The sequence below is a fragment of the Ammodytes marinus genome (genome assembly GCF_949987685.1).
Source record: "Ammodytes marinus genome assembly, chromosome: 20".
Classification (NCBI taxonomy): Eukaryota; Metazoa; Chordata; class Actinopteri; order Uranoscopiformes; family Ammodytidae; genus Ammodytes; species Ammodytes marinus.
In genome coordinates this window covers 20304381-20365328 of record NC_137224.1, presented here as the reverse complement: position 1 = coordinate 20365328, position 60948 = coordinate 20304381, and the positions used below count along the sequence as shown (strand labels likewise).

At 42.1% G+C, this 60948-nt stretch overlaps 2 protein-coding genes across 2 annotated transcripts; both read left to right on the top strand.

The window, feature by feature from the left end:
• The first annotated feature begins 11577 nt into the window (after positions 1–11577).
• Positions 11578–31812, top strand: LOC307266692 (heparan sulfate glucosamine 3-O-sulfotransferase 6-like). Its single transcript, XM_080048774.1, has 2 exons — positions 11578–12424; positions 30162–31812. Exons 1-2 carry the CDS (start codon positions 11946–11948, stop codon positions 30778–30780), a joined length of 1098 nt encoding a protein of 365 aa, XP_079904900.1. The 5' UTR covers positions 11578–11945; the 3' UTR covers positions 30781–31812.
• Positions 31813–54700: 22888 nt separating this feature from the next.
• meiob (meiosis specific with OB-fold) lies at positions 54701–59908 on the top strand (the record flags this gene model as incomplete). Its single annotated transcript, XM_080048998.1, has 13 exons — positions 54701–54757; positions 54980–55037; positions 55532–55663; positions 56079–56151; positions 56308–56503; positions 57706–57806; positions 58051–58103; positions 58297–58392; positions 58596–58688; positions 58915–59059; positions 59181–59367; positions 59621–59707; positions 59795–59908. 13 exons carry the CDS (start codon positions 54701–54703, stop codon positions 59906–59908), a joined length of 1392 nt encoding a protein of 463 aa, XP_079905124.1.
• Positions 59909–60948: the final 1040 nt, after the last annotated feature.

Sequence of the window (60948 nt, the reverse complement as noted above, 5' to 3'; positions counted from 1 at the left end):
GCCTCCAGATCAGATAAGAAGATTGTTTAAAATTGTCCCATCAGTCACTGCTTGCCCTGGGGCCAAAAAAACAGGTGGATGACATCATGGTTATTAGGGCACATTAGAGCTGCCGGCCGTGCCAAAACACACACAGACACAGACAATGTTTTTTTTTTTTTTTTTTTTTTTATGGGACAGTGAAGCACTGCCTGTCTAGATCTAGATAAAGATTTAGATTTAACCATTAAACATTCAGATGGAATGCCTTTACTCATAGCTGCTACACGCCAAAAGATTTAACCACGCCACCATCGGGGCTTCTAAGTGCTATCCTGTCTGACAGGAAGACACAATCTGGCCTTTTGAGAGGGAAGTGTCATTGTGAAATGGCTAACCCTTGTTTATCAATGGCAACTGTCATAGTGCCTTTAAAGGGCTTTCATATGCTGTGGGATAATATACCACAAATAGGTTGTCATTTACATTTTTGGTAAATTTTGTCCCTTGACCTGACTCCTACATTTCCCAGAATTCCCCAGAAATAAAGCCTCCAATATTGCGCAAGGTTATTATTTTTTGCATAATTGCTGTTGGCAGCAAACTAGTTTAAAAAAAGATAAATATTGGGGTGTGTCTGTGGTGAACACTTAGGCTGTGAAGCTGCATGGCTTGAAGGGTTATTCCACTGATTCAGTATTCCTAATTCATTAAATTGGAGAAATTAAAAATGCATTGTGCCAAATTGGACCCCAAAATGAAAAGTGATGAAAGATGCAGACCATACAATCTGTTTTCTCAACAGCCATAAGCTGCACACGTGACAGAAAATAAAGTTCTGTGATTGGTTGTTTCTTTGTCTTCAAAGTGTGTTCACAAACTTGTACTTTCGACCTAAAAAGATCCAATGCATTTTTCAATATTTTTAACTGATGATTTAACCGGGAGACTTTCATGTCGTTCCCAGCCATAGAAGAGCTCCAACTTTGAAATATAAAATTATCTATGTATGGGCAAAACAAATATCTCTTCTAGCAAACCCTGGATCCTCTGTTTTCCCTTAGTGTTGTTATAAACATCCATGTCCTCTTTACTCCTCACCTGAAAGTTTTTTACCCAGGCTTTCTGTTAGACATTTAGACCCTCAAGATAAATCACAGATACCCCTGATGACATCACTAGGGTTCTTTTCACAGAGCTTCCCTAGAGCCACAGATGACACGACAACACGCCAGAGTAATGCTCCAGATGACGAGTTAACTGACCTACAGTGCATGTGTAAAATCATTGGAGATGTGTGTGAAATTTAACATTGAATTGGACACCTACACTGTTGATGTTACTGACAATTTACATATCACGGTTACTTAAATATAAAGTGAAAAAAATAAACATGGCTTTAACCACAGGCAGTTAACCGATCCATTAGTAGGACAAGAGTCACTCAGAATCTGGTCTAAATGATGACACAAATCTCCACCATCCATCTCGGTGTCCTGACATGTGTTTTGCCTGTAGAAGACTGCAGTTCTCAGCTCACCAGACCCACTGTGTGTCCCCAATGACAGAGGCATCTCTTCAGGTCCCTGCAGACTCCCACATGTATCCCCATACATCATACTCTGAGATCGACAGCATTGAACTGCTGCTCAATAAGTCACTGGACAGGCGGAAAGGACAGCAACGTATCAACACCTCTCTACTCCAGATGGGATTTCAGTAAGAATGCAACAAGGGACCTATTGCCTTTTCTTCCTAGATATCTTACAATGGCTCAGTGTGAGTCTATAATGTGAATATGTTATATGTTATGTGCCTGTACAAAGTTACAGTTGCTCAAAAGCGAAGCCACCACACTATTTACTAATAACTGATGGTAATGTTCTGTTGAATATGGCTGGACTAAAACATTGATAACATTTTGTTCAAATCCTTTATTTTATGTCTTTATTAGATTCAAAAGTAGACGAAAAATGAGAGAGTGGGAGATGTGGAGTGACGTATAGCAGACATGGACTGGGGGTGTTGGCGGTTTGTGGTTAACCCCTTGGCCGCTAGGGTCAAATGTCATTTTCTGATGCTTTAAGTCCCCAAAAATGTAGCTCTATTTATCTCTATTGTATTTGGGTTGAAGTATAAATCTCAGAGGCTACTCAAATCTGGTCAAATAACACCAAATCTGTATACTTCACAGTACAAAACCTACACTTTCATACTACTTGAGGGTAAAGTGAGTGGGGATAAAAATGTGTCTTTGTAATTTGGGCGAACTGACCCTTTTACAAGACACCAAATAAGAAACAGGAAGAGCAGCCATGGGCAAAATCTAAAGTTTACACAAAGCGCTTCGTCCAGCACATCCAGGTGTAACGCTACATCTAGTACCCCATCACCAGCATCTGACTGGCCTTCTGCTGAGCCACATGTCAGCGTCACCATGGAGGCCTCCTGACTACAACACTGACTGTTTGTAAACAAGGTCTCCCAGCGTATGTTATGTTATCTTCAGTCCAGCAGAGAAGATAACCAGCAAACAAGTTAACAGCCACTGGCTTCAAAGCCGCCGAAAGCGACGCACGCTCCAAAACTATTTAATCAGTGAGCTTTTCTTTTGGCCTCTGCTGCTCCTTCAGACCTGGAACTCTGATAAATACGCTCTGAAAGCAGACGTTATGTGTGTGATTTTTGTTTGTGTGTGTGTGTGTGTGTGTGTGTGTGTGCGTGTGCGTGTGCGTGTGCGTGTGCGTGTGTGTGTGTGTGTGTGTGTGTGTGTGTGTGTGTGTGTGTGTGTGTGTGTGTGTGTGTGTGTGTGTGTGTTGGTTGTAGTGGTTAAAGGGGTCATGTTTGTTTGGGCTCTCTTCATGTCTCTCTCAGTGGTTCAGTGATCAGGCTCATGGAGGGATAATTCTGCGGCGAGACTATTGATGATCTTACTTGTTTTCTCTAAGCTTTTTTTTCTCCCCGTGGCCCCCGCAGCTCCACGGTCCATTGCATTTTTTTCTGCAGCTTAAATAGTCAAATAATTGAATTGAAGATTGTGAGGCATGTTGATGAAGTCATAACTCTTAAAAGTGTCTCCTGTTTTTTCCTAGCAAAAGGCATCCGCACATATACCATGTCACAAGCCGATGCTGGCATTAGTCATTTTTATTTCGTCCTTGGGTTTCGGCAAGTACCAGTGTGTGTGTGTGTGTGTGTGTGTGTGTGTGTGTGTGTGTGTGTGTGTCTCTCTCTCTCTATATTTACAGCCTACGGACAAGCTTCTGATATATCGTCCCTGCTCTGTGGAATTTCATACCAAGAGAAGAAGAAGAAGAAGGGACCGGAATGATTATAGGCCATGTCTTTGTTGCATGAATGACATCACGGCTGCAGATCATGGAATCATATATATATATGTTTTTTTTTTTGGAAATCCTACTGTGCACGGCGCAGTAAATGGCGCGGTAGCTGTGGCGTGCACAGTCCAGGAATCTTGGCTTAAAGTGTAGCATGGAGTTGGGATGAAGAGGGAAAAAATGGAAGGTCTAAGCCTAGGAGGAGATGCCTGAAATGCAACCGCGGATCAGCCCAGGGAACACACACACACACACACATACACGCACATTGCGCTCATATAAGCAGAGTGGTTGCCGTGCGGCTCTAATCAGCACATTTGTTTTTACAGGGTGGTCTTATTACCTGTGGTTACACCTGTCAGATAACGTTATCAAAGGGGCCGTTTGCTTACTGCTGTGAAGTTGGGCGCAGGTGTGCAGATAAACATGCAGTCATTAACAGGGACTGACCTCATGTGCTCATTTCTTGGCTTGTTTATTGACCTCGACCAGTTCTTATCCGACCTCACAGCAAAAAACGTCAACACTTCATCAAATATATTTTACTAGATTCTTTTGCCGAGAGTTGGATGAGAAGACTGACACGAAGCACTGGTGGAAACTATAGTGCAGAATAACTTTTAAACTTACAAATTAAATGTCATATCCTGTTTGTTTAAACTGAACTAAAACCACATTTTTTAAAAGGAGAATTTGTGGTGCTATGGAAGGCTTTTTCATCAAAGAGCCAGGCCAGCTGTTTCTTGTAATAAAACTATATAAGAATATTTCGCAAAAATGTGAAGACTTAGAGAGTGAGGAATAGAGTTTATACAATGTGAACCTCCTTTGTATCAAATGGATAAAGACTTTGCGACTCCCAATTTGGTCATAGTAGTTTAGCTTGTTTTCGCGAAGGGACTTAGCTTTTTATGTAGGTAGAAAATTAAAGGTGCTACGTGGAACTTTAAATATATCTGAAACAGTAAAATTTTTCCCCTAAATTATATGTATCAGCAAACGCGACCATCAGCGCAAAGAATGCTATTTTTTAAATAGTTTTTCTCAATGCATTTGTCATGGGAACGCTCACCCATCTGGCGTGGTATAAACACTATTACCTATCTTGTCCAAAGGGAGTGCAAGAATTAACACAAACTATAAGATTAAAAAAAAACGTTGGGTTTCCCTTGTTCCTGTAAGGAGCACAATATTGAAAGTCTTTGATAATTCAACTTATGTAACAAACACTTTCTTTATGTTGCACATAAAATACCAGACAAGCTCTTTTCTCGCTCATCTGACTGAATGTAACATTTTGTTCCAGCCACTTTCTTCTCTCCATCCTGCTGCAACAGACGGTTGAGATGTCAGGAGATACGCTGATTTCCCCCTGCGTTGTTTTGTCTGGATAGCAGCGCTGCATGAAACACCTGAAGCCTTATCTCCTCCTGCATTGTTACATGCACGAGAACGGGCCGAGAGAAAAAAGCTCCAAGCATGTGATTGGCAGCGTGCTGTCCACAGACCATTATGGATCCCCCCCTCCCCCCCCCCGATCCTTTCATACAGGGAGAGTACACTCAAACTGACTGAAAGAACCCAAATATTTATCTTATGCAAAAGCACAATGTTTACACCGAGCAGGAACCATCTGAAGTGCATTTGTTCCACTTCCCTTTTTCTCCCAACCAAGACGCACAGTTTACATAATAGAAACATCAATTCCCCTTTTTTTTATGTGAGAAGTAATAAACAAGTGCAAAAGGCTGCAAATAGCTCCCTTTGAGCAGAAATAGCAGTTTTATTAGAGACAATGACTGCTGTTTAACCACAGTGACCTGCAGTGAAAGTCGTAATACGATAAGACAGTATAGGGCATCAGGTAGGGTGTCGTGGAAGCTCTCACTCTCACCTTTACTCTTTGTAATGACTCAGTCTTTCAACAGGTAAACACTTTTTTTTTATTATCACCTTAGCATTTCCCTGTGCCCCACAATGAGGCCTGGATCCTGTGCGGGCATGCCTGCCACTTTAACGTGCCTCCTTTGCTCCTCAATTGAAAACATTTTTCGAGCAGCGAGCTAGTAGGCCACACCCGTGCGATAATGTACAGTGCTGTCGTTGCCCTATACTTACCCAGCTCGCCGCAGAGCTCTGCCCTGCAGTTATGGCCCTGCCGCTGGCTTTGACACAACACGCAGACTGGCAGCGCACAGATGCTGGGGACGGTACGAACTTCTCCCATTGGTTGGTGCCTGGGCTTTGTTTGTGTGTGAAGTTTTTCTAAATGGTAATCTGCACAGGGGGGTTGTTTTCTTCGTGACATATTTGGTCCGGAGTACAAATTCCAGCAGTGCTCTCTGTGCTGAATGAGAACAGCTGTCAATCAGAGAGCCTGTCCAGTTGCTAAACACAATGTTCCCCTGGATGGTGTGTTTCTAGAGATAGAGCTGTGTCCAGTCTGCAGCAGAATGCATTGTATCAGGAGAGCTGGATACAACCAGCGTTGTTGTCTTATTGTCAGAATGGTCAAACACGCAGCTGCAAGAAAAAATATCCATGCGGTCCTGAAAGCATTTCCTCCATGGACCCAATTACATAAGAACACTTGACAGTAAACAAGGTCAATTCATTCGTTTTATTTTCATCCGTAGCATGGTTTTCTGGATGGCAATGTCTGTCTAATGGTCAATGTGTCACTAAGTCATACTGACAGTGATTAACCCCTCAGCATGAAAATAATTGCCTCATACCTTTGAGAATCAAGTGCCATCAGAGGGTACAGTAGTCTGGTTAATGACCAAATACTCAGATGTAGGCTACTTTGTTTTTTGCGCTGAGATGGTATGGCATTATACCTGGTAAATATCAGTGTGCAAACACATGTCATTGTCGCCAAAGCCTCTGTTTAGCATTTGGCTCAAAGCACCACCATGCCTGCAGTAAGTGCAACCTCACAGAGCCACTAGCATGACCACAGACCATAATTACAAGCGTACCAGGGAGGGGGGGGGGGGGGGGATCTCTCACGTCAGTCAGTCAGCTAGTCATAAGTCTGAGCCAGAGATATCAGGAATTTCCGACAGTTTATCTCCTGTCTGGTTAAAAAGAAAAAAAAAATATATACTATATATATAAAACAATCTTCAATAAACCAATGGTGAAATGGTTACACAATAAAATCCAATATTAAACTTAGCAAATTAAAAAAGGGCTTCACACTCGATCTGGTTTGCTTTTTTTGACAACGTAACTATAAACATGGATCTATTATAGCCTCAATTTCCATGTGCTTGGTGACACCACAAGACTAGCAAATGCCAAATCACATGTCAGGATTCCTGTTCTTTCCATTTTACCAACATGGCCTTCAATGAGTTTGTTCTCATTCTTCACTCATTAGTTTTGGGAACGTCAGCTAACATTAGTTGGCCGCAGCTACCAGCAAAACAACTTAAACGTAACAAAGGACACAAAGCTAATGTAGCAAGGCCAAGCTACTATAGCCATTCAACAATAGGTGGAGAACTCGTATATTTTAGCCAAGTTCCTTTTCCTCTTGTCTAACCTCGGATTGTGTGTCGCTGCTGTCATGTGAAATGCCACAGTAACTCATCCTTTAATCCGCGCTGGCCTTTAATAATGACGGTAAAGTCCGGGGTAATGTGTGTGTGTGTGTGTGTGTGTGTGTGTGTGTGTGTGTGTGTGTGTGTGTGTGTGTGTGTGTGTGTGTGTGTGTGTGTGTGACACATTCCATGCAGGTGAGTTAACAAGCCATTTGAAGAGCAGCCCTTCAGTAGCCCAGTCTCATGCATTGTATCCTCAGTGATCCAGCACAATGCTGGGACATGGATCTGCTTTGTGTGCTCTCCGGTGGGACAGTGACATGCTACTACGCCCTTCAGGACAACCTGAGAAGTCTGCTGCATTCTCTTTGACCTGGAAGCTTTTGGGGATTAGCTATTGGGAGGAACACAAGGACAGAAAAGCCCTTTAAAAAGACACACACAAAAGGCAGAAAGCAGGTGGAAATACTGGCCGTGGTTCTTTAAAATGCCATCTTTCTCTTATATTTCTTTATCGTTTTTCTCAATGCATTTGTCCGGATACACTCACCGTGGTAAAAAAAAAAAACACTGCCGCTTTTGTCGAAAGGGGTTGCAAGAATTGACACTAACTGAAAGTTCCTCGGTTCCCCTTTAAAGAGAGACTGTAACTTAGAGAAAACGAAAGACATTGTCTTATGAAACATTAAGTTGAATTTGAAATAAGTAAATCTCACCCATTGTTCAATTCAACACACTCCTAGGTTTTGTTGCTGCAGCCTTGTGCTACTTGCATAGTCATTCATTATGTATCTCACCAGGACATCACTTAGTCTTTGGGATCCTTACATGCCTACACATATCAACACCATTCAATCAGAACCAATGCATCTACAATAAATGAATAACAAAATAACAGAGGGAGTAGGTTAAAATCTGTATTCAAATTATTTTGATATTTATTTTGACTGCCTATCATCTCACAGTCAATTTGGTTGTTTTTCCCCCCTGAAACGTATGATGGTTGAGATCATTTTCTTGTTACAGGTACAGTAGGTTACCATTGTGTTTTAAAGTAATCACCTGAGCCTGCTGTCCCAGTTTGCAAACTGATCATGTAGTGTCCTCCTGTCCCCCCCCCCCCCCCCTCCCCCCCCTGGCATTTGGACTGTACGGGGCCTACTGAGTTCAAACTCACAAGTATAAGTGAGTGAGTGTGAACTTGGACGTAGCCTACATTATAGGCCTCCTGTTCTTCAACGCAGTCGCTGCTGCAGGATGTGACAAAGGGACTTTAGAGGGAATTACAGAGCAGAACAGTGACTGCTGAGCTTTGTACAGCTGTCTGCCTTCCCACAGCCTTCACGCCTTAACACAGGAGACCAGGAATTCAACACCAAGGATTATCACTCACAGACACAGGTGTGTGTGTGTGTTTGTGTGTGTGTGTGTGTGTGTGTGTGTGCGCGCGTGTGTGTAGGTGTGTGTGTGTGTGTGTGTGTGTATGTGTGTGTGGGAATGCCTCAGTCCAGGTGTTCTCTTGTAACTGAGCAAAGTTCCCATACAGTGGACTGTCTTTTTTTTTTTTTTTTTTTAACCTTTATTTATGCAGGTAAATCCCATTGAACAGATCTCAAGGGAGACCTGTTCCCATTTACACGTTACCATTCACACACACATTCATACACTGAGAGCAGGCTAACAATCGACATTCACACGAAACAAGGTGGGTGAAGTGTCTTGCCCAAGGACACTATAACCATGACACAGGAGGCAGGGCGGGGATCAAACCGACAACCATTCGATCATTGGCCGATCCGGTTGTAGATTTCCATACTTTACTTCTTTTGTAGCCTGTTCCATAAAGAGAATCTAAAATTATTATCTAAAGTGCTCCAAGAAAAATATATTGAAATTTTAGCCTCTTTGGTGTAAAAATGCCTCAAAATAAATAATAATTTAACCCTTAAAGTAAAGAGCACACAGCTCTGCATGACAAACTCTCTACCAAACAAAGCACGGCCCCGTTATTGATCACTTTGACTACAGAGTGGCACGTCTCCGAGTGTTTCTCAACACCATGCAGCCGATCAATACTGAGGAGTGCTTGGAGAGTACAGCAGGGTAAATGATGCCTGCTCTGTTTAGAGACTTGGCTAAATTGACATGCTGCCAGGTAGGAAGAGGGCCCGGGTCGATTGATATTGTCGTCCCCTTCAGATTTATCATCCATATGGATGTGCTGCCATGTTGCATCCCCAATTATATTCCAACGGGTAAGCTGAAGGTGCCAATACGTTGTGATTTATTTACTGTATATATTGATATGTTAGAAAACTGTGTTGGAAAAATGGGTTCAGCATCCATCCAGAGGCAACCATTTCAGAACAGGGTTAAAGGAATAGTTTTTTTTTTTTTTTTTTTTAGCTTTTTGCCTCGCTCTCCGGCTCAAGAAAAGGCGTCTGAAACGGTTCCTGTAACTGTGAGTGCATTTTTTCAATTTAGAAATGGTCAAAGGTCTCTCATCCAGGTTAGCTTAGCTCAAACACTGGTAGTCAAGGGGAGCAGGTCAAAAGATGGAAAGAACTTTACAACATCACTAAAGGTTCATGTGTTCTTTTTGGGTCTTGTTTATTTATCACGTTGTGTTGCATTGAAATATTTTTTACATGTTATGACATTTTAGAACCAAATACATACATGATGTTTGTGTGTGTGTGTCTGTGTGCATGTGTGTGTGTGTGTGTGTGTGTGTGTGTGCGTGTGTGTGTGTGTGTGTGTGTGTGTGTGTGTGTGTGTGTGTGTGCGTGTGTGTGTGTGTGCGTGTGTGTGTGTGTGTGTGTGTGTCGCCTGTGATGGATCTCTCTCCCTGCGTGATTATTCATCACCGGTTGTCAAACGGAGAGCATAAGCTCTGATTAGATGTTCTGGGGCGACTGATATGAACACTGACTGGTTGTGTTTTTCTTTTCCTGCAAAATATGAAAATACACCACAGGAAGAAGAATCATGAAAATTCACATCAGATTACTGGATCGGTATTTCATTGTCCTGTTTCACCCTCGATGCTTATATGCAGGTAAGTAGCTATTTGCTTTATTATGATTATTATGTTTACAGCCAAAGTTCAATCTACAATGCATGCCATTCAGAAAGATAACATCACATTAAATCATAAACTAATTTGTGGTTGAGAAAAACCCACAGAACTATATTTCATACTCCTTATGTTTACATGGATACTTTATATGGCACAAGACAACATTGAAACAGTGGTGGTGGCATACAACATGGCATCTAGTATACTGGGGACTTTGAAGGGGAGTATTAGGTTTGGGATACAGTATGTATTCAATGTTTAACTTTGAGTAGAGTCAGTTGTACATGGGCCTCTCTGTTCTTATCTGTCCTTACCAGTGACAGTTCACTGTGCTCTCTAATCCAGTTAAGTGGACTTGCGTGTGTGTGTGTGTGTGTGTGTGTGTGTGTGTGTGTGTGTGTGTGTGTGTGTGTGTGTGTGTGTGTGTGTGTGTGTGTGTGTGTGTGTGTGTGTGTGTGTGTGTGTGTGTGTGTGTGTGTGTGTGTGTGTGTGTTCACCAGACTGTGACGGTGACAATGACAGTGCCGGCTGGTAGTAAGAAAGAAAAATGGTAGAACAAGCAAATATTCTGCCCAAAAATACTGAATGCAATAAAAAAAATGAAAATCCTGTAAAAAATGAGGGAAGAAACAGCTGCCAACACTGCTAGGATCATCAGAGAGCACCTCCAGAATCAAACAGGGAATGGGTTTATAGGTTTATCAAGTGATCTGGACATATTATCTGTCTGTGTCAGTGCTGAATATAACATGTGTCTTACAGTAAGGCGTTCATGGTAAGAACCAGTAAAGAATCCTCTCAGGGGACATCGAATATTTTTTTCCAGAAACCTTTATATCAGCAAATGCCTCATAATGACAGACACATTTATTAAATTAATCTTCTTATGAACTCAATGACTTATAGAAAAAATACAAAAAAAAAGCTTCAGCATTTAGTTATATGGTCTCAAATGTGCGCAAACACACACACACATACACACACACACACACACACACACACACACACACACACACACACACACACACACACACACACACCACACTCGGGATGGAATTGGAGAAAGCGGATGCCACCTGTCTGCCCCTTGTTGGGCAGGAGTGTAAAGGTTAAATGTGTGAGACATAGCGTGGCTCCATTGGGGTGTGTGGTCAGAAGGTTCCAGCAGACAGCAGGTGGCCACGACCAGCCCCATCCACACAGCCAACAACCTGGGGCTCAGAGCAGCGAGGCTCCACTAAAGCGCTTCGGAGTGGACCAGGTGATTTAAAGCAGGGAAATGAGAGGGAAATTGCATACTCAGTCAAAAACTAATATCACCTCTTCATTATGTAATAAAATAAAATAAAATCCCCTTTCTCTTCCAACGCACAATACAAGACAATTAAACTAACGACCATATTTCTCTATGATTGCTTTATAAATAAGGTGACTTGAGCGCTTGGGAGGCTCTCCCTGTCTGTCAGCTGCAGTGCGCCTGGTGAATAATGTCTTCGCTGTTATTTTAGTGTCGCTCAGTCGGGTTGAGGATGGAAGGGGGCGTGCGTCTGATAAACAGGGCGTGGATTTGGCAGTCACACGGCGAAATGGGTGTCGAGAGGGTTTCCTATAGAGACGCTGCCAAGGAGCAACGGGAGCGCACCAGAAGGCACGGAGCCCCTGTCGGACATACACACACCCACGGCCGCCTCTCAGCTGAGTCTCGCTTAGACTTTGCTCGAGTTATTGAAAACTCTACAAGGTGTCTTTAATACTTTGACGAGCTGACAGGTCCCGAAAGAGGCGTAAGAGGCGCGCAATATAGCTGTGGAACATGTGGAGCGTTTTGACGCGCGCGGGGCAAGTTTTACGCCACTTGCTGCTGCTGTGGCACGAGCGAGGTGTTTTTTCCCCCAAAGCGTTCTCAGTTTGAGTCACTTTATTAAAAAAAAGTCAGTAGTATGAGGTCCCTTTACAGGGCATGTTTCCTGCGTTGTGTCCGCATGCTCAGGATTGCGACTCATGGGATGTAGTAAATGGAGAGCTGCGCTCAACTTTGGACACCTGAAGGTGCAGTCCAAGCTGTCCGTCTTCTTTACCATGATCATTCTCTTCACTTACCTCTTCTACTGCCTCAACGGATACTGTGACTCCTTGCCCAGGCCTGTATTTGACCAGAGAAGTCATTTCCCAAACAGAATAGTTTTAAACGATGGACACGAAGCGTCCCCGCAGCAGCTCGGAGCGCACAACGCGTCTCAGGTCTCGTTTGTCCGCGAGCAGCTGTCGGACTTGTCGAACAGCGACGCAACATCCAACAATATCTCTATAGCCAATAACTTCGGCAGCAAGAAGTTTCCCCAGGCCATCATCATAGGGGTGAAGAAAGGCGGCACGCGGGCTCTGCTGGAGTTCCTGCGCATCCATCCGGACGTGAGAGCCGTCGGATCAGAGCCGCACTTCTTCGACCGCTTCTACGACAAGGGACTGGACTGGTACAGGTATGCGGATTTATATTTGTTTTAATTGACACTAATTGATAAAACATTAACTTAAATGTTTCTCCGCTGTCCCTAAACCTGGAACAAGTCCGGAACAGTAGCCTAATGAACCGTAAGGGTCAAAGTTCAGAGGCAGAAGCCACGGACGCCTGGTCACAAGTTGTTATTGTCATTCAACCAGAATACAATGTCCGCAAATTAAGTTCAAGTTATAGCTCACGACTTTCTTTTTATCCCTTAGGATCTGTTTAGACACGTTCCCGGGTGTGTATTAATGCTGGCTCTTTGAAAGCTACAAATAAACAAAGAGGCACTGATTTAAGAGGAATTCATTTATAGGCTATATGAAATCATATTATTACTGCGTTAAGCTATATAGCCTATTCATTGTATTATGTCAAGTCAGGACTGGCAGGGAAAGAAGACCACAAGTGCGCTGAAAAGTCCCCTGTTCTTTAGATTGTTGGTACACAAAATGTATTTAATGGATCTGGTCTGACATGTATCATGGAGGGGAGGAGGTCTGAATGCCCAGAAATGAAATTTGAAAAACTTAGATGATTTAATTTTATTCTGCTTTAAATGTCAAACCAAAAAAGTGTGTTAAATTGAATGAAACCATTATGATTTCAAACTAAGAGCTGGGCTGTTTAAACAAAAAAATCCTATTGCCATGTGTATCAGGGACATCTTTTCTCCTTTCTTGTTGTCCTTAATGTTGAAGCACAATGGGTGAAACACGTGTGTGGGATGAAGTGCTCAATTTGCCAAATGTACACAACACCTTATTGTCGTATTTTTCCAAGTTCCCTTTTTACAGTAGATAAAGAAACATTAGTGACTGAGCGTGATGCAATGAATTCTGAGGGCCAATTCAAACCCACTGCACTTATTAGTCCACATGAAGTCTTGTACAGTATATGCTTTCTGCACGGGGCCCAGCCATCGTCTCACTCTCCCTCTCCTCGGCTGTCTTCATTAACGTCTCTCAGCACCAATAAGATTCTCTGGTGATAGCCTGCGAAGCTTTGGCAGCGTATTCAGTCCCCTGCCAATAAATTCCTGTTTATTGAGCTGACACGCTGCTTCCCTAAGTGTCCACTGTTGGTCCCCTGAGGGGCTCACGCTATATACCAGCCTGATCAGAGAGGGGCTGGGGAGGGGGTGGGGGGAGAGGGTGGATTCCAGTGGTTGTAGATGGTGGTAGTGTGCATGACCCCTCGGTCAGGTGGTCGTGCGTTTGCTTGAGGATCAACTGAAATGGGCTTGGAAAGATATTTGATAAGCAATATTTCTTTAGCTGCAGACGAGCCTTTCGTTTTTTAATATTTCCACTGAAACAAAGAGGGATTGATTTCCAGGGTCGCAAAGACACATTTTAAGTCAGTTTCTGTGTTTGCATTTAGAATGAAAGGGGTGAAAACATTGTTTGTTTTTTCAAGTTAAGGTTAAAGGTGCACTATGTTACTTTGTCCGAGCAAGTGAACATTTTCTAAGGCATATTTTCATAACTGAATTATGAAACATTTCCGCATGGGGAAATGTGATCCCTGGAACACGGTTTGAAGTTAGAAAGCTTCCTGAAAAATGACTGTTTCACTGTTGTTGTTTACAGGCCCACATTTTTGTTTAAAAACATATTCTAGTTTTATGTTTGGTCCCAGCTGCCTCAAAATAATATTTTATTTTATTTATGATGATAGAATTATTCCTCATTAGGAATGCAATGCAGAGTAAATTTAAAAAACTGAAAACTCTGCATATTTAAACAAATCCCCCTTACCTTGAAACTACGTAGTGCACCTTTAACTTCTTTGTCAAAGCGTTTTTTAAGCTTCATGTTATGGGTGGACACGACTGCACAGAGATGAGAGGGAGAGAGACAGAGGGAATCCATTACAGAAGAGGAATGAGAAAAAGAAAGACGTGGCCAGAGTAAATGAGGCTTTGATTAAGAGACGAGTATACTGGGGAGAGGAGAAGGCTTGGTGGGAGAGGAAGAGAGAGAGACAGAGAGACAGAGAGAGAGAGAGAGAGAGAGAGACAGAGAGAGAGAGAAACGAAGAAGGGGGGATAATCAATACAGCCCATTAATGATGGTTCTCTGTGAGGCTCAGGTTGGAACAGCACTAAGTGACAGCACAGATCAAAGTGGGTGTGTGACTGTGTGTGTGTGTGTGTGTGTGTGTGTGTGTGTGTGTGTGTGTGCGTGTGTGTGTGTGTGTGTGTGTGTGTGTGTGCGTGTGTGTGTGTGCACGAGTGTTGCTTTGCTTTCTTTTTGACTTAGTGTGTCTTTCAGGAGGAGAACGAGACTGGGGTTTTCCAACACACTTCTTCTCATGTGCGTTTGCATGAAGATAAAGTGGGAATTGCCAGAAATAGTTTTAACATAGACACGTGTAATTTTTTTCTGCAGGTAATCGTAAAAGTTTTCAATCGGTTTTTCACAGATCTGAAAAGACAAAAATTGCAGGATCAACTTGAAACAAACCTAAAATTGCAGCTCTCACCGACTGTACGTACACACTCCATATACGTAACGTCTTCCCACTGCGTTAATGATAGGGGGATAGGGCTGCAACTATCAATTATTTTTTACCTCACAATTATTCATTCATCCGCTGATTACTCTCCCGATGAATGGTTACGTCTATAAAAAAAATGAAAACTGGGGGAAAATTCCCGGAATTCATGGTGACGTCTTTTTTTTTTTAATTCCTTGCTTTATCCGAAACCATCGGTCCATTACCCAGAGATCTTTGCTGTCACGCCAAGACAAAGAGAAGCAGCGAACCTTTACGGTAAATGTTTGTGCGATATCAACATTTCATTTGCAATGTGAAGCAAACAGTTGCCTATCGAATGCTACTTTTCTTTTCATCCCCAACCATGCAAAATTTGTCTTACTTTTTTCTCTCTTTTTCAAAGTTTTAAATTCTATCCTGATTGTCCTTTATGCACAGGGATCTTGAATTGTTTCCACATGAACAAAGCACAACTGATACTAGCAAAGGTTAAAGGTGGCCTTTTACACATCCCATTTCTACTGCCGTTTGTTTTGGGTACAACTGACCTATACCCTGTTCTCTCCTAACACAGACGTGACGTGCTCACCCCTGTTGTTTCTCTTGCTCTCCTCCTCTCTTTTGAAGGGATAATCAAACGTGTGTGCTTTCTACTGCGTCCTCATCCGCCGACAGCTCGTGTCAACACTGTGTGAATTGGAACCCGTGTAATGACAGGTCAGGCATTAACACAGGCAGCTCAGGGACCATGTGGAGAGTGGCTGAGAGAGGGATTAGGCCCCCTAGTTACACTTAAACAAGGCCTTATGAAGCATTAGTCAACACTACTCCCACACAGTCAAACCTCCCCCCCCCCACCCCAACATGGAAGCCACATCTCCATTGAGCGCGTTCAGTGTTCCTACTACACCAAGCTTATTGTACCCAGGGGCTGTGTAGTTCACCGATCTTACAGACAAGCAAAAACAGTTTCTGGGACTTTTTCTTATTTTTTTATGTGAGACAGATGTAAATGTTCCAAAGCCTCGTATACGCGGATACGTAACCCTCTATAGTCCAGTGATTCCCAACCAGAACTATGAGAACCCCAAGGGCGTACTTTCACAGTTGCCAGGGCGTTCCAGGAAAATATTGTGGAAACAGAAAAGAAAAGAGACAGAATTCAAGGACTTTATTATGAAAATCTCATCTCGCGATTATGTTAGCTGAAAAATATATTGTGATATTCCAAATAATCAGAAAAATATTCTTAAAATTCCAAGTTGCACTGCCACAAAGACAACGGGCGAAATACATCACATCTTTAAAAGTGACGCTTTTGGCTTTTGTTTTGCTTTGTGAGCCTACAAACAGGCATCAATCCATACATTACTGCCTCAGTGAATTGCTTGTCAATGCTTGTCGCGATTGAGACGGGGCGGCGATAACGTCTTGCAGCGCTTGAAAGAAAATTAAAATGGCGGTCACACAGTTTTAATACGGTCTAGTTGGTCATGGTATTCCCGCCCCAAGCCCCTGACGTAAGCTCTTCTTGGTTCTAGACCAGCAAAGAGTTTGTGCCTTTCCCCCCCTGGATGAGTCACAATGCAAAAAACTGGTTTACATCGGGCAACAGCTCGTGGGAAAGGGGTATGATTAAAAGAAAAAGATTTGCGAACCACTAATCTAGTCTCTCACACCTCACACACTTTTTCACATATCCATACTTTTTCTTTTCACTACACTACATACTAAAGTACAGAAGAGTATAAGGGTCACGGAAAGGAGTAAAAAAAAATTAGATGAGGATTTTTTTTCAAAAACTGCAAAATGCAAGAGTTAGTGGGCCATCTAGGTATTTTTGGCATACCGCAATTGACATGCATTGTATTGGGACATCCTAAATCTTTTTTCTGGCATACTAAATAGTAAGTATGGGTATTGGGACGCAGGGAGGGTTCTGACAATATTAACGATGTATTGTAATAATGAAGTCTAGTATTGACTGGCTGGGCATCGACCTGACCCCATGTTTAGTTCAGTTATTTAAAAAAAATCTGCCTTCCCTTCCTTCTGTCTTCCTATTTTCCTTTCCTTATTTCCTTCCTTCCCCTTCTTCCTATTCCATGCTCCCAGAACTCACATGTAGTTATAAAAATATTATTATTCAACTAGTGTAATTACATGTTAAGGACCCAGTGATTCACATATATCAGTTTGCAACAGAGCCCTTGTATGTGAGGCCAACAAAATCATCTGAAACTGGGCTGGAAAGTATCACTTAAACATTTATTCTCTGACAGGGCTCTTCATTTCAAAGTGCTGCCTGTGTCTTTGAGCTGCGCGGAGAGAGCCTTGGCCTCTTGTCTCCAGCTGGTAACCAAGTAAAACACATGGACATCCTTAAAGGAAGCATTTGGCAAATTGTCGTTGAAAAAAATGCTTACATGTGGAAAAGCCTTGGCTTTGCCATCTACTGGAAACCATTCTGTGGTTTGGTGGTGGGAGAATGAGGATTTAGACAGCCATGGTGTGCGAGCGAGTGAGCGTGATCGTGTGTATGGATGTGTGTGTGTGTCTGATGTATGTGTGTGTACGTGTGTGTGTGTGTGTGCGTGCGTGCGTGCAAGCGTGTGTGTGTGTGTGTGTGTAGTGCGTGCGTGTGTGTGAGTGTGTGCATGCGTGCGTGCGTGCAAGCGTGCATGTGTATATGTGTGTGTGTGTGTGGGATTCATTCACACTCAGCGTCCAGCTCTACCTGAAGTCCATCCTCTCCCCCACCCGGTCCTTGTAATTTCTCTCCACCTTTTCTTGACACCATAAACATCCAGCAGATATAAATGTCATTTGTAGATATCGATCACCTAGAATAGGTTCTCTCTATTGATCTCTCTCTCTCTCTCTCTCTCTCTCTCTCTGCCTCTCTCTCTCTCTCTCTGTCTCTCTCTCTCTCCCTCTCTCTGCCTTTATCGCGCTGTTGCAGCAGAAATGAATTAACGTCTGAATATTCAATCTTGTGGACAAGGAGCTGTTACTCCCTTCCAAGCGTTGACATTTACGCCCCACAGTCTGAGTGTTGCTGGGGTGGATTTATGGGCTGGTCCAGGTGCTATGTAAAGCCAATGTACTGGTGTTTCTTTCCTTATCGACTCATTTTTTTCCTTTTTCCTCTCTCAGGCCCTGTCCACATGTACAAGGATATATATTTTAATATCTATAAAAATATCCCTGTAAACATGACAGTGTTTTAGAATATCTCTCCATACACACGATAAGGCAGAAAATAACATTGAAAAAAAAACGCTGTCTTAATCATGCCAGGACAGTAGGTGGCGATATGTGTGGCGACATGTGTCACTTTAACACCGTTTCCCTGTTGTCCCCATTAATACAGAAATGCAGAGTTTTCCAAAATATCCACTTTGCCATTATATTCCAAAAGGCTTTCGGTTTTAGTGACCTTTGGCATGTAGATAAAAAGGCCAAACTGCGTGTAAAAAGCTACAGTTACACCAAATACCTGTGTACGTGTGGACATGGCTTCAGAGTCAGAGTGCAAGTTGTGTAATTCAACAGAGTGCTGGATGCACTTACCTTAGACTGGAATGTCCAGCTTTTATTTCCTGTTATTAGACTATCATACCAATCACAGGGGAATCTCCTCTCGGATTCCATTCACATTTCTTGGGAGCTGTGTGTTGCATAAATTGTGCATAGGATTTTTTTTTTCTTTTTTTTTTTGAGGTTTCAAGTGAAGAATTTTGAATATATAAGAACTGTATAGATCTCTGTGGAAGAAAGAGGGGCTTTGTGCAGAGGGCAGGGTTCAGTGCTTTGCGAGTATTTTTTTTTTGGAATGCATCAGTGTGTAGGAAGGAAGAAGTGGGTTAACATCCATGAACATGAGCAACACAATCCGCCCCACGTCTTGTCAGAGCTGATAAACGTAACCGCGGCATAACACGTGCTGCTGTTTAACATGTAAAGGGGATTGTTGTCAGAATGAATACAATGTGCAAATCAGGCTAGAAGAACAGTCGGGATATAATCAAACATGACTTGATGAATTGGTGCGGTACAAGGTATGGATTTCTACTCCGTGAAAGAAAAAAAAGGTCTGATCCAACCATCCAACTCAAGCCATCAATACAGTATGCTGACAGCTTATCATTGGACGACCTTTTTCATCCCCCCCCTCCCCCCCAGCCAGCAATGTCGCGTTATCCAATCAGAGGTAATGGAATCAGATGACACCAGTCTCTTCATAGCTGTGACAGTATGACTGTGTGTGAATGAATAGAACCTGGATCCCTTGTAAAGTTGAACAGTTTAATACGTTGCTGAAGACTTACTTTTGTTGCATTGGCCTTGAACACAAGTTGAGACTTTGACACTCCTAATTTTTTTTCATGTACCTTATACTGTATGTTATCTTGTACAGCACTTTGGTCAACTGATTTTTGTTTCAAAGGTTTTTTTATTAAATCACAGAGTGTTAAACAGCTGCAATACAGTGGATTATTCATTTTTTCCCATTTTTTTCCCTCCCGAACATATCCCACCCATATCCCACCCAATCACAAACATTCCTGCATTAAGAAATCAACACACAAAGCAATACACAAAACAATACACAACGTCAAAAAAAAAAAAAAAAAACAAACACACATAACAAGAAACAAAAACAAACAACCAATATGAAAAAAAATTATTTTACTGATATGAAAAAAAGACTGATTTTTAAATGTGCTACAGAAATAATTTTGACTTTGACTTTGACTGGTTCCTTTTTTATTTTTTACAATTTAATTTCAAAATCTGCTTTCCCCTTGTTAAGAGACGGACAGAGCTCAGGATGTAGTTCTCCTCTCTACAGTCATTCGCTCCCTCTAAAACCTCTTCTTTTCGTCCGCTTTTTCCACTTCCAGTCATTGGCTTTTTGGTTTTAGATTAGCGTGCCACGGTGAATGAATGAAAAACGGAAAAAGAGCACAGCGTACTGTCTTACTCATACAAGAGACAGGGGAAGAGAAAATACAGGAAGATTCACCTCACGACAGTTGGCAGTCATCAGACGGGTAGTTGTACCAATAATAATAATATTGTTTTATGCTTTTTATTTCAAAAATGACATGTCCAATGGGTAGTAGAAATAGTATGAAACATTTAATAACAACTCTGATGTCTCATCTCTACAGTACAATATATTGAAGATGATCACTTTAAACACTGGCATCTGAATCACCTTTTTTACAGTGTGCTGCCTTCAGGCTCTGTTTACTCCCTGATGTTTTACACTGAAAAAAAATCGGTTCAGAATCCAGAATGAACTCCCTCACTGGTATATGGTCAGGAAAAGAGATGAATGTAGAAGTAGCTGCATTTATGCATATTTTACTGCTCTTTGGTTTTGATGGGCCAAACAGACACTCACACACGCACACACCCAGTTAACCATCACAGGTATGTCTGGAGAGGCAGGTAATTATTGACCGTGTGTGAGTGTGTGTGTCTGTGTCTGTGTCTGTGTACGTGAGGCCGTGGACCTGTCACTCGTGTCTGTCTCTCTGTTTAATGTCTGACTGCCTCGGTGGGTAGGTTGGCTGTGTGTGTGTGTGTGTGTGTGTGTGTGTGTGTGTGTGTGTGTGTGTGTGTGTGTGTGTGTGTGTGTGTGCGCGCGCGTGCGTGTGTGCATGCATGTGGGTGGGGGTCGTGAGAACCTGCATCCACACCGATACTCCCACCGCCAAACACACCTTTCTTTGTGTGCTTATAAAAGCTTGGACGGACTTAAGACTTAATTGTGGTTGATGTGTGTGCCGGGTTTGGAGAGGAAATGAGATTAATTAAGCCTGAAACTCCTGGCTCTGGGAGCAATAGGGCTCAATCTGAGGGACAAGCACAGCATCAAGCCATAATAACGCTGGTTGATGGGCAGAACCCTGGATGCCAGCACTCACTTCCATCCAAACTCCGCTGCGTCCTGTTTGTTTGATGTATACACTCAAACATATAGCCAAGGCCCTGCCTGCGTCCACCCTGATGAGCCTGATGGCACTAATAGGCAGACCGCGGACCCTGACAGACTGTTTCCAGTTGTAAAGAGCCGTGCCTCTGCCAGCAGTGATTTCCGTTATTCGGGCGTTAAAAAGACGCTGCTAACAATGAGCTGAGAAACCACAAAGGAGTGGCAGGCTGAAAGTGCTCCAAGGTGGGGTTTTTCTTTCTCTTTTTGGGGATGGGACGGTATATTGAGTTCTCCCATTGGTCGGGATCCTGGGGAGTTGCCAGCCAGACGAGCAAAAGTCCACATTGAGTCGATTACAGTGTTTTCTGAGTGTGCGTGCGTGTGTGTACATGTGTATGTACTCATTTAGAAAAGCTGTTTAATTGGTGGAAGGCTGCTTGTTTTCTCTGTTGCCTGTGCAGGAGAGGAGGGTGAACATTAAAGCCTGTGCATGTTTAATCTTTAACTGGACTGACTGAACTGGAGGACACACTTCAAAATCAGGGCAGTTCCTCCAAATACGAATCTTTTTCTACAACACCTTTCCTCATTCGATATAAGGCCACATTTGCAATGTTTTTTTATTCATAATTCATCATATGCATCTCAATGTAATTATTAATATATAGATAATAGAAATATCATAGCTGATTACTTAATGCTTTTAAAAAACATGTTAATATAAATATGTGCTCTAGGGCTGCAGCTGAATATTGTCAGTTTATTACAAGTTCCCAGAACCCAGGTTTTAATGTTAAAAAATTTTGAAGGATTGAAAAATATATTCACATTTGAGAAACTGGAACTAATTGTGTCCTCTTTGCTACAGTAAAATAGCTAACAGATAGTGGAAATCAAAATAAGTTCCCAATCAATTTACTGTCAATCAAATAATCGAGGACATTTTTAACTAAACCACATACATGCCTAGCTCATCACGTCGTCTCACCACCAGCCCAATTATGTAACTGTGGCGAGGAAACAGTGACATCACAAAGGGCGGGATCTAACCCATCTGTTTGTCTGTGCGTGTGTGTGTGTGTGTGTGTGTGTGTGTGTGTGTGTGTGTGTGTGTGTGTGTGTGTGTGTGTGTGTGTGTGTGTGTGTGTGTGTGTGTGTCAGTGTGTGTGTGTGTGTGTGTGTGTGTGTGTGTGTGTGTCTGTCTGTCTGTCTGTCTGTCTGTCTGTCTGTCTGTCTGTCCCTCCCTCCATCCTGTTGGGATGAAGGCAGGGGCGTGGCCCCAGAGGCCCCCGGCAGCGCGCTGATAAAACCACACAAGTTGACCGCTGTGGGCCCGGCAGGAACACAACTGCAGATTTTCCCATTTGATAAGTCAAGAGGGGTGGGAGCAATCAGAGGCAACATGTACACACACACACACACACACACACACACACACACACACACACACACACAAACACACACACACTTGCTTAATGAAAATAGTTCATATGGACAAGTACTGTGCCCACCGACACACTTTGCCTTATGGAAATGGCAGCGCTCTGTCATTACAGGTTGTTACACTATCAGATAAGATATAATCACTACAGCCCTTCTTCCTGTTCCTTCTCTTTCTCTTCCTTTTCCTTCCTGTGCTCTTTCTTAAATATAAAGTCTTTTAAGCGAGTTTTCACTCTTTAAATTCTTACTCCGACATTCACTCACTCAGCGTGTCCAGTCCGTCACGTCTTCCTTCTTGCTTTTTTCCCTCACTGTAGTCTGTAGTTTTTATTCATGGATTTTTTAGTTTCATATTTTATATTCCTTTTTTTCTATTTTACTTTAAAAAATAACTCATAGAACATTGTCATTTTTACAGTCATTTGTATAAATTACAAAAACAACATATATAACGTGTCACTTTTGGACAGAGCAGCTGGCCACCGTTTCCTGTCTTAATGCTAAGCCAAGCTATTGGCCGCTGGCTCTTGCTTTATAGCTATGGGACACAAGAGTGATATGAATGTATCCTTCAAAATGTCAAACTCTTCCTTTACAACAATGATGGAGATAATTCAAACTGATGCTAATTGTTCAAACGTTGCAAAATGACTTGCTTTGCCCGAAGTTCACACATTCGCACACACACACACATCCACACACAAAGCACACACACATACTGTAGATCTCCCTCTGTCATTACAGCACTGCCCCGGTTTCTCAGAGGAAACTCTGACTGACTGACTGACTGACTGACTGACCACCCCTGGTTCGCTCACGGCTCCAAGGCCCTGTGATGTCTCCATTAACTCTTATTTTTCCCCTCAGCTAGACACATTCTTCAGGTCTTTTCCTACCGACCTACCCCAGTGATGCAAACCTCCTCTGTAAGAAATACTGCTCACCGCCCGGGTGCGTCAGCCAGACGGAGGGTGTAATAGTCCGCCACACACACACACACACACACACACACACACACACACACACACACACACACACACACCACACGCTGAAGTGTGAGATAGAGTAACGTGAGAGGGGAGCCATGTGGGTTTATGTCATAGAGATATTGTGTAAGGGGCCTGAGGGATAATATCCTATGCAGCGGAGAACAGTGTATACCTGCAGGGCTCGATAAACATTGTTTCCTTAAAAATAAAAAAAAAGCAATGGAAGGCTCTTATTAACAACAGACTGGAATATATTTTCCTGCCTTTCATCCCCACCATAAACAAGGAGTAATAAATCAGTTTCTATGTGGTATTTAAAAGCTCTTCATTTAATTTTGTGAACATTACAGAAACCCTGCAGAAGTCGACTCTTTTATCATTCCCAAGAAAAAAACTCAAAGCATAAATCAAGTCCATCCGAATGCTTTGCTTTACGGGAAAAAGCCTGTATTAAGACACAGAAACAATCTCTGCACTATGAAACACATGTAGTTACTTATTATTAATTACGTTGGGCTTAAAAATCCTCTGTTGGCAACCTGAAATTTGAAAAATTGCTTTAGATATGACAAATGGCTAAATATTGGCCAGAAACATTGTCCAACTAAACTGTAATGTAATGGACTGACTCTAACGGACACAAACACAAGTACTACTTTACCTCCCCTTTTATTGAGTTGCTTACAGGTCCCCGCTGACTTCTAATCAGCCCTACAGAAGCTCCTCGGCCCTGTATTTGCTGTCAGTATAATGACAAAGCTCTCCCTGCACGCATCAGCTATTTACACATCTTTAAAAGGCACACACATGGCTGGGACTGTATCTGTCTTCATACAGTATGTCCCTATGTAGTGGTGGAGGCTGTCCATGTGTTTTACAATTCCTTCAGACATTTCAAATGTACTTAGAACAGCCTCTGTTCCAGGGACGCAGTTGAGGCTTTGAAGTTTTTTGAGAGAGATGTGGGGGAAAAGAAAGAAAAAAACAGAGGAGGTGAGGGAAGGAGAAAAGGAGCGATAGAGGAAGGAGCAGAGAGGAGAGGGAGGAGAACATTGCATGTATGAGAGAGAAATCTGCACACGATGACATGTTGCATTACATTACATGATCCCCCATGTGATCCCCGGTGGTCTGGCCCCGTGAATCACAACCATCTGCCTCTGACCTTCAGGGTTTCTCCAGGCTAGAGAGGGGAGGGGAGGGGGGGGGGGGGGGTGTTCTGCTGTGGATTACCAGGGTCCGGGGGTCTGGCCCCAGGCCCAGCAGAGCCAGTATGGATCACAGCTTTCAGAGCTCCCAACCCCGGGAGCACAGGGAAACTTCCTAACCAAGAAACACTTCCCTCATCTCCGCCATACATGCACTTAAACACACACATGCACATACTGAGGACTTCATTGCTCCCAGATGTGGATCCATCCTGTGTGCAAGGCAGCATTTTTTAAGATGGTTAGTGTGTGTGCATGTGTGTGTGTGTGTGTGTGTGTGTGTGTGTGTGCGTGCAAGTGCTTGCGTGCGTGCGTGCGTGTCCGTGTGTGTGTGTGTGTTTGTATGTGTAACGTTAGAAAAAGCAGAAACAGAGAGAGAGAGAGAGAAAGAGAGAGAGAGAGAGAGAGAGAGAGAGAGAGAGAGAGAGAGATGGCTTGTGTACAAACAAAATGAGAATGTCTGGAGTGTGTGTTTCCCACTAGAAAAAAAAACAGTTATAATAGCTACTGTGTTTACAGCACCTGCAGGAGCCCTTTTTACTTTGAACCACTCACACACATTCACATCTCTGAAGCACTTGAGTGGGTGAAACCCTTCAATTGGGGAGGCAATCTGCCGTGCAAAATCACAGAGCAGCAATCGTTGGAGAAACAGTGAAGCAGATAGAAGAATGCTGTAGAAAGATTGAATCTCTAGTTGTTACAGAATGTAGATATAGCAACTAAAAAATGCAGATAGTGCTCTTTGCCTTTGGAGAGAAAGCAAAAGAAGAATTGCAATAGATGTAATTGTAATGTTTTTCTTTCAGGCATGCAGTGTTTTTCTTGTTTTGTAAGTTTATTTAAGAAGTTAAACTATTTTTGATCATTTATATTAAAAGCTCATAGTGATAGTGTCTTGTTTTTGCAGTCCGTCTGTCACTACCATTTGTAGTATAACATTGATATAAGAACTGAATCTAAACTTCATGTGATTTAAAGTAAGCTTAAAGGGGATACTCAGTTTAGGATAATATATTTGAACATTTATCCCCCATAGGTCAAACACTTAATCATACTGTACGTTTCCCAATGCAACTAAATAATACACACAACAACGTATTGCCATCCCCCCCCCCCCCTCAAACGCACACGCACACACTCACACACACACACACAAACACCAATTAATTACGCAATATTTTTTCTGTCAGAAACCTCATCTTGAAGCTGTAGCCGAAATACACCCTGAAGACATTACCAGGTGTTTTTGTTGGTTTTTCAAATATTAGAAATGCTCTTCCAGAGTTGCAAGAAGCTGTGAATTACTGAACTGCCTGTGTAAGATTGATGGAAGGTCACTTTTACCAGATCAAACATTGAGAATTCAATTAGATTTACAGTAGACTCTGAGGCAACGGTTACTTCTTCTGTGAATGAGACAGATTACACCTAGCGGTATAGGCGCAGAAACTAATCATACCGTACTTTTAGCTAAGGCTAGCTTTGGCTCACCGCTGGCTAACTTATAACTTGACATAGCTCTCTCTCTGTGGCAGAGAGTGCATTGAGTGGTCGGTGAGTCCGTTTTACCAAGCCCCGGTTCAGAGTGCGGTCTGGCTCATATTTTACGGCAGCTCCAATTTGTAGTAACTGCAAATTCTGCCTTCCATGGAAATGTTACATTTTTATGGCATAATCATCTTTTTCAAGTAGTAAACAATGTCAAATGATTCTGGTGTTGACTCAATTTGGACCAAATATAGTTAGTTCGTAGAGGGCAGAAACGGAAAATGCTATTCAAGTGATCAGTCTCTACACACATGAATCAACTGATGCTCGTCTTCCACCGGTTGCTTCTGTCATGTGTCCACATGTTCAGGTCATAAACAGGAGCCTATCAATGTGCAGTCCTGGAAAAAACAGGCCCCTAATAAAGCTCAGCCCACCCACACGAGGCAAGCGCTAAAAAGGCAAGCGTGTGAGAGTGTCTGGACACATTTGTGTGCACAGATAAACAACGCACATCTGCGTACCTTCAAAAGCCGACCAGCATTCCTGCTCCAGATGCTAACAGTAAAGGTGTGGGGTTAAAACAAACAAGATCAGGGTCGCTAGGTAACCTCTGCTATCAGATAGAAACGGTAAAGAACAAACGCTGTGTTTTTTCTTTATCTTCATGAGGGAGAAAGAGATTAGACTATCCTGAGCAACTGCTGGCTCCAGGTTAACCAGTGGATTTCAAGCCCTTTTTATGTCACTGCTGGTTTTTCCCCCCCTCCATCCACTCTTACCCTCTCTCTTTTCCTTTACTCTTCTTCTCCGGAGCTCCCTCCACCAGCCTGTGGCCTCCCCCCCCCCTGGGCCTTTCTGTTGTATAGCCAGGCTTCTCCCTTGATTACAGGCTAGTGAACCCGAATGTAAACATGATGTCAATGGATGCCCCACTCAAGCCTGGAGTGGCCTGCCGTGAGCGTCCATTAGACTGATGTAGTGCTATATAGACACACTCGCAAAACACCAAACACACTGGCACCTCGGTTGTTTTTTTGCCTTTCAGGGTTCCATAGCTCGTGTGGGCTTTTGGAAGTCACCGCCCGCAGCCGAAGAAATATAAATACAAAATCACTCCGAAAATCCCACCACATTATATGGTTATCGGGTTTTTTTTCGGTTGCCAGACTCGTGACAACTTTGTTTGATAGGCGAGAAATTGTTCCACAACCTTAAAAAAAAAACGTCAACAGTGAGTTTAAAGTTACATCCCTTAAGAGCTGAGGGGATTATTTCTGTAGCCGCTTGCGAGTCCTACTGGGAGAAATTCATAGTGAAAAAGTCTCCACTGACAGATATATTGTGTGACCCCCCCCCCCAAGTGAATTGCATCCCCCCCGAAAAAATATTTTTTTGATTAAAAAGGATGAGACTCTTCTTCTTCTTCCTCCAATGGAATGACTTAATTGCTTGGGTATGTTCCCTGGGGGGGTGGGGGGGTTGTTTGAGAATCAGACCGTGAAATGTATAGGAAGCGAAGGTAAACAAGGCAGGTTGAGGAGGAAGAAAAAACACAGGAGATGAACCAAAGCGGGCGTGCAATTACCACAAAATAACCTCACAGATTGGCGACATGTGAGAGTAACAGTATCCGCTGGGTGGAATTTCCTCCCTCAGAAACCAGAGTTGTTAAACTCAGGTCCTTGGATCCCAAATGAGAAAATGAATCTCTTTTTTTTCTGATTCATAAAACCTATACAGCCACACGCGTCATGTGGTGACCAGAAATGAGCCCTCAGACCCACAGTCTCCGAAAAACTTTCGGTGTGAAACTGTAGGTCCTATAGCTCGCGCCTTTGATTCCAGGCCCGTGAAGCGCTCCTTGTTTTTCACGTGCTGCCCATGTTGAGGCTATAGCCATAGAAACTGGTGATGTTTTTCTCAACTTTTTCTCCCTTTGGTATTTCATACTTTGAAGGGGTTTCTTTATGAATACCATGGGTTGTCTATTTGGTGTTAGCCACGTAGCTTTTATGCCAGGCGACATGTCGGACTTGGAGCCGACTGTGTGTGTTGGACCAGGGTGAGAGGAACGGGAGTCATCTCCAGTCACCACACACCAAAGCATCGGATCCCCCATAGGACCCTTCACTATACAGACCAACCACGGAGACTCTGACCCAGCCGTCACCACACGCCTGCTGGGGAGAGAGGGCGGGTGGGAGGGGTGTGGGGAGCATGGATATTAGCCCAGAGATCTTTCACAGTTGCAACACTGGCATTCCTCACCGCTTAGATTTCTATAACACAAGCTGAGCCTTAGATTCGTACCTTCCTCGATAAGCTAAATTAAAAAGTCCCTGTATTTTCTCTTTTTTAAGTTTTTTTTTAAAGAGAGGAAAACTGGCAGGATATTTCTATTTCTTTTTCTTCTTCTTTTTTTTTTACAACAGGGCTTAATGGATTCCATTTCAGCGTTACGGTAGCAATTGGATTAAATAAAGGACACCAGACAAATAGCTTTTTCCCTTTTCCTCCCATTTCCTCCCTAATTTTATATACATTCTGCTCTGGCACGTGATGAGGACTCTCAAGTGAAACGCATGCAGGCTTTCGGTCAGGGTTTGTTGAACTTTAAGAGGCACTACTACCGTGTTCTCAGCCTCTCTGAGTCATCTAAGTAGGCTACGGGTAAAAGATCAAGAGGGAGAGGGCAGCCCAGCCGTCTTGAGAGCCAAAATGTGCCTAGAATACCTCAACCACTGATGATAATAACAATCAGAGGGCCAAAGGCAATAACAAGGACTGAATGCAAACACATGGCTACCAGAAGACGACACCCGACTAACCTGTTTCGCTACACAGGATAGAGTTTTTTTTTTGTCGGCATCACTCATAAAACTACTGTGGCCAAAAAAATCAATAAATTAAAGGATAATTCCAGTATATTTACAACCTTGATTTCTATCTGTAATGATAACATTGCACTGGGTTAATCCATCAGATCTAGGAACACGGCAATACTGCGGTAACAAAATCCCGCTGGGCAAGCGACAAGTGGTCTGACAATCAGACAGTTTGTGAATCAGCCAAACGTAATTTACCAAATCGTATAAGCTAGTTTATTCGGAGGTGAAATGTCTTCTTCTTCTTCCGAAGCTTGGCAGATTGTATATTGCTGTAATAGGCCTACATGTTCTAATGATCCTTTAATACTATTAATCTTCCTTTTGGCTTAGGTAACATAACATTAGGCCTACTACTGAATACTGTTTTTCCATCTTTTTGATATGAGCTTTAGTGGAATTCAAGATGAAACAGTGTATTTGTTTTTTAATGTGCAATGGCAAATTTTTAGGAATATTTTAAAAACGGTATCAGAAACCATTCCTGTTACTGTGCATGTATATTTGATATAGAAATGGGCAAAGGTTGCTCATCCAGGTTAGCTTAGCTCAAACACTGGTAGTCAAGGGGAGCAGGTGAAAAGATAAACTCTATAACATGACTAAAAGCTCCTGTGTGCTTGTTGAGACTTGTTTATTTACCACGTTATGTTGCGCTCTATATTTTCACTTTACGTCATTTAAGAATCAAATACATATACTCTAAAGAAACCAGAAAAGGTTGTGACAGTCACGTACATATAGGCCTACCACTGGTATGACAGTAATGTGGCTGTTGTTCCAGTCCTGTGGGACCGTCTCCCAGCTTCCACGACCAAGAACAGACAGAGCGTCCAATCTGTTATGACCATTTTCAGGAGCAGGCAGCGGATGAGAGGAAATGACTTTTCTGAGGTTCATATAGGATTGTGGTTTTTCCTACAGAAGCCTCTCACAGACTCCCTCCCAGCCTGTGCTGACATGATATCACTCCATCACTAGCCAGCAGCTAGTGCCACATGTATCTCCCTCTCATCGAAGACTGAGCCAACTAAGTACAAAGTATAATCAAAAAGCCTTGAAGGCAATTGAGGCATCATCAAAGGAATGTTATGAGAATGATGTGAGAATCAAGGGAATGTATATATTTCCCTGATGATACTGTATATAGATGTTATTTCTGCTATATAAAACATACTGTAGGTTGGCATAAGTTGAATTAATGGTGCGGTCTCTCTCTCTGTCTTTCTTCTTCTACGTCATGCAGGAGCCTGATGCCTCGGACTCTGGAGGGTCAGATCACCATGGAGAAGACCCCCAGCTACTTTGTGACCAGAGAGGCCCCTCGGCGCGTCCTCTCCATGAGCCGCCACACTAAGCTCATCGTGGTGGTGCGTGACCCCGTGACCCGGGCCGTCTCCGACTACACCCAGACTCTGTCCAAATCCCCCGGCCTGCCGTCCTTCCAAAACCTGGCCTTCCGCAACGCCACCACGGGCCTCATCGACACGTCCTGGAGTGCCGTGCGCATCGGCATCTACGCCAAGCACCTGGAGAACTGGCTGCGCTTCTTCCCCCTCTCCAGCCTCCTCTTCGTCAGCGGCGAGCGGCTGGTGACCGACCCGGCCGGAGAGATGGGCCGGGTCCAGGACTTCCTGGGACTCAAACGCGTGGTGACGAACAAGCACTTCTACTTCAACCAGACCAAAGGCTTCCCCTGTCTGAAGAAGCCCGAAGGCAGCAGCAGGCCACGCTGCCTGGGCAAGTCCAAGGGCAGGCCCCATCCCCGCATCCCCGCCGAGGTCCTCATCCGCCTCAGAGACTTCTACAGACCCTTTAATCTCAAGTTTTACCAAATGACCGGCCACGATTTCGGCTGGGACTGAACACAGCTATTCTGTAGCAAAAAAATGCATTTTTCGCTCACTAAACTATACCCAAAACTAGTCAGGGATCCCTTGAGAACATTATGTGTTACCAAAGCTTTTACTTTTGTTCAAAATGTGTCCTTTCTTCATTGCCTAAGTTCTGAAAACTCCTGCCTTCCAACGGATTTACAATAGCCATGCTAACCCAGTTTATCAGAGGTCTAATCAACTGAGCCACTTCCATGCGAGCAATGTTAAACTGAAGCTTGGGAGAAGCGCTGGTGGTGGCTCGTACGGCTGCAGTGTGACGAACGCAAGCCTCATTGAAGCGTCCTGCGTATGTGCTTTGAATTGGAACTTCTAGCACTTGGCAATGAGAGTGCCAGAAGTATGCTAAGCCCTAGTTGCTGTCCAAAACACTTAACAGCACCAACCTCTATATCGAAAATAACCACCAGAAGGACGGCCAACTCTGTAATGAGATGTGCCTAAAGCTAAAACCAAATGGCAAATGAATAACAAGCCTTGACAGCCGGGCAAGGCTACCAAAACCAAATGACATATTTGAGTTCAGAAAGGGACACAGGAGGTCTGGGAGAAAAAAAGAGACAGCGAAGAAAGATACAAAGGGATTTTCAACAGTACAATCAAAGCAAATGCAAATGTGCATTACTAAAGCATTAATAAATCATTCAGAATCACTTCAATCGTATCCATATTGTTCAGTTTCACCTCTGGGCAAATGATCTGGCACATCTATACAGTGTATGCAGTCATAGGAAACTCTTTCTTCTTTGGTTCTTTCAATGCAAGCTGCCAGTATCCAGACACCAGTGCTAAAAGGGTACGCACAATGTTAAACACAGTCCACCATTTGCTGTAAATTCTGCTCTTATTTAAGTTCGACAATACAATGCTTGTATACAATGTTCTTTACAGACAACACCTGCGTGTCTGTGAGTTATTTTCTACTTCCAATTACTCGACACTCACTTCCACCAATGGTACTTTACATGCGACTGTATATTTTCCGAAGTGGCTAATTTATAAGATGACAAACTATTGTTGATATTGTTTTCTCTGTGACTTTTGTATTTGAATTTATTTTCTTTTTTTTTTTTTGCTGGAAATTCTGAGTAAAAACCTTTATTCTAAAACACGTGTTTTGGGTTCTTGTTTGTTTTTTTTTTGCTGCAGTGACCTCGGTTCATCCTCTTTGTCTTCTATTCTAAACAAACAAATATGGCTGCTTCTGCTGCCGGGAATATAAGATACATCTGTTGACCAGATTCGTTCTTGGAAGCAGGACTACCAGACGACAATAGATTAGAAAAGAAAATAGAATGAATCAATGTGTGTGTGACTGTAAGGGGGATGACCTGTAGAAAAAGCTCCCACATTTATTTGCAGTATATGGACTTGTAGTGGACTGATACTTTAGTCTTTAACCTTTTACTTATTTATAAAATCAGTGTTAAACTCACAAATAGCATTTGGCGAAATGGGCTTGATGTTAATAGGAGGAATGGGGGGGGTTCATATGGCTGCAGGCAGGCCATCTAGGCGGGCTAAATTTGAAGTTGACGCAGTGGCTTTTTCTGATGTGTAAGCAATCAATTGAGCTGGGTGATTGGAGACCTTCTGGGGATGGCAATCTTTGACCTCTTGGCTCCCCCTTGACCTGTGAGCCATAAACTGCTGACCGCTACCGCCATGCTGCTTAATGGAGTCGCCCGGCAGGAGCTACGAGCGTGGATGCATTCTCTCACACAAACAGGCACACACACACAAACACACACACGCACACACATACACATACACATACACAAATTAACACACACACACACACACACACACACACACACACACACACAACAACTCCCCCCGATCAATTAATATTGCATTCCCAACCTCTGGGACCTCCACTGAAGATGCTCCGAATCAATAACTGCCTGTTTGGTTTATTGGTGGCGGGGATATGTGCTTAGACCTACCCATGTCCCACTGTCACTTTGATTTAAGCCGGGGGTCGAACACGGGTCGCTATCATACATTTGTAAAATATTATTTAACACCTGATATATCTCACATACATATGCAATCGATGCAGGGCCAAAACACACACACACACACACACACACACACACACACACACACACACACACACACACACACACACAAGGGTGCACACATGTACTGTAGCTGCAACAGGGTATGACTTTTAATCTTTCGGGGGGCTGCAAATTCCACCCCAGTGGTTTCCCGTTCCGTTCGTCTACTCTCTTATTTATGCGGTTATTAAAGTTCATATTGCATTTCATTACAAATACTGATATAAATATATATATATATATATTGATATCAGATCATTATTATTTTTTTCATTATAGGGGGGTGAGCTGTGCCGAGGCCCTGCCATAAAAAGCCCACGACTGCTTTTTCCATTACAATATGGAGACTCTGTAAAACGCTGCCTATACCTTGGTTGCTTTGATCATGCATGTGGCGCAGTTTCCCATTCAGTACAGGACCACTGCTGTGAGGCTGGATTGGAAACACAAGTCCTCACGGCTTGGCAGGGCCCAATGCAGCTAAATCAGACCCACCCAGGCCCGCTCAAATTGGATTCAAGTCTCATGTACTATCCCTCAATAGGTACACCCATGGGAGGAGGCAGTAGGGGAATTCAGGCTTTAGCTGGAATAATAACAATGGCTAGTGTAAATGTTTTTGTGGAAACGTATCACAGTAGGTGAAGTTAATGTTGGATTAGGGAGCATTTTTATACTAATAACAATTGATCAAATAACTGCATGTCAAAGTCAAAGGGGTCATTGTAATAAAAGAAATGACAGAGAATTATCACCCAGCTCTGCGGTTCAGCGCTACGGGGCACTATAGCAACTGTCAGCTCATGGTTTTTGGTTTTCCGTCCCACAACTTTTTTTGTTTTGATTTACTTTGATTTACGGCTCTCACTGTGTTCTGTCTTTTTTCGGCAGGCAGCTGTTTTTTTTTTACCAGAAATTAACTGGGAGAAAAAGCTCTGCTGAACGTTAGCTGATGAACGTATTGCAACATTTAACCGCCAAAAGAGCCAGATATTTCCCAGTTATTTATTTAAGAGGAGATCAAAGAGTGTGCTAAATGGAGAGTCAATAATTGACTGATTACATTTACCAGGTGGCCAGAAACACACACAAAAAAAATGGATGCTGTTTTTTTCTTCTGTATCCTCTGGATGTGTTAATAACCTACTTTTTGCTGAAAGGGTGATAATGTGTTTGTGGTGTGTGTTTAAAGTTTCTTTCCCCTGCCTCAAACTGGCCCAAAAAATTATTAATTGCAGACATCAAAATAACTGAAAACGGGATTAGAAAACCACCATTAACATATCTTCAGGTCAGCTTACTACATTTCCAGAATAGATTTGAGATGACGATCAGTTACCTTAGGTCATTCTTACTTAAACCTGACAGGTGGGTGGTGGTCATTTACCACCCTACTCTCTGGAGCTATTGAATATCTTCAAGTCACACAGGCTCATTCATGGATGGGGAGTGGGCAAAGGGAACCAGCCAGCTATGTCTCCGTCTGCACCAAAGAGCCCTGAGACCTTGAGATAGCAGCAAATCTCCCATTCATCAGCTGTGAGTGAAGTCATTCAGGCCTGGAGGTATTGATATGCAAACAAGATGGTTCAACTGCAGGTCTGTAGAGCAAGGCCTTTATCCAAAGAGCCCTGGCTCCGTTCCTGATACATTTCTCTGACGCTCCACACAATGAGCCGCCTGTCAGGGGTTCCATGTGAGAGTCTGGCTCCACTGAGGGTGTATAGGACCCATGGATTAGAACAGACCTGGATACTGGAATGGATGAGCCAATGACATCCCTTCAGATCTTTACACTCCCAATGAAAGTGACTGGTGATGACCCTTATGGAGGAGGTCAAGTGTCCTCACTCGGGGCAGGAGAGGAATGGCTGCTTCATGACTGCCTGCCAGTCAGTCAGTCAGTCAGTCAGTCAGTCAGTCAGTCAGTCAGTCAGTCAGTCAGTCAGTCAGTCAGTCAGTCAGTCAGTCAGTCAGTCAGTCATTCAGTCAGTCAGTCAGTCAGTCAGTCAGTCAGTCAGTCAGTCAGTCAGTCAGTCAGTCAGTCAGCCTGTTTACTAAGGCATGGAACAGGGGGAAGTATTTGCAAAGCTCACTGCAATTTCCACTCATGCAAATTGATTCTTAGTTCATTCGGTGAGATGTTAAGGTCCAGCCTGCAAAACCAAATGTCTTACCAAATACTTAGTGGGCATGTGTCTTGTAGTTCATGTATGGAACACTGTACCTTTGAGGATCATTTATTATCAATCTGTATATTTTCCAATCCACGAAAGTAGGAGACCCCTATTATCAGATGAACACTTTAGAGACCTTTCCCTTAAATCAATGTTGACTAATCATGGCGTCACATGACCCAAATGGGGGACTAGTACGGGGATCACCAAAGTCATTATATGATACATTGTCTGGGAATCATACTTGTCTGAACCAATTTCATGGCCTTTTAAAATAAATTGAATTAAAGTCCTACTGAATGTCAGACAGGCTCTATGTAAACTATCAAATTGTAATTATAATCATGTTGAAACACTGATGTTAGTGCGCTTGACTGACTGCTTGAAGTTCCATGAAAACTTGCCACTCCGAGAATTTTCCATTTCCAGCTAAAGGACTGAATGCTTTTCAATAGGTTGCCCAAACCCTGTCACAACAACAACAAAGAAGAACAAAAATCAACTGAATAAGCACCAAATTCCCCAGGCATCTTTTTTTCTAGTAACCAGACTGAAAAACAAGCCCGATCTGTTATCCCACTACGGGCAAGCCACTTACAGCCTACTACCACTGTCCACATTCCCTTTTTAAAACAATATCTCCTCTCTCAGCCCTGAAGTGACTTGAACAACTGGTCAGCGGGTCCATGCTCTGTGCCTGTGTGGAGGGTCAGGGGCAGTCCTGTGTCCTGTCCTGCCCCGGAGGTCACAGGTCAAAGTGCATTCCAACCAACGGGGTCACCTGCACAGGGTTATTCTCAGACTGGTGATGAGGGGGAAAGTGATAACGATTTGATGGACTCATTTCATAGGAAATATAGATGTAGATTGGTCGTTATTTGGGGGGGGGGGAGTTCTTCAGGGAGAAGCCATTTACCGTGACATGGTTATGTCCCCAAGCCCTTATGTTAGGTGTCACTGTAGTGTGATTTAAATTAGCTGCAAAATGTGACCTTGTATTCCAATCCCCATTTCTGATATTTAGTATGGCATAAAAAAGATTTAGGATGTCCCATTCTGCTTAAAAATACCTGGATGTCTACTGCATCCGGCAGAGATTTTTAGTGTTGAAATCAGCATGCTATTTGGGCGATTCTGACCCACAATCCAGTGCTCACCGGAATTGACGTCACATCGACGTAGCCTCTGTATGAAAACAAACCGGGGGATGCGACGGATATAAGAGCAAGAAGCAAGATCAACGCGCAATGTTATGATGAAATAAAGAACTAAAAGTATGCCCCAATTGTATGCATGCTTACTAGATTATGTTTATGGTCAGATCTAGTATGTAGAATAGAAAAAGGAAACAGCCTGGGATTTGAAACGCAGCCAATGTCTCAATCGGAAATGCAGAACACTCAATGTAGCCTAACCTGAAGAGCAACTGCCCACAAGAGCCAATTCTTTGTTGGTGGGGTGTTTCTTGGTGGTCATTTGATAGTGGAGTCATCTGTTGCCCTCTGACCTCAGAGTATGGAAGTGTGAGGAAGAGGGAAAGTCTGCTGTCGGCCAGACATACCTGACTCAGATACGTTAACTCTATCACTCAAGAGGATCCTATATTAACATGTGACACATTTTGTATGACACTTTTCAGATTTTAAAGAAAGATTCTGTGCTATTCACTAGCTATCCAGCTTTTTCACTCTATTCTTTGTTGCCAGAAACCAAAGGAAATCTCTCGGGATATACCACCACCGTGCGCATTGAATGTTTTCAGAACTTGCCTTTGCTTAAGGAATTAATTATGATAATCATGACAATCCCGACAATGAACGATGATGATTTAGCAATATTGATTTCTGATCCGTCATGCCAATAAAGCAATTTTAATTTCTCTGGGATGTCAGAACTATGTCACAAGTCGAGGGGCTAACATAGAAATAACAACACAAAAGGTGTATCACTGTTGTAGAAACCGTATACATTTGACCACAAAAGAGGCTTTATAAAACAGAGGATCAGGCGTAGTTCATATTCCATTGAATTATGAAACCATTAGTCACATACAGTTTAGTATTGCCAAGAAGCAGGGATCTAATATCATTTGAGTCTCAACACATTTGTTACTAATTTTTAAAAAATGTGCCGTGTTGTCTATGACCCGACCTCCCTGTAGGGACTTCACCAGACTGAACTACAGTAAAGGGCCAGTTCTGTTAAATCTCACTCGTAGCCTGCTGCTAACAAACTCGCTCAGACCCCGAAAGCGAACTGAAATCAATGCCTAAAAAACATCAAAAAGGTGTCCTTCAAGCTCTCAGTCCAATGCTGTTGACTGTTTATCATAATTGGCCTGAACGGACGCCAAATCATACAGCCATGTGTTTGGTTTAATATGAGGGCCATCTCTTTTTTGCTTTGACGAGCAAGCTTCAAATTAGGAGAAAAACACTTTGGTTGTGGGTTGCCAGTAGAGTAGACTTCCCCCCATAGCAAAGCAGAGAGGATTTTCACCATGAATTTCCTCTCTAATTAGTAGATCAAGGGGAGGACCAAAAGACATGTACCATATACATTAATTACAAATCAACCCGGGAATGCATCCAAGTTCCTGTGTAACATGCTCTTATTTGCTGTTTCTCATTTGCCTCCTGATGACAGCCTGCTTAATGAATGGGCCCTCTCATTGATTCCACCATGTGTTGAGCAGAGCCAGTTTCAATGAGGTTTCGTGTCGTGTCCGTTCCAAGATGTTTTTGGCGGTTCAGTCGTTTTAAACGTCAGGGGGGAAAAGAGAAGCAGACAGAGAAAGTGGAGAGACAGCCAGATGAAAAAGAATGAAAGAAGCAGGATTCAATATGCTCTGTTGATGTTGTATGGGAGAAACAGGTTGTCTTTTATTATTAAAAAAGAAGCCGAGGTAGGTTAAAAAAAAATGGCAGAAAGCACAGCCGACAACTTGCCCTGAGGGAGGGTCATTAACACCTAATGAAGCTGACCCCACAGTGGGTATCTATGGGTGACCTTTGACACTAAAAGTGCATGGCAAACTCTTGAAATAAAAGGCCAATTCTTTCAAGAGGCTATAGATGTCCTTCTGGGGATATGTAGTTATTTTTTTAAAGGACTATGGATATGAGTTCTGAATAATTTATTGATAATTACCTTTGTGATTTTTTTTTTAATAATTGTGTAACAAAAAAAATCTTACTAGCAATTTAATAGTAAAGAAAAAAAATATTGACTAGAACAACCTGACTTTGAGTTTAAATGCAGCATAAAGCTTAAAAAAGACAATTAGTAATCTCTATATGATGTATGTACATGGATCAAAATATTCTACATGTTCAGCTGGACACAGACGGTCCAGAGAGAAAAATGTTAAAGCAAAAATATATAGGAGTATACTGAACCTTGATATAAAAGGTTTTGCTGGATACATAATTAATTGATTTTATTGTCTGGGCTATTTAATCTTTTATTATATTTAACTTAACAGTGAACCTAAGAACCTTGAATGACCCCCACCCCCCTCACCCTGCCTGTTTCTTCTTCCCTTCCCTCAATGTTCATTAGCCTGCTGTGTCCGTGTGTAACTCCATGTGCCTGCAAGCAGCTGTTTCTAAGGTCCTGTGCTCTGCAGCCTGACAATCTCACAGGCTGCTCACTTGGAGTTTACACACCACACATACAACATGAGAGACTTTTACTTTAATCAGTTCACACACTGCAATACGCATTCAATCTGTGATATATCTCTGTTTGTGTGTGTATGCATCCTTGGTGCCAAGTGCATGCTCTCAGTGCAGTTGTTTTTTCAGGACTAAAATTACATTTTTCTTCATTGTATTGTATTATTCTTATTTTCTTTCTTTGCACAGTCATAAGCTATTATAAAATCCTTTACTTTAAGTAGCTACGAGGAACTTTTAGATATTTCTGAAAATGTCAAATGTTTCCTCTGATGATCATACATTACATGTAACAACAAATGAGACCATCAGTGCAAAGAAGGCTATCTTTATACAGTTTTTCTTAATGCCTTTGTCATGGGTATGCTCACAGGAGGAACAACAGGTGACGTGTTTTTTTTTTTTAATTACGATTTTGTCCAAAGGGGGTGCAAGAATGAACAAAAACAGAAAGTTCCTCGGAGCACCTTTAAGTATATTCTATAATATAGGTTGAAGATAAAACAAAATTGAAGTGATTGCATGTGTTAGGCATAGGCAAATATGGACTCTAACACACACACACACACACACACACACACACACACACACACACACACACACACACACACACACACACACACACACACACACACACACACACACACACACATACACAGACCCCTGTTTCGCATCCCCAACCCTTGCTTTCCAAGTAGCTCCTTCCTTCCCTCCCTCCCCCGTGTCCTTTGTTTTCCCCTCTGCTCTAAAAGGTAAATTAGATGCCATTCCACATAACAGATGTCTGGGGACTGGGGTCTCTCTGAAGGTTCTCTTGGGTCAGATGAAGTTTCTTCTGGCTGCCGCTGAGGAGAAGGAGAATGTCTTCAGGGAGCTGATCGTCTTTCAGCAGCTCGGGGGGATGATGATGCACAGAGAAAAACTTTAAATAAAACTCCTCCTCATGTGTGTGTGTGTGTGGGGGAGGGTGGGGGGTTAATATCTTTTTCTCAGGTCTGCTCAACATGCTATTGCTCTTGTTTAATTCTTTTCAGTTAATCAGACAAGTGATCTGGGATCTGTAACTCTTTTGGCATGTTATGAAGCAGTGTGTGATGATGTAAGCCAACATAAAACAAACTATTTGATTTTGGAAATGTATTAAAGATGTTGCTATTACTCTTATTTATTATAGGCTCTGTATGTACTATTGTTTTCATTTTGCTTGCATCTTTGAATGTATTTCTTCACAGGCTATTCTATTGTCCAAATAATTGCTCCTGACAAAGTGCTTTAAAAAAACACTGCTTATAAAAAAAAATGTTCTTACTTGTTACGCCAATCAGTTGTTAAAACAAATTCTCTTTTTTAAACTTTTATCAGCATTTTCAGCTAGTTACCTAATTAGCTACCTCACTTAATATTATAATTACTGTTGTAGCATCAATGTATAACTATTTTAACTGAAGTGTAGCCAGTATGCTACAAAGTTAGTGTTAGCTAGCTACAGGAACGTGGACATTCTTTGATACCATGCTTCCATTTTCTTTGCATTATCTTCATTTTAATGCGCACGTATCTTTTTTTTCAAGACCACAGTTGAAATAAGTATTTAAAACGCCTTTCATATTCATATTAATATGTATTGGTCGAAGTGTGCTGATCCTTACTGCACTCTGTATATCAGTCGCAACTTCTAAGCAAATATTATCTGTTGGAATGAGAAGAGATCATCAAGCTTTATTAACTCCAGTGATTACCAGAGTCCATTGGTTGACTTAGGTCCTCTTCCTGTGTACTGCTGGGAGCCAGGCTACAGTTAATTCCCACTTTGGAGCCAGAGATGGGAACAATATCACATCTCATCCCTCCAGGGCCCTGACAGGGGACCAGATCAACCTCCCCGAGTCTCATTATTTAATATCAGAGCACTTTACTCAGAGGCTGCAAGGGGGTCAGAGATTTATGGTCAGGGTTCAATAAGAAGCATGCACACACACACACACACACACACACACACACACACACACACACACACACACACACACACACACACACACACACACACACACATACACAAACACACATTCTTGTACTTCTATCGTTGTGAGGACACTCATCATTGACATAATGCTTACCCTAACCTTAACTATTAAAACTAATTGCACAACTTACACTAAACTAACCCTAATATTAACCTTTACCTTAAAACATAGTCTTAACCTTTAAAAAGCCCTCTGAAGAAGAAACAAGTTAAGACCAGGCAAAATGTACCCACTGTCCAAAGATGTCTTCACTCCCGATGGTTAAAAGCTAAACTAGTCCTCACAAAGATACCTTTACAAGTACACACACACACACACACACACACACACACACAAACACAAATAGGAAAACATGGACACGCAGAAGTCCATGATTTACAAACACCAGTTTTGCTGTGGAGAGGGTAAAGAGATACAGAGATAGAGAGAAAAAGACATATATATTCAGATAGAGAAAAAGAGGTGATAGAGAAAGCGAGCGATAGCAAAAAGAGGAGACAAGGGCTATTGGACTAGGATGGAAAAAGGGGGGAAGAAGTCCAGTCTCCGGGTCAGGCCTTCAACACCGTGGAGAGAAATGAGACGAGAGGTACCAAGAAAAATACAAAAATGGTTGGCCACACACACACATTTTTCCATCTTGCTTCTCCATCCTTTTCCCTTCATGATAGAAAGCACTAGAGGGCTGAGCTGAGATAAAAGATCACCAGCTATAACTACAAACAGATGCGGTCAGTCACTCACAATTTAAATCATCAATAAAAAGAATATATGATATGAAGGCACTGACAATGAAGCCATTATTACTATTCAACTTTCTCCAAATATCCCATTATTTTCCAGCCATAGTGGCTATACACTGCGTACACTTTGCCATTTCTGTCACTTTGAGGCACTATGGTCAGACATCAGACTGACATCTTTTGGTTTTGAGGGATGAGACGATTTAGAAATTGACAGAGAAAAATGATATACCCTTTACACTGCCATCAATCCCAATGACTTTATAATAACAAGGCTAATATAAGCCCTAATACAGACGCACACGCTCCAAAATGAAGGTACATTTTTCCCCTAAGATATGTTTAAGATCTGGTTTGAGTCCTGTCCAGAGGTAAAGCTTTATTTTATGGAAAAGACACAAAAAAGGTTATAAAAAAATAACAACTTTTATTTGAATTAAAATATGACATCGGCAAGCCACTGTCATTCCTCACTGATATGTTGGGAGGATAATATTTTCTTTTTTCCTCATTCAGTCACTAAGTCCTCAGTTTAGGATGTGACAGACTTATCTGAAATACAGAATTTAATCCAGAAGAGTTTTGGTTTTGGGCGGAGCGTTTAATCCGTCGTAATGTTCAGAGGTTGTTCCAGACATGTGACCGAAAATCAGTCTCTCATTTTTTGCACTCTGTGAACCTTCAAGCGTTTTATATGGGTGTTGGAAAAGTCAGTGTAATATTTGAAACTATATAAAAAAAAAGGGTGCAGTTAGCATGTACAAGTTTTTTTTTTTTTTAGCCACAATGGCGACATGGCTCTAGTAATGGCATCGGTCCTGTGTCGGTCTACCATTTTGGTCCACACATGCTATTATATTTGGAACAGACATTTAATGATTGACCTTATGAAATTCCCATCAACCTCAGATGTAGACTGCGTTAAGTGCAAATTCAAAAATACAAGCATACAACTAAGAGGGTAAACATGGCTCTCATTATATCTGCTAATATGGTGATAGTGAGTATTGTAGCATGGTGATTTTAGTGTTAGCTCAAAGCGCCACTGCTTTAATAATGCGATTCTCCAGCTTTGCCCTGGCATACGGAGGTATTTTCAGACATAGCAACGATCTGCATTGTTATTGTAAATGCCTAAATTTTAAATATAATAATTGCAAGAACGGAATGCCAGCTCCGATACAAAAGCACCACTTTTTAGTATCGGCCTTTAGAAATCCATATAGCTGTCAAAGTCTCTAATCCATACATCCTATGCAGGCCACCATAAGATGTTCCATAAGCCGTCCATCTGTACAGAAGACACTTCACATGGCCGGGGATCAATGTGTAGAGGCTGACACTCACAGCCAGGTAATAGAGCACATCGTAACCAGCACATGGACAGCCGTGTGCAGGCTTGATCAATAGGCAAGCCAAAGGAACCAGGTAATATGATATTGACGGAGCCACAATTACAAGGCTGGTGAGCAGATGTATGTATGTGTGCTGTGTGTGTGTGTGTGTGTGTGTGTGTGTGTGTGTGTGTGTGTGTGTGTGTGTGTGTGTGTGTGTGTGTGTGTGTGTGTGTGTGTGTGTGTGTGTATGTGCGCGCATGGCCTGCTCTCTGCAACCACCCGTGCATGCATGTGTGTCTGAGTTAATATATCCGTTTTACAACGCAAATGTATCTTTGGTTCAACTTGACATAACGCCGTTAGCATCCGTAGCAGCTCTGACGCTCCAGGCTGACACACTGGAGCAGTCACCCACCAGGACTAAAGGAAATCAATTACACACTGATCATGTTGTGTGTGTATCAAGACTGAATTGGCCCTTATCTGTGAAGGAGTCCCCGTTGTATATATTGTATATATATATTGAACAAACAAACAAGCAGGGAACATTCTCAAATTATTTTGAATTCGTTTTTTACGAGAAATGCACCTTTTTTCATATTGAGCTGACAGGACTGAGCCCCCCTTCCAGTGAAAATCCCTCTTGTAGCAATTATTCTTCCGACATACAGGCATGTAACCCCGAGGCCAGAGTGAAATAGCAGAGGTCCAACTCTGGTGGTCCGGTGGTAGAGCGTCAGTGACGGTGAAGAGGAAAACGACTTGTAGGTCAAAATAAATGTCCCAAGCAGCAGAGAGAGAGAGAGAGAGAGAGAGAGAGAGAGAGAGAGAGAGAGAGAGAGAGAGAGAGAGAGTGGGAGAGAGAGAGAGAGAGAGAGAGAGAGAGAGAGAGAGAGAGAGAGAGAGAGAGAGAGAGAGAGAGTGGGAGAGAGCAAACCAGGCGAGCCCCAGTGTCTTTTACTCCAAATATAACAGCCGTTTGTCTTTGTTAGACTCAACAGAACCGATCCATTTAAAAAAAAAGACAGACAGAGACAGTGAGCTAGCATGGAGGTCTGAGACCCCAACACAGTAAGAAGGGGTGAAGTAGACAGTGGGCAAAAAAAAATGACGGATTTTAAAGCTCTAAAATAACCCAGAATTCCACACTGGTCCAAATATAAGTCAGGAAGGATGGAATATAACAAGACAGACTGCGGCGCACTTGTCCTGATGGAGCCATTAGGATTCCCCTGCATTGCTGTAGGTCCCAACTAACCTGTCGTCTCCTGCACTGTGCAGCTGACCCCCATAGCACAGACATGTCACTGCATACAGAGTCCTCTGTTAGGGGGCCAATCAGGTCTGCCCACCCATGAAGCCACCAGCACCCACTTTCACCGCCACTTTCACTTTCGTCTTCATCCTGCTCTGTCCTTTATCTTAATCAAGACCCTGATTGACTTTTCACAGTCGCATTAAATGGGCAAGAGGCAATATGGTGGTAAGATGGCATTGACTTCAAGTTGGTCTGGTGGTGGGGTTGGGGACCCCCATGAGAGGTGAAACAGCTCCCTGAATGTGCCAAGACAACTTGCAAGTAATATAAAACGAATGGTTTTTGCCTAGAACGGTCTACTTGAATGTACAGTAAATGCTTGGATATGACAATGAGTATCGGATATCGCTGTCGAAAGTGCAGTGATTGAGCGGTATTATGTTGAATGTTGCAATATGTCAGTGTTAATAGATGTGTAACAATGATGTCATTATTACTGAGAGTGTTCAAAGTGCCATGAATCTGCTAAATGAAGTAGTGTGTTGAGGAGGGTGAAAGTGTCAAACCCCATTAGAAAACTGCACCAGCAAAGAGACAGAGTGGTTACAGACCCTCAGATTTAATGTTAACGGGATATTATTTGAACTCACAAATAAGTAGTATTTGCAGATGTACTTGTAAACGTTAAGCATTGTCCGCTTGAACATATGAATTATAAAATAACAATGAAATAAATAAGTAATACATGTAGGTATGGGTGTGCGGGCCTCATGTGTGTAAGTGTGCTGCTGGCTACTGCTAATTTAACTCACACTTTTAAGTGTATCTTGGCCTTGACTCGTAAACACCCTAAAGCGGTGGTTTCCATTCTTAAAGCTTGAGTCCCCTTAAAACGAAGCATTATACTCGTTAGGCCTCACCACATGTTTAGGTGTATGTTAAAGGTGCCCTGCGGAGTGTTTTGACATGGGTCCCCGTTTTGTTCAGTATGTATCTCGAGCACATGGGCAGTGTAAGCTAAGAAACAGCGCAACGAGCTAACAAAAGCAAGATAGAAAAAGACTGCTACCAACACAACACGGATATAAACAAAGAATGACTCAAAATGTTTGAAACAATCTTGCCAGGAAATGTTTTGTGAGAGGGAAAATGCACACACCCCTTTGTTAGACATCAAAGGTACACACACATACAATGTAAACATTACTTTTGTTTGAACTACATAACAAAACTCCAGAGGGGAACCTTTAATCGAGTGATTTTCCCTTTTAAAATTGTCACATTCTTATATTTAAAAAGAGCATAAAAAGGTGTAAGTATGCTATTACTTATAATTACAATAGCAGAGATTGTAGACAAGACTGAAAAAATGGTGTGCAGCAGAATGTGTTTTTGATTCCTTCCCATCCTTATCTTGTGGTTGTGACCCCTTGTAACCTCCACATTTGGGGACCTCCTTCTCCAGAATGACTTTGAGAAATTTTACACACAAGCAACAAGTACAGTCCGTCTTTTCACTCTTATTCCAAGTCACTAACTTGAACAGACTCTCGTTCGGCCAAGTTAATGGCTTGGCCCTCCGGTTCTATTCTCCTGTCTCCAGTTTTACATTCCTGCAGCTCTACATCTTCCTCTTCTCAGTGGTTTTCTTCTCTGTTAAATCCCCTAAAGACTCCCTGCGTTCACTCATTTAGCTGAGCAGGACATACTCTCACTTCCATTCGAATCAAGGCTCAGCTTGACATTCCTAGTCAAACTGCTGTTGACGTCCCATTACCCCGGGCAGAGCCTGTCTCTGTGCTTGCCCACATGGCTTACGCTCTCCATATAACTCTCTGTGTGTTCCCCCTGTCTCCACCGCAGCATCATATCCTGAGAGCCTGACTGCTTATTGCTGTGAAGCTTGGCCCTTCCCAGTCACACGCTCTCTCTCTCTCCTCTCTCTCTCTCTCTCTCTCTCTCTCTCTCTCTTTCTCTCTCCCAATCTCTCCCTCTTTCTCTCTGTCATTCCTCCCAGTCTGTGCTGGTCTGGACTGGCTGCTGCCGAGGCCTCGTTAATGCGTTGCAATAGGCGATGGCCCCGGCTGGGATGGGGCCAAAATTCGTTCCATTCCTTTTTATTAAAGCCATAGCAGCACTGTTATTAGTGCTCGGTGAGGAGAGCAGCGTGATGTCTTCCATATGTGACGTTAGTACCATCCCAATGAGAGAGGATGAGACGGAGCCTTTTCCCCTTTAATGGAGGAGTTGGGTTTGAAAAGGCCTTCAAACGAGATGGGGTCTGATGTATCGGTGCAGCACTACATTACGGCCATTTCTGCAGTGATACGTTGGATGTCTTTTTCATATAAATGAATGACGGCTACATTCAAGCCATCGCCAAATGAGTTGACAAAAAAGTTGATTAAGCCTATCAGCTCCACAAAACTCTCTCTGTATTTGGCAGCGTTTACAAACTGACGTACTCAGAATTCCTCATGGAGGCAACACACTCTAGCTGTAATGCATTTCTCCTGCATCTGTCAATTTTGCGTAAAATACTGTGTAATTCCATATTAGAAAATGTCCCACAGAGGTGTAGTGTCTCTCAGATCACTCACACCCACGGAATGTGTTATATACCATCTGGTTCTGGACAAGCTTTTTAACAGGAGCCAATGTTAAGTTAAGCAGCTGCTGGCTGTGTTATCCCAGGCCGGAGAACAATGTCAAATAAAGTCAAATAAAATGTATGTACTGTGTTCTCTCTTTTGACGATTTGGCCCAACTTGTCGGGCTCCGTCCAAAGCTAACATTACAACTTGAGCGGCAGAGAAATCTATTGACTCTCCTACAACATCCTCTGACCTACCGCACACAGCAAAGATACCTTGTCAACGGCCAGAATAGCCTTGAAAAATTCACAATATCAGTGGATGGGATTATGTCTGTTATTCTGCCTATGAAAGCCTCCAGCAAACAGATCATGACCATGATAAGTACAAAGGGGAAAAAACAAATGAAAGAAAAACACGAGAGATAACCACGCAATGAGCAAAAACAATGGATATCCATAAAAATACAGATCTGATCTGATTATTACCAAATTCTTAAGCCTCCACTGAGCATTTCTAACCCATGGCACCAGTAAATTAGAAGGCAAAAAATTCCAATGCAAATGATTCATGCCAAAATCTTTGGAAAGTTCTTGCAATAAGTCCAAGAGTGCGCCATAATGAGTTTCACATTCCAAAACTGTAAGGCATTTTACTAGACTTTTGATGTCACCGTTATTTTTCGAATATCAAATATTTCACCTTGCAATGAAAACCATCCTGATACAATATTCCTTTGAAAGGATCCGAGAAGCATATGTGGAGGCCATAAGGACAATGCTCTTTACACAGAACATTGGTCCCACATGCCGTCAAAATCAGCACCTAAACAAAGCCACACTGAACTCACTTAACAATCAGCTCATATATGCCATTGTAGCGTGAACACCGGTGTCCTGCTTTGTACCACTCTTTTTTTTTCGGGGCGATGCTCCATGAGTATAATGATTTCATTGTTCACTGGAGCACATGCTGCGGCAAAAAAAAAAAAAGAAAAAAGCTTCTGTTTCATATATCATGGGTAATAATTGAAGAAATGTGTCCCTCCCCTCATTTGAGGAGAAGAGAGAACACACTTCAAAAGATTTAATTTATTTTTTTCATTTTGACAAAAAAAAGAAGAAAAAAGTCCTAGGAGTCAAATATGGAGCGGGGATATTTCTGTCATGGATTGTCAGAAGGAGGGGGGGGGGGGACTTTACCTAAACAGTGGACATTGTGAAGACGTCTTTGCGATGGGTTTGGACAGCGCGACAGGCTTTTGATGTATAGCTAAAACGCAGCTCTGGGCCCTTCCACAGTTAAAATGATGAATGGACAAATGTTTCTCTGGGTAGCATTACATTGACAGTGGCAGTATATCAGGATTGGATAAAAAAAAGTTTGTAAAAGAATGATCCTCTGTGAATCTATACTTAAAAACTACATGCACACACACACACACACACACACACACACACACACACACACACACACACATTTAAACACACAACGTGGAGGACAAAATATGCATGTGCTACAAACCAAAACCTGCACCCACTTGCCTTCAAACAGAGAATGTATAATTCAAGATGAGTAAAACAATGGCCAACTGTTGTTCATAAAACCTCTCATTCCAAACTCCGTGTTTGTTTTCTTTCCAAATAAAGATCAGAAAGTAATGATGTACTCTGATGTGGAGATGAAGGTGTGTCTGTGTGTGTGTGTGTGTGTGTGCGCGCTGCGTGCGTGCGTGCGTTTGTGTGTGCGTGCGTTTGTGCGTGCGTTTGTGTGTGTGTGTGCGTGCGTGCGTGTGTGTGTGTTGTCACTTTCAGGGTCACACACAAGACTTAAGAGCAGTTGACTGGGGACCGATAGTTCAACTGGGGACCAAAGCTGTCCCCAGTGTATTCATGACTCTTCCTTTAGTGCCACCATGAGGCAGCCATTTGGACTCCAATGAAAACATCTCCACAATCATGAAATGGATTGTCATGTTATTTGGTACAGATGTTCATGTTCCCCACACAATGCATTTGATTAATGATCATTCTGTTTTACTTTAGTGTTATGATTAAGTCATCATTTAAAAACATTTCCAATACTCTGTTTTATGAAATCCTCATCAGTCACACAGCTGTACTTTGTGTTTACAATGTTAGCTAACTTGCAACGTGGTCGTTCTTTGGAACCATTACACCTGATAAGATCATGTTAGTGTGGCTGAAAACATTAACTCTTTGTCCAAAATCTAAAAAGACTTGCTTCTTCTATGCGGCATGTACTACATACCTAGTCGCATAGTAAACTGTTTAAGTGGTTAGTAAAGTTAAAAAAGCAATTTATTCATTTAATTTAATAACTTTTTTTCAAGTGCTTTTTCGAGCTATTACACCACCACCCACAATATATTTGAATGGTTTTCATACTTGTGAGCAACTCCGTCAAGTCCTTTGTGCATTGCATTGTGGGAGCAAATCATAGTATATAGGCCACTCGCACACACAGAACCTATTTAGTATGCATTCTGCTTGGTTTGAGACATTTTGTCACTTTCCCCGTATGAACACGCTACATGCTCAAAATCGTCGTAAAATTAGTGTAGATTTGGGTAATGCCGTTAGTCAGTTTGTTGAATAGAAAAATGCCATGTGTTACAGTCCGCGTTGAAATAAAATGTATCCACCATTATCTCTGCATAGCAGGTTCTTGACTCACCCTACTTGATGGCACCAGCTGTGGTTGCTGAAAGTTTTTTTTATATTTTTTATTTTTTTTAAGAAGAAGAATAAATGCCATAGAATTTTCTTCCCACTCGATGTAACTTGTGTACAAAACACAGCATTTCTGGATCAAGGCCATAACTCTACAAGCGAGACAACAAGAGGATAGAGAACATGCCTGAACTGGGTGTGTGTAGGTGGAGGTGCCTGTTTTGTGTAGACGGTGACACGAGGCCACCAAAACCACAACTGCTTAAAAACATCCTCAGTTGTGTTACATCCAGTACCATGCAACTCAATGGCGTTTTTCTTTAGGCCTATTTGAAGAAATGTCACTTTAAACCCCCCCCCCCTCACTTATTAAAATGTTCTATTTAATGTTTCCTGTCTAAGTTAAATCCCATAGGTTGTGACCTGCAAAACAAGACGACTTATAGCAAAAACATGACCAACGCTGTTCCTCCCATTAGCTCAATATTTTTGGCATAATGACGGAAGCTGACATCATGCGTGCCATCGATTTCTGTCTGTGTGCCGCCTTTCAACAGCATGTTATTAACATCATTTAAGGTTTCCTCCCCCCGTCACTAGGCCATGGGGACGAGGAGACAGGGTGCATTGTTCTAACCAGAGCCCAGCTGGATTCCATGGCTGTGTTGCAGAGCCCACGGTGCAGCATGCTACAGAATAGTCAGTCGCTCGCGCAGGTGGCAGGCAAATTACAGCGCACACGTACTCCTAAGTTTGGACGTTTTCCACTTCTGGGAGCCAATAAAGACTGCACTATAGGCCGCTGCCAACAACTGCAAAAGCTATACTTGTGAATGTAGAAGTGCGTGGCCCATGCCAAAATATTGCTCACCACCACCACCAAGCTCATACAGAACAATATGTTTTAATGATCGGATTCAATAAAATAATGATTGGTTGGTTCCATTAGATCCGTACTAAATATCTCTTTCAGCGGTGCAATGACACAACCGCGTATACCGTTCTCAACAAAAGCTCCATTGTCGACGTGTGTGTGTGTGTGTGTGTGTGTGTGTGTGTGTGTGTGTGTGTGTGTGTGTGTGTGTGTGTGTGTGTGTGTGTGTGTGTGTGCCTGTGTGTGCGTGCTTGCATGTGAGCTAAAAAAGCCCTTCGGTTCAACAAGCTAAATACTTCCAACTTGTCCGCCCGCTTCCTGTGCAGCAAATGACACTTTTTCAAACCCCGGTGTGTGTGGAGGGATTTTGGGTCCGATCACATATGGAGCTCGTGTAAACACTGGTTCTTAGACTTCCTGATTAATACAAATGGCCATTTATATCAACCCCAAAGTATGCACAGCTCTGTTGTTGTCAAAAAAATAACTGTGGTGGAAATATGTAACATGCTGCTGTCACATCCTTTCAGCTGCAAAAGGGGGGACTTGGCTTTGTATTTTGCCATGCCTCTGAGCAGCCACTAATGCCTCTCTACTTCCTCCTCTCTCCTCATGTCTTGCTCAGGGTGTCAACCACAAATCTCCTGTCTGTGGTGCCCATCATGGAGGTCCAGGGGACGGTTGCTTAATATGAACAGTGGTGTCTGGAGGACGTATTCATATCTTTGACTTCAGTAAAGTCTTCCTTAAAATCCCCAAATGTCCCATACAAAGAATGCCTCCTGTTGAATACCGTGTGATTGGATTACTGGGTAGTGTTTTATACCACTGATGCATTACTATGTATACACAGCATTTTTGAATGTTGTGACTGAATGGTCGAGGTGGAGCCCATTGAACTGGTTTGGGTGGTTTGATGTTCTGCATGTGAATGCATCTTATTTTATACGCTTTATAGTTCTCAAAGGGCAATTACTTACTACAGCTGTCAAATACAAATTGTGTGTGTAAATGCAGTCATATCATCACCGGGGAAGAAAATGAAAAAGCCCATTATTGTTGAGGGAAGTTTATATTGGCGTCAATAAAAGTGAAGACTTTAATGTGGTGGTTTAGGGTTCAGATTTTTTGGCTGCAGCGCCATTGGTTTTGAATCTCCATAGGGCAATGTGAGCTAAAGGTTTGAGAGGAGTCATTTGTTTTTATTGTGTGTCTTGTATCAGCCACCGACTTTAATAAAGTAAATTATGTATTTCTCTTTCATTCTTTATTCTATCGTGAACTTTTATTTATCCAGGAAGTCCCCTGAGACCCATTTACTCTTTTACAAGAGAGGCCTGGCAGTGTAGAGCGTGCAGTTAAGTTAACACATTCCCCTAACAAAAATATATTTACAAAATTCACATACATTGCGCTAAAAACACAGTAACATAGGGGACATTGAGAAGATCATTTTACTGTTTAAAACGCTCACGTTCTTTGTGAAACATGTTCCGAACGTGGTGTTTGAAGTGTGTGCTATTATCCCAAGCCCATGGTGTGCAGTTTTCCTAAGAAGCTGCAAAATGTGCTCACAACAGGACGTTGATTGATGTATCAGAGCAGCACAGAAATGAATCTGGGGCTTAGTTAAACTGCGATGGATGAATTGCATATTTCAGTCAGGTTAAAAACACATTAGGTGTGCAGAGAACACATGAGCTTAATGTACACTCCAACATGCACGGCGCACGCACGCACACACACACACTCACACTCTCACGCACACACACACACACACACACACACACAGATGGTGAGATGATGGATTAATAGCCGAGGAGCGGTCAGACGGCTGCAGGGCCCTCTAGGGAGCCGACCCATAGCAAGGAGGGCCACCCAATCACAACACATTCCTCCAGTGAGTGTGTCTGTGGCCCCTACAGGTAAAGGCCTTTACCTCCTGCTCAGCTCTGGACAAAGGCATGCCATCAGAAGAAACAAGCCTATATGACTGCTTATCATAAAGAGATTCAGCTTATCAAAAACCCTGTCAAAAGAGCCAACTGATTGTCGGATCCAAGTATGATTGATTGGATTGATGGCACATTAACAAATGTCCATGAATACATTAGGGATAAATCCTTGAGCCTGCAGAAGTAAATTCCACTTGATTTATCCGATGATGCGTTTGCAGTGCTGCTGTGATGAATGGACTCTTAACTGTAGTCAGGAGAAAAAAAAAAGCTAATGAAATTAGAATTTTAAATTTCTTATTTCATTTGAATAGCCTGGCACTGGTGGTAAATAGCAAATCGATTCCCCCTGCCGTAGGTAAATGTTCAATGCATTTAATCAGTGCAGTTTTTACATTACAGGTCAATACATTGATGGATCGTTACACTCTGGGCTGTCTGCCCATGAATAATCTGACCGGGTCGACTTTGTGTTGTTGTGTTAAGAAAGGCATCTATGGTCCCCGCTGCACTGTTTTATTTTTTTATCCGTTATTAGGAAGCCATCGAGCGTGGAATCACATCAACAGACATATCACTGCCTAACATTAGTCACACAGAGAGACCAGACATCCTAAACGGTGAAGATAAGTCACTGTGGAAGAGGAACAAAGCTGCAGGAGGCTGAATCAGGGTTTCACTGTTGCACCCTTTGATTCCCCGCCTATAGGTGCACGAGACAGTATCGCATGTCAGAGACAGCTTTGGGCTATCAAAACAAAGCAGGAAACTGTCACATTCATCCCAGCAAAGCCATCGGAGAGCAAATCCCATGCTGTCACTGATGACTGGGGCGGATTATCAAGGGAATATCAAAGTCTGGTGCAGGGGTTATACCTTTCACTAGACGTTTGAAGAAGTGACTCACAAAGTGTTCACATTGAATATGTGTATTAGATTATTTGTTTTTGTGCCGGGTGAATGTCTATACAGTTCACAGGTTGCAGTCAATTGGTCCATCAGTTGTATTATCCCATTTACATACGGTTTACTGAATCTGTGGGTTGCTAGTTTACTATCTATTTTCAGCTACATTTATGACATAAAGTGTGCTTATTTAAAAAAAATCAAAAACATATATCATCAAACATTCCAAAATATATAAATACCGTTCAGCACATGCACGTGGCAAATATGCTTGCCTTTGGTCTTTTGTCAAGAGCAAGTAAGTATGGCCAATCTTTTACAGGCAAAAATTCCAATACACCAGTTGAAATGATTTCCAGCTCAACTTTCAATGTAGGCTACAGTAAAATAAAACAACAACATCTACCAATTAGCCTCATTTACTTACTGAATGTTCACTCATGGAACAAGAAATGTAGGCTATTAGTAGCACACAAAGAAAAACAAGCTTGAACACACACATTGGTTTCCAGCTCATTTGTCTGAAACTACATTAGAGATGTGGTTGCATTTGTTTACATTTTTGTTAGAGAACAAGTAGGCCTAAGTTATTCCACTATAATTCTTTCACCATATAACATTTCCAAACAATTTAACATACACTAACATCCTGGTAAAAAAAAATTCCCTGCGCTAATTTAGACCCTGCAGCGATTAAACATCTACCCCATTGATTGCTATAATTTGTTTAGAATATTTTGACGAGTTACCGATTACAATTATGATGTGTTAAAATCTTTATGGCAAAACTCATTATCTGTAATGAAAACAGACCTGTGTATGCATTCATCTTATGTTTTGGTAGAAGTCGCATGTTTAGAATGTTGCCTTGAGGATGAACGCTATAAATCAGACTTTTTACTTAATTTTAACCACATTTGTTTGAAAGAATTTGTTCTGACATTAGGCTACACAATATGATACAGCATATCATAAAAAATACAAAATGTCACTCTTGGTCTGTCTGTCAAACGCATTTGCTTCGATTGGCTAAGCCTACTATCATCCTCTTTTTACTCATCAGAGTAGCGGTAGTCTTAATATTTCCGACCGCATTTGAAGGCAGCATCAGACTGCCGCACGCGACTCAACCTCTGCCGCGAAAAACTGTAATGAAGTGCTGAGGAAGACAAACCAGGTAACAATAATACTTTTTAAAACTGTCAAATGTCAGCAGAAATGTTTAAATAATGCTTTTTCACTCACATTATTTGAATAAATAATACAACATTTTAATAAAAATCCCTCAAAAGACTCAGACAATGCTGTCAGGTGTGATAACAGTGAACATGTTAGCCAATTTTAGAGTTTCACTATTAGCTAGCTAACAAGCTACTCACTAAAAAAATCAACAAATGACTCCTGTCCTGTGTATAAGTTTCAGGCAATGTTAGATATAGGGTAAACACTTAAACATTTTGTATGTAGGTGTAATTGAAACCCAAACGTTGTTAATGTTATTGTATGCTATTATTGTGCCTTATTTTACAGAGTCTGTGAATATAATAAAAACTGGACTGGACCAGGGATTAAGTTAATCAATAAACAAAATGGCTGCTCAGACCTATATTGCCATCTCCGAGCTGCATCCCAACTTCTCTCATCCGGTGAGTGCAGATGATTTTTTCAGCAGAACGCAGCAATGGGCATAATATCTTTTTCTTCTTGCGGCAGCTGTTTAAACTAAAGTATAACCACGAGTCTAATAGCCAGGAATAATTGTGTTGAATTGAATTTGTACACTGGTGGAACAGGATACCTTTTTCAGGCCTTTTATTGTCTGTATGCAGCAGCGTTGAACTGTCATTGACCCTGTAATGCTTTTACAGAAAGTGGCAGGCATCGTCATCGGGAAAACTGACGTCAGAAGCTTCCCCGACAGAAAAAGTTAGTATCTTCTTTATTTATCTGCTTTTTTTTGTTTTGTTTTTAAAGATAAATTCCTCTACAAAACACTTTCATTGTCCTTTTAAATACTCCGATAGGGGTTTTATGTGGGTGACAAATAAGCACTTTTTGATTATGTTATAATAAGATTATACACATACCTCACAGAGCTATTGTTACAGTATATCAAAGCATGCATATTTAAAGAGATTATGATAAAGGTTCCTTATTAAAAGTACCTTAAAATGCGTCAGAATTTCCATTATAGCCTCACTATTTCTGCCAGTATGGCCTTGACACTGACATTACATTTAATTTTAACCGGCACTAGAAAGGTATTAAAAAGTTTCAAATTTAACTTGGAAATTTCTGGTGGTACCCTGCTCTAACAACATTACACCTCAGTGTCTTGTACAACAGCTCCCTCTTCTGGAATATAGATAAAAACAAACTATATCCTCTTGTCTTTTTTCACTCTTTTTTCCCAACTCCAGCCGTTGGTGTAGACAGATGGACTTTTGGCTTCACTGTGAAGGACTCAGCCGACTCGTTCATTAATGTGTCGGCCTGGGGAAACGAGACCTACATCAACCCTCTCTCAAACAGCTTCAGCGTGGGAGACTGTGGTATGGAAGTCCCTCTCAAAGTTCCCCATTATAGCCCAAAAAAACGTATACAAATGTTGGATTCAGCAACAAATACATGTGTGTTGTAGTTTGTGTTGATGCAACCCAAGTGTTGACATTAAAATGAGAAAAAAGCAATATACACTCTATGTAGACTATCTTTTAAAGTCATCATATTCGGCCTAGAAAGTATCTGCTCTTCATTGCTGAATGACACTGTAATTTAGAGCAAAATCAGGATCTTGTGTTGTATTTGTTTACTTGTTAAAGATTGATCAAATTACACCAAAAGTCCTAATATACAAAACATTGTACCAAGAGGATAATTTTCAATATGTTTAATAATTTAATATCGTTAACATCAAGATTAACTCTGTTTCTATGCGTAACATTAGTTCTTATTGTTTTCTCCCAGTCATCGTCGAAAACCCTTTAGTTTCCACCAAAGACCCAGAGAGAGAAGGCAAATACTGCCCTACCACACCCAGGTAATCAACCCTCTCACTACAGATGTTGCCTAAGAGTCACACAGTCACCCTCACCCTGCATCCCTACCTTTTAGACAGCTGAAGTGTAGTCAGGTTAATACTGTTTCAAATATGGTGCAACAGTGTGTAAGAAGTGGCCTGTTTGTGCTGTGTCAGCCTGTACAGACTGCTAGTGACAGAGGCTCACTCCCAGGTGACTCTGTGTGCTGACGTGGACGCCATCGACAGGCTGCTGCCTCTCATCCACCTGCCAGCCAAGGACTCTGGAGACTTCTACTCTCTGGGAGACATCGTGGCCAACGGACAGAGGCTGGACGGCACCGTCATTAACATACTGGCTGCAGTCAAGACGGTAAGGCACCTTAAGGCTACACACCCTCTATTATTAAATAGTATTAAAGGAGAAGTGCACCTTTAAATACATTCAATGAGTTGTACAGGTCTTTGAATTGATTTGGGTGGGCCCACTTTTCCAATAACCTGCCGCAATTACTTGAACTTTTTTTTCCTACATTTCCCAGAATGCTATAGTGGAATTATGGTGATAACAGTGACACGTTTTTCCAGTTAAGAAACTGTAAAGGTCTGGGGATGTTGTAGTCTTTTGTGCTGTACATTACAATAAAGCCCTCAGTAAACAGCTAGACTGTCTCTGTCTGAAGAGAACAAAATCTGCCTACCAGCACCTCTAAAGCACACTCACTAACATGTTGTATCTTGTTTGTTTATTCCATCCAAAAATCAAAGTGTAAAAATAATAATTTGTCATTTTGTGCTGAACTATTTTGTGGTCGGGACAAGTTATAACATGTTGATAATTGAGCTTTAAAAGTGCTGGAAGCGCAGACATTGTTACTTAGGCTACTCACTTTTGAAAAAAAAAAATAATAATAATAAAATCTGCTCTTCTTGAAGGTTAGATTGTTCCTGTAAGAGCATGTATATCATAAGGGGTATCAGTTTTTTTTTTAAACCAAGTTTTTGAATTCCTCTTTATCAAATTTTTTTGTTTGTTATATATGACCAGCTCAAGTCTTTTTAAAGTCTGGTTCTCTACACTAAGCTCGACTAATGGTGGGAAATACTGTAGGCTGTTCAAAATCTTTATGGGCTTAAAAACAACATTACCAAGATTCGAACGGGTTGTTAAAAAAGCGCCCTGGTTTAACATTATGAAAGTCAGACCTGGAAAAAGGTCATGGCTCCTGTCACTGAGGCCGGGGGTGGGGGACATTTCTGACAAAAAAAAATATATTTATTGATTTAAAACAGGTTCAATCAAGCATATCAAAGTTGACTTCATTCACATCTTAAGAATTGCCTAATAGACTGCCTTGTGTCTGCTCTTCCTGTGTGGTTACATGGTGGTGGTATGCATGATGGTGATTGCCTGGAATGTACCAACTCACCATAATGGCCCTAAAGGCGTGCGTAAAGAGTTGGCCCCCAGACTCCACATTTCATGACACTGTGCATATGTGATTGATTGATTCTACATAGGAAGTGAAGATATTGTGATAGGAACTTGACCTGCTTGTGTGTTTCCCTGTTCAGATTGGAGAGCTGAAGCAGTTCACCACTTCAGACGGACGCAGAGGCCAGAGGCTGGAGCTCAAGCTCTTTGATGACTCCGTCTCTTCCTTCCCTCTCGTCTGGTGCGTCACGCCCATTATAGTCATTCGGAAAAAATTAATAACCATTTACCACTTTTCTTCATTTGCTGCATTTTATTCCATGTCATTGGCCCGTTGGATCAGCGCAGTGTATCTTGAGGTTCCCATAAAATTGACTCTGGTGACACTGAACTTTAGATTAACCTGGTGAACTCCACATGCATTTGATTTTCACTGACTGTGCCTCCCCCCTGAGTAACTCCCCCAACCTCTGCTCCACTCACAGCTGGGACAGAGAGGCCATTCAGCTGGTGCAATCTCTGATACCCAGAGAGACGGGTAGGTTCACAGCCCCAGCTCATTATCAGCCACAAAAAATGAATTCTTTATTTGACTGTTATTCCTGCCTGTCATGTCTCATAAACGTACCGCACACAAGAGAAAGCATGGACGCTGATATCTGAGATGTGACTTGGGAGTGTTCAGGTTTGAAATAACTCACTTGTTTTAAATTTTCCTCTTCCTACTAAAGTGCTCTTCATAGCCGACGCAAAGATTGGCTTTGACAACTTTCGCAGCTCCATGACAGCGACCGCTAACACCAAAACCATCATCACTGTCAATCCTGGTACGATATCTCAGCAGCATTTGTAAAAAGCATAGGATCTGATATAAGCGTCCATTGTGCAGTAACTTAAACACAGGGTAGTGGAAAGCGAGCGATCTGGCTGCGGTGGACCGTGTAAAAGAAAACAATCCTTGTTCCTGCTGTGCAAGTAGAATATGATCAAGTTTGTAGCTGTCCAAGTCAATCATGATTTCTGCTCTCAGACACCAGAGAGGCCAGCCTGCTGTTCAGCTACGCTAAACAAGTGTCTGAGTCTGGAGCTCTGGATCAAGACGAGAAGCCAGAAGATGTGCCCGGTAGGTTACAGTGGAGAACTCGCCTCTCTCTCATATTGTTAATGTCCAATATGTAAAGCCTTGGCTTTTAGATCTCCTATTTGTATCTTTCCATCCTCTCTTTTAATTTTTTTTCTGGGGTTATAATGTTAATAACAGAAAAATATGTTTTTTTATATGAAACATTGGCACCCAAAGACACATAAATTACGACAAGCAGTGATAGATAATATCTCATTGTCTGCAGTGGACTCCATCACTGACGTGTACACGGTGAGCCAGATGAAGCAGAAGACTCAGGAGAACCCAGAGGCTTTCTTTGGCATCACATACAGCTTCATCTCCAAGCTGGACCTCGACTCCTCTGTCTCAAAGGTCATCAGGACGCGCTGGTACGTTCACACAAAATGCTTGATGTAATACTCTTTCCCCTCACAAGAAAATCATTTGATAATGAGTTAATAAAATCAATGAGATTCCCCAATCAGTGTGTTCTATCTGTCCCTGTCCCAGCACCAGGTGTAAGTTCCAGGTGGCTGAGGACATGCAGAGCTGTAGTAACCAGATGTGTCCGGGGAGGGAGCAGGCCTTCTCAGCCACCACAGGCTTTGACCTGCTGGTTGACCTCACAGACCACACCGGCACCCTGCACGCCTGCACCCTCAGGAGCCCAGTGGCAGAGCAGGCACTCGGATGCACGGTCAGACACACTTCACAGGAATACCATTATTCAGCCTCAATGATCTACATGTAGTGTGTGTGTACGAGAGAGCGATCAATAGTACAAGCAACACTACATTACTGTTCTAAGTTATGGTTCTGAGGTTTTTTCCTTTTATTGAGTGAGAAAATATTTGCTTTATTTAGTATTTAAATCCATGTCAAATTTGATATTTCCCGCTTGCTTCAGGTGAGAGAAACGCCTTTTTTATTTCATATATCATCCGTTGCAGACCGAGGAGTTCACCAGTTTCACTGATGACGAGCGGACGGCAATGAAGTGGAGATTTCTTTTGGAGAGATGCAAAATATACGTGAAGGTACAGAAGCTTTTGATTCTACGCTGTGCATGGTTTTGCTAATAAAAACAAATCATGTGTCTAAAAATGTCTTCTCCCATGTTGTAGGTCCTCCCTCACACTAAACTGAAGAGTGGTTTGAGGGGGGCGGTGGTGGCCTGCTCCCTGTCTGACCCTGGAGAGGTGAAGCAGCACATGGCTGCACTGCTGGAGCGCATCTGATCACCAACATATGGCTGAAAGAGCTGCTTTGCCTGCTGTGTACTACTGTTCAGATTGAGAAAGTGGTTATAATAGTCATGTATGGCCTACATGTAGCCTTTGGGTTTCGTGAATAGATACATTATCTGCATTATTTATTTATTTATATAACTTGTTTCTTATTTAACATATGTATATAAATATTCTGTTGAATGTCTGAATAAAGAAAAAAGCAGGTTGATAAAAATAATTGATCACTATCAGTTTATTTGTCAATTTGTCATGTGTCCATTATATCAATCATCCTATTGTTCCATGAAAAGATATTTGATGAGCAGCCAGATAATACAAACACACATTTAGATAAGAGACACAAGAGAATTTCTTTTTATTTAAGACAGAATTCAATTTACTCATGTATATTTTGACGCAATTACCATGACATACAGACAGTATATATATGTTTTTTTATTATATTGTGTTACGCACTTTGAATGTGCTGAATTAAATTCAATACCAGTAATTTCACACAATCATATAGGCCTACTTATTATACAGGTCCTTCTCATATAATTAGCATATTGTGATAAAGTTGATTATTTTCCATAATGTAATGATAATAATTGAACTTTCATATATTTTAGATTCATTGCACACCAACTGAAATATTTCAGGTCTTTTGTTGTTTTAATACTGATGATTTTGGCATACAGCTCATGGAAACCCCAAATTCCTATCTCAAAAAATTAGCATATTTCATCCGACCAATAAAAGAAAAGTGTTTTTAATACAAAAAAGTCAACCTTCAAATAATTATGTTCAGTTATGCACTCAATACTTGGTCGGGAATCCTTTCGCAGAAATGACTGCTTCAATGCGGCGTGGCATGGAGGCAATCAGCCTGTGGCACTGCTGAGGTGTTATGGAGGCCCTGGATGCTTCGATAGCGGCCTTAAGCTCATCCACAGTGTTGGGTCTGGTGTCTCTCAACTTCCTCTTCACAATATCCCACAGATTCTCTATGGGGTCCAGGTCAGGAGAGTTGGCAGGCCAATTGAGCA

Excerpts from the sequence above, each read along its gene's own strand:
- LOC307266692 (XM_080048774.1), top strand. The coding sequence starts at position 11,946 with ATGGGATGTAGTAAATGGAGAGCTGCGCTCAACTTTGGACACCTGAAG. Across the intron at positions 12,425-30,161 it reads AAGGGACTGGACTGGTACAG|GAGCCTGATGCCTCGGACTC; the intron begins GTATGCGGATTT and ends TACGTCATGCAG.